The following is a 65059-nucleotide window of genomic DNA, read 5'->3' as shown; positions in this document are numbered from 1 at the left end:
TGAACACATTTTAAACGCAAAATGCTTATTATTTTTATGAACTTATATTTATATTATTATATGATTATAACACTTAGGTGTTGTTTGTTTTTGAAGACAAAAACTGTCTGTAATCTGATTTCATCTGATTTTATGTCTGCAACTGAAGATGTGGTCTGAAGGTCTGCAATCTGAAAATATAATATTGTTTGTTTTATAAACTGGATATCGTCTGCATAAGCTGAAAATTAGTAACCTATCATATATATCACAATAAATAGAAGCCATTTAACGTTTGTAAACTGCTAAAATAATTGGTAGTGTGTACGGACTATGGAAGTGGGTGGTAGTTGACGATTGGTGGTAGACGATTATGGTAGGCGGTGAACGGTAGTGATGGATGGTTGTGGTGAGTGGTGGACGGTGATGGTGGCAGATGGTGGGTAATGGTGGCGATGGACGGTGGTGGTGAAGGTGGGTGGTGGTGGACGGCGGTGGTGATGACCGTGGTGGAAGGTGGTGGCGGGTGGGTGGTGATGGTGGTGGTGGTTGCAGACAGTGGGTGGTGGTAGTGGGTTGTGGTACCGGTGGGTGGTGGTGGTGGTGATGGATGGTAGGTGGTGGCGTCGGACGGGGGGTGGTGGTGGCGGCGATGGATGGTAGGTGGTGGGGGGTGGTGGTGGTGGCGGACGGTGGGGGGTGGTGGCGGGTGGTGGCGCACGTTGGGTGGTGGTGGTGGTGGACATTGGATGTTGATAGGATGATAAGAAGTGTGAAGATGTTGGATATTAGCTTCTTATTAAGACCATATAAGCAGTTTTCAGATCTTTTTTTTAAAACAAACTGTCTTCAGAAACTTATGTCTGCGCGCCCGCAGACATAACCCTCCTGCAGACCTTTGAAGCAAAAACAAACACAACCTTAATGTAATTAATGCTCTCCATTGGGTTTATTTTGACGCTATTAAAGACACATTGTAACTATATCTAAAAATAAATAATTTATAGCGTTTTTTTCTTTCAAATATCTCATTGCAAACCGTCCCATTTAAAATTTTTAATAGTACATTTTAGGATATTTCTTTTTTGTTTGTAATAATAGACTGACAATAAGTTTACATTTTGTTGTAAAACTTATGTTAATACATATCAAAATGATAATCAAACTGAAAATATTCGATTTGTGGTGTACCGTAAAAGTCAAAATTGCGTTAACTTGGCTAATAATATTCTAGACAAATTATTATTCACAAACCCTTGGGTCACCATATGTCGGTTTCTTCATCTTGAAAGAAACAAAGTGTTCACATGTGTGCGTACAGGTGGAAAAAAAAAACCGTACCCGGAACCGGACCCGAAAAAAATACTCGGAACCGGTTTTTTTAATATCCGGGAGTTCTATACCCGAAACTGGAACCGACCCTATCCGTAGGGTATGGATAGGGTATTCTTTTTAGCTCAATACCCGTACCCGGAACCGTACCCGATTTATACCCGAAACCGGTCATACCCCATACCCATACCCGGTTATACTCGATAACAGTTTTCTAATACCCAAAATAATACATGAATTCTTATATTATATTTTTATGTTTACTTCACACCTTTTATGTTTAAGTTTTTTTTTTAAATGCATATTATTAAGTAAATAATTTGTACTTAAGTGGATTTATGGTTTTGTAATATAGTTTAATTATTTTTATAAATTACAAAGGAAATTTAAATTTTAAACAAATTTAAAAATAAATAAATAATTTACAAATTCATAACCAGGTATTAATACCCGGTCGTACCCGGTTCCAATACATGAACCCGATTATACCCTACTCGGGTACATAGGGTTGAGTTTTTCTCAATACCCTACCCGATTTTTCTTAATACCCGATTTTTCAATACCCGATCATATCCGAAACCGATTTCATACCCGAACCCGAATATTAGAAAAACCCGATTTATGCACCTGTGTGTGTTTCACGTGCCCAAGTGAAAAAACAATATTATTTGGGAAATCTGAAAGAGATATTGGTGTTTAGAGCTTTGTCATTTTCATTCATGTAATTTAATGTTAAAAGTTTTGAAGTTGGTTTATGAAGCATGCATTAAACTTTTGATATTTATAATATTTAAAGAATCTAATAGCTTAGAATCAAGATCGACTTAGAGTATGTGCGGGTTGGGCAATGCAATTGTGCAATGCCTAATAAGGTTTAAGGCCCATAAGTTCTTATTTATTTTTAATATATTTTATACATTATATGAGCTTTTTATTCCTTTAATATATTTTGAGGCCCATATTTATAAATTGTGCAAGGCCCACGAAGACCATTAATTTCTTGGGGAACGCTAGGGCTGTTCACGAGCCGAACCGAGCCGAGCGAAGACTTACTCGTTGCTTGGCTCGTTTACAACCGAACCGAACCGAACGACTGAAATTCGAACCGAGCAAAAACCGAAACGAGCCAAAATCGAATCGAGCATTTTTCGATCGAACATCAAGCGATTTCGAGCATTATTTATTTATTTTTCACTTTAAAATTTTCAATAAGAAACAAATTTGAATGTTGTAAATAATATATTTTATAAATAAATTAGTAGTTTTAAGAAAAACGTGTAATATATTGTAATTTTTTATTAAAAATAAGTTTGAAGTGAGATATAATGATCATGTAAACAAACTTTTAGTATTCAAAAAACCTGAATCGAACAAATAAAACTATAAAATTGACAGAATATAAAATTTTAAAGAGGTAAAAATAATTGTAAGCTTATATTTATGTGTTTTGTCTACATATTTATATATTTGTTCATATATAATTATATATAAAGTAGACTGAAAATATTCGAGCCGAACCGAATCGAGCAGACCTTTGCTCGTTGCTTGGCTCGTTTACAAACCGAACCGAGCAGAACGGCTCGTTTTCAATCAAGCGAAAAAGCGAGCGAGCGAGCATTTTTCGAGCAATTTCCAAGCGAGCGACAAGCGAGTTCGAGCGACGAGCGGTTTGGACGGCCCTAGGGAAGACCCTGCTTAGAATTTATAAACGTAGTTATAACTTGTTGATTAGGTGGTTGTTTGTATACTTAACCAAGTTAACGATCACAAACAGTATCGATGAGTTTTGTGACCTATTATTGGTGTGGTCAGTGGCGAAGGATAGTTGGGGCCAGGGGTGGCCCTGGCCCTCTCTGTTTTTTTGCGTGGTAGTGTAAATTTATCCGTTTTCATCCGGCATTTTTTATATGTAGTGTAAATTTTCCCATTTTCAACCGAAAATTTGATCCGGGCCCCCTTCGTATATGGTTTTATTAATGTGTATTTTCGTCCGGCCCCTCGACATATTCGTCCAAGCTTCGCCACTGGGTGTGGTGTTCAGTGGCGGACCCAGGATTTTTTTGTCAATGGGGTCCCAATTTTTCCGGTTTACAAAATTTTTGGGTCGGTAATTATTCGGGTCGGGTCGAGAGGAGGAACATAATAAAACACGAAAATATGGTGTCATCGGAAACGAGTAAGTAGAAAGAATATAGATTAGAAACTAGATAGAACATACACTTTTAATTCATTTTTATTCATACCCGAAAAACATAAGCATAAGCTATATATATATGGTCTTACATGAATAACCAAGACATGAAAAACTAACTCTTACACAAATAAATGATCAATTATAATATACATACACAAGATAAATAATTTAAGTATATGTAAAACTCATGTTATCATTATATATGTTGCATGGTGATAATAGTTATATGGGATAAACTAAAGTGATAATGGTTATATGGGATAAACTAAAGAAAAAACACAAATACCCTAACTAAATAACTAATATTGACTAGAATATTAAAAAAACAACAAAAACTGGGTATGGTGAGGCTTGAACCTGCAACCTCTCAAAGAAAAAACAAAGGACTTTGCACTAGACTAGTTCAGCCTTAATAGTATGGGTTCCAAGTATTAATTTTTATAGGGTCCTTACAAAATTTAATATATCGTCTCTAAGTAATTTTTAAAAAACATTGGTGTCCCGGGACCCCGATGGAAACTATGTGGGTCCGCCCCTGGTGGTGTTCCCATGGTGCCAATGTGGCAGCTCCACCACCACGCAGGTACGCACACAGACCATAACACATGATCATACAACTAACAAAGACGCTGACCAAAATACGCTAAGAAAGTTCGAGTTGGGTAGTATAGATGTAAGGAATATTTGGACTCATGGCATGGCATGAAGAGTAGATGCTTCAAATGGATTAACAAAGAATTGGAGAACATCATAAAGCTAGAAGATAAAATATGGACCGTTGACCAAAAAGTTAACATTGACCGAAAAGTAAAAGAAAAAGTCATCAAAACAGAAGTGATCAGTTTTGGATTGTGTTTTATCAATATTTCCTAATTAGCATTGGTTTAATACTCCCCCTAATATTTTCTAATTTGGTAATAGTGAAGTGTCAAACAAGCTTTCATGTTTAATATGATATATATATATATATATATATATTTTCAAACGACAAATTTTATTAAACAAGTCAAACTAGCAAGAAGATAGGACCAACAATGAATACTTGATCTTGTCATTTAAAAGCTTTTTTTTCTTTTTCAAATGACACTATTTATGACACATGAGACTACATAGAATGTTACATAGTCATGACCGTAAAGTTGAAAATCTGAATTATGTGTGTGATTCATGCTACAAAGCCGTTACTTATATGGTGTGTTACATTGCATTAAATCATATAGATATGTATGTATATGTATCATATGTTTGAATCTAGACCAATTTGGATCACAAATTGCCTTTTACTTTTTAATTAATTTAAATAACGAACTAGATACCAACTAACAAGACTTACACAATCTACCGTAAACCTTTTAAATGCATTAAACTATGATTTTATACCTACTGATGAATACTTGAATCGGACTAAATGCTAGTATTATAAAAAGCAATTATAAAATGCACGCATTACATACACAATGCCTGTATAATCAAATTATTGCATTAAACTTGTTTTCACGTACCAGTGATTTGGTTATCCATTTACAAGAGCAAAATCTTTAATATTTGGGTTTAATAGAGATGTTTATTGTTCAAACTTCAAATCCAACAAAAAGGTATGAAAGAAATTTATAGTTCAAAAAATAAAACTTGCATTAATGTAAAGGGTTGAGTTATAATAAGAAGATTAGTTTTTGTAGGAATGATAGGAAATAATCTTGTCCATTCATTTTAAACTTGAATGGTTGAGATTAGATTAGAGAGAAAATCAAGTGTAAACAAGGGTAAGGGCATAACATGGATAACACATTTGTTGACTTTTGCTCTCTACATGCAAGACACATGTCAAATTCCCCATCATTTTAAAAAGTCAATTTTTTTATACGGAATTTTTTTAAAAAACAATTTCACCTTAATAACGAGTGTTTTGTTATCTTTTATATGAGTACCATATTGCTATATAAAAATAAAAATTATTCGTTGGTTTTTTACAAATTATGTTTTACCAAAATTGTGTTTTACAAAATTGTGTTATATAATTGTGTTTTATTTTTTCATATTGCTTTTTGCATTGTGTTTTTCACATTGTGTTATTTAATTATGTTTGTCATTCTGTTTTTATTTTCATAATGTTTTTTCCATTGTGTTTTATCATAGCGTTTTCCATTGTGTTTTATTTTCCGTCGCAATTTCCGATGACTTTTCGGGCAAGGTGGTGGCGGTGGGCGGTGGTGGTTGTAGAAGATGAGTGAAAATTTAAGTGAGTTTTTAAGATTAATTAAGTGGGTTTATGAAATTAAATTAAATTAAATGTGTTTTTAATATTAAGGTAGTAGACTAAAATACCTTCATTCTTAGCTTTTTTAGGAAAATCAAACTTCTTATTTGAACATTTCTCATATAAAATAATAAGTTTTAATATATAGTTTAAATTATATGGCTAAAAAGTAAGTTTCATTTGAATCACCCCTTTATTGATCATCACGTCAACGCTACGTCGGCTTTGTCTTCTTCATTCTTCCTTACCCTTTAACGAGGGCTATGGATCATTCCCCCTCATTTTCCATCATTTTCTATCATTCCACTATTTAATAATATAAATATTGAAAAAAAAAATTGATTGGCCATTGACCAGCGTGACCAGTGACGAAGGATATTGAGGGACAGGGGTGCCCCCGCCCCTGCTTGTTCACGCAACAATGTAAATTTAGTCGTTTTTCGTTTGCATTTTTTTATATGTAGTGTAAATTTACCCGTTTTCGATCAAAAACTTGAGTCAGGCCCCCCTCATTTATTCGTTTATGATTTTTTAAATGCATTTTGAGTCTGGCCCCATCGACATTGGTGTCCAAGCTTCGCCACTGAGCGTAACCATGGTCAGTGGCCTCATGTCACTACTGAAATGAGACCATCCACAATAAGGCATTTTTAGGCGATGTTTTTTGGTGCTTGTCTGCATCATCAGTTTTTTTTATTGTAGATGTTTTTATCATGCGTTTTTTAGTTGAGTTTTTTCATATGAACTATCAAAAACATCACCTTTTGAAGGTGGTGGGGCCAGGTTGGGGGTGGGTGGGGCTTGAATATATTATTTTTTTTTGTTAAAGGTGACGATGCATTGACAATGTTTTTAGGTGTTTTTAGGATTCCTTATTGCGTGAGTTTTATTAGTTTTTAAAGAATGATATTTTTATGACATGACATCCGACTTGACATGTTTTTAGGTGTTTTTCCGGGGTGCTTATCGTAGATGCTTTGAGGAAAGAAGAAGGGGGGGGGGGGTTTACTTTAGTGGCCTCATTTGAATAAGAGGGCTGCCACGTAGGACCAATGAAGGTTGTCCACTGATTAATACCCACCAGCCTAATTAAAGTAATATCAGTAAAAAGTAAAGTTTTATTTGATATGAATTAGATTTTTTTAAACAACCAACGAATAAAGCCCAATTATCTCGAGTAACCCAATAGCAAATCGTGTAGCACAAGTCCCAGCCAGAAAGAGACGCGGTTACGGACTTACGTCCACATGCACACACGTTCATTCCCTAAATATGCTTGTAGCTTCCATAAACATTAACCGAACTCATCATCCCCATTTGCCGTTACATTAATTAATTAATTCGTTTTTGAAGAAACACTAACCGGACCCCGGGCAGATTACGGATAACCTGGGGGTTAGATAGATGTTTCCCACGAGGGGTTAGACCCGGTAAAGATGGTTCTTCTGATAACCTGCAAAACAGACACCGTGAGCTTGTCACTGAGAAGGGGGGGGGGGTTCCTCCTTGTGACCACCCTCCGGCGGGAGAATCAGACTAGATTGCTCTTTAAATATAAATGTATATTAAGAGATTGCTAGAGCAGATATCAGGTATAATATGATAAGATATGTTATGATATGATGATCATACCATTTGTGGTATTTATAGCCGAAGGTAGGTTTCCAAGGAGGTGTGGCCTGCTGAGTACTATTCATGTTCAACCAACAGTGGCCTACGCACGTGCCATGCTGGTAGTTGATGAGTAGGCAGCGGCTGATAGTGACCAGGCCTGCTGTGCACTATTCCTTTTTCACCAACTACAGGCTAGGCACGTGGTATGTCAGGAGTTGGTGAGTAGGTAGCGGCTAATAGTGACATACACTACAAGAGCATGCTGCTCGCCATACTGTTGTCAATGAGCTGTCGTATCTTTGGACAGATCTTTTGCCCATACCTCGTCAGGTACAGTAAAAGATCCTCAGTATCGTACGGACTGGCTCATTTGGGCGGGAGTATTCCCCCTCCCGCCTTTGTGCGGGAATGTTCCCGGCTTGCTCATTCCTTCTTCAGGTGACTGCTGAATTATTATGAGAGTTAAGCCTTGTGCGTGTAGCCATGCTGCGCGGGTGGCCTTCCCTGATGGCCGGTATCCGTAACTGCGGGAACAGGTGGAGTACCTGAAAACCATTGGTAGGCGTTTCCTGCGGGGACAGCTTGCGTACCGCACGTGAGGACGTCACGTCTCTGAGCGTGGTGGGTCCTGCTGATCCAGTTGGTTTCTGCGCAGACGTTCCTTTAGTTTAGTCTTGCGGGTTCAACCGCGCAGACGTCCGTTAAGGAGTCTTGCGGGTTGAACTGCGCAGACGTCCATTTTCAAGGTGAGTCTGTGGGTCCAACTGGGCTCTGCTGGGACCTACCTCTTCAAGTCCCCCCAGTCCAATGTTCTTCTCATGAATGTTTAATAAAGTGAGGTGAACTTTTGGACTTTAAGCAAAGGGTTTTTGAAAAGGGTTTAGTTTTAAGGTTTTCCATGGGGATTCTTCCCACGGAAGTCCTAATGTCACGCAGAATTTCCCACTGTTCTGCTTGATCTTTGGGTATGATGCGGGTAGGTCTGTAACCTCCTCGCAAGTCAGGAGCGTTGAGTACCTCTTGTTTCGATTCTCCATGAGGTTTTGGTAGTTTTGAACATAGTGATCAATTATGTTAAAACCACCAATTCCATCTTGAAGTTTCAAACAATCTAGTTCTCGACGTTCCCGATATGCGGGGATGTTATTCCCGTTTGCGCAAGCATGGCCCAGAAGATCCTTCTTGGTTTCATTTCCCTGCGGAGTGCTAGGTATGTGAAGGGTTTCGCCTTGACACTGTACCCGCACCCGTCTTATAGTTACTTTACTCCCAAGGTATTCCTGGCGTCAATTCCCTGCAGGTGCTAAGTATGTGAAGGGTTTTGCCTTAACACTGTACCCGCACCCGTCTTATAGTTACTTGGTTGCCGAGGTATTCCTGGCGTCAATTCCCTGCAGGTGCTAGGTATGTGAAGGGTTTTGCCTTAACACTGTACCCGCACCCGTCTTATAGTTACTTGGTTGCCGAGGTATTTTTGGCTTCAATTCCCTGCGGGTGCTAAGTATGTGAAGGGTTTTGCCTTGACACTGTACCCGCACCCGTCTTATAGTTACTTGGTTGCCGAGGTATTCCTGGCGTCAATTCCCTGCAGGTGCTAGGTATGTGAAGGGTTTTGCCTTAACACTGTACCCGCACCCGTCTTATAGTTACTTGGTTGCCGAGGTATTTTTGGCTTCAATTCCCTGCGGGTGCTAAGTATGTGAAGGGTTTTGCCTTGACACTGTACCCGCACCCGTCTTATAGTTACTTGGTTGCCGAGGTATTCCTGGCGTCAATTCCCTGCAGGTGCTAGGTATGTGAAGGGTTTTGCCTTAACACTGTACCCGCACCCGTCTTATAGTTGGTTGCCGAGGTATTTTTGGCTTCAATTCCCTGCGGGTGCTAAGTATGTGAAGGGTTTTGCCTTGACACTGTACCCGCACCCGTCTTATAGTTACTTGGTTGCCAAGGTAAGGGGTATTTTCCCGCTTACTTTTGAATCTTTTTGAATTTTTTTTGAAATTCGAAGAGTTGGTGAAAGGATAAGAACAGTCCAAACCTCTGAAACGTCGTGCGACGGTTTCTTCTGACTGTGTCAGGACGTGCAGGAAGTTATGGTGACGTGACAGTACATGGTCATTCCAGACGCTTTTTCAGGCGCGTGGGCGATTTTTCGGGCGCGTGGCCGCGAAATTAATGGTACGCGTCCTTTCAACAGCTGTTGCCAGCTTGCTTTTCGCCACGTGTCATAGTTTCATTGCACCTTTGATTTCTCTCTCTTCCGCATTAAATTCATCGCATTAATTGCGATTAGTATATAAAGAGGGAGAGGGTTCTTTGTAATCCATACTTTCACTCTTCATCTTCATCTTCAAAACGATTTCCGGCGAATACTCATCTTTTTAGTCGAGCATTCCCTTGAAATCGTTTTCTTCTTTCTGCAAGATGTCTTCACGTGATCTCGAGTCTACAGCCGATGACAAGAGTACTGCTGGCGAGTGCCAGTGTGCTCTGCCTGTCGATCTGTATCAGTACGTCGTCAGGAAGTTCATGCTCGAGTCTCTCGAGCCTGAGTTTCCTGAACCCCACCAGACGGTGTACGATGCCCCCAGAGGCAAGATCGGGGTATATGCTGCATTCTTTGTTTATGGGAATCTTAGGTTCCCATTGACAAAGTTTGTTTACCGTGTCCTTGAGAGGCACGGTGTGCACCTGACCGAGGTGCATCCGATGGCGATTGCCAAGGTTCGCCACTTCGAGTGGGTGTGCCGGATTCTGGGCATTGAGCCCTATGTTGACCGCCTGATGACCTTCTACAACTGGAGGTGCATCCAGGGGTGGTACACGTTGATAACCCGGATTAAGGGTTTGAAGATTTGCGCAACCGAGCGCAGTCTTCGCTCGTGGAAGCGGGAGTTCTTCTACATCTCCGCTCGCGCCATCCCCCTTGCCATGAAATTCAAGAATGGGCAAGCACTTCCCAGCCTTCACGCCTCCAACTACCAGGAGGCGGAATGGTTTGCGAAGATATCCCGAGTCCAATCTCCGGTTTACCGGTTTGCGGAGTCCGGGATGGTGATGCTGGGGATGAGCCGGGTGTGGAAGGCTGCGGATGCGCAAAAGATCCCAATCGTCCTTGAATACGGTTCGAACTCTGTTCCTTACGGTATGCTCTGTTTCCCTTTGTTAATTTAGAATTTCTTCTAATCTTCTTTCCTGTTTATTTCAGAGGGGAACGACTTGCAGTCGCTCCTGAACCCGCGGGAGGCTGACGGTCCCGCTCGGATGGGTACTCGCGCTCTAGACGAGAACGATTTGCCCATCCTAGAACAAACGGCGGATCGGTTCGTGGAGGTCTATCCGCTAGGCCATGAGATCCTTAGCGCCAGGCGGCCAGGTAAGGCGCTATTCGACCCTCGACCCCTCAATGTTGAAACCTCTGCTGGAATTCCTCTAATCGTATGTTCTGATGAGGAATCCGCAGATGGTCCTCCGTTGGTGCGGAAGAAGAAGGCTGCCGGCGGGAAGGGGAAGGAGAAGGTGGCCTCCAGTGCCGATCCGGTGCCTCGGTCTGACTCGGAGACCGAGAGCGAAGAGTTGGCGGGGAATCCCGGTGGTGATAAGACCACTGCTCCGGAGGCTGCGACTGTCACCTCCGGAGAGCCCAAGAAGACGACGGTGAGCGGCGCAAAGAGGCCGGCTCCATCGGGTTCGTCCCCGCCTCTCCGTACCTTTAGGCTCAAGAAAACCCGTAAGTACAAACTTCCTTTATCTTTAACTTCATAGCTTTATCATTAACACTTTTCTTCTTTGTGCAGGCGTGGATGTTGACGCATTCCAGGGTGGAGCGCAGAGCACCCCGCCCATGACGGTAGGCTTGGTCAGCCTACCTGAGGCGACGACCCAGGCGCCTGCGCCTGCTTTCGCTGGTTCAGTTGCTCACTCTTTTGAGCCGACTGTTCCAGCTGTGATGACGTCACCGCCGGCTGTGAGTGCTATTTTTACCGCATCTTTCACCGAGCCTGCGGTTACTTTTGCTGCGGATTCCGCGACGACGACCGCGGCGGCTTCTACCATGCCTCCGTCATCGGCAACGACGGCCGAACCTTCAGGTATGCATGGGGCTTATCGCCAACCTCTGCCTCCTTCCCATCTGCCTGACCTCTTGGATGGATTTCCGTTGGGTTCAGGTGATGGGTTTGGCGGCTATCGGCCTGTTATTGACCCTACAGGTGCGTAGGGTTCTTTTGGCCCATTTTATATATATATATTTTTTTTATCATCTTTTCCTAACTGCTTTATGTTTTTTGCAGTGTCGGATTCCAATGAAGTGTATGTTCCACGATGGAACATTCGCCGAGGAACAACCCTTCGCACCCCTGTGGAGTGCGTGGAATGGGCTCGTCACGCTGCTCCCAGTGGTGCGTTGGGGGAAGCCATGGCTAGCTACCAGGAGGGTAGGCTAACCAATGAGCTTCGGGTTCTCCTGTCCCGGATGCAGCCGCGCGTCGAGCTGCTTTGTCGTGAAAACGACAAGTTAAAAGCAGCTCGCCTTCAGGAAGTAGCTCAGGCGCGGGCTGTCCGGGAGGAGAACCAAAGACTTACCGCAGTGGCTGCGGAGAAGGAGAAGGCCTTCAAGGCCCTCGAGGTTGAAGTTCAGGCCCGGCTCGAGGCCCGTTCCAAGGCTGCTCAAGCTGTTAATGAACAGCTTCGGCTGGCTAAGGAAACTGTAAGGAACGCAACCGAGAGGGCCACCAAGGCTGAAGCTGTTGCTGAGCCTCTACGCGTGGAGAATGAAGAGCTTAAAGCCAAATTAGAGGCTCTCCAGCAGGCTCATGATGCCTTGGCGATGGAAGACGCCAAAAAGCTCCAGGAGATCTTGGACCAGAGGGGGGTGCTTGACCATACTGAGCGAAAGCTAAAGGGCGTCGAAGAGGCTGCGGCTAAAGAAGTGTTGCTTGCCAACCTCAACAAGAGTGAAGCCGAACGCGCCCGTAACGAAGCTCAAGCTGCCCTCCAAGAAGCTCTGGTTGCCAAGGAATGGCTTCTTCGAGAAGCGTTGTCTCAGGTATGCTTTTCATTTCTTTACGCTTTTCTTTGTAGATAGAAAAGGTTTTGATACTTGTATATTTTCTTGTAGGTTGTGCATCGGGTCTTCTCAGAGACGTCTTATGACGATGCTATGAGCGCAGCCCTCAACGCTTCTCACGAGGATGGGGAAAAGGCCGGCTTCCTGCTTGGTCTAGGGTTCGTTGAGAAAGGCATCCCGCCTTCCAACTTCCCTTTGTACAATGTTGATACTGAAGCTGTTTACGACCAAGCAGTGAATCAGTATGCCGCCTTCCCGCATCCGGTGGTGGAGAAGGTGAACCAAGTTGCTGCTGCTGATGATGGGCTAGCTATCCTTAAAGCTTTCCTTGAACTGCCACGATCTACTGATGGTGCTGGTCCAAGTGGAAGTGGCCCTGAAGCCTGATCCTGAAGATCCCTTCCCACTGCTAGGATAGATTTAGCTTGTATAGATTTATTTTCTTGTAGGCGGGTAGTTACCCGGCCATTCTTGTAATGAATCATTGTGAAATATAAATCTTTTTGCGGGTAAGACCGCTACTTTCGTTGGATTCCTTGCTTTGTAAACGTTATATGACTTGCATACTTTAGTTTAAATTAGCAATTTTCCAAGTGTTTAGAATAAGTTAACCTTTGAACGTGGTAGATAATAGGTGTGAAGTTTTGCTTCCTCTTTCGTGATTGTGCGGGTAAGACCGTCACTTGCACTTAGTAGGATGGCTAAACTTTACCTATATCTGACCTGCGTGTAGGTTTTCCTCATCCTTTTTTGAAATTTCTAAGTGTTTAGGATAAGTTAACCTTTGAACGTGGTAGATAATAGGTGTGAAGTTTTGCTTCCTCTTTCGTGATTGTGCGGGTAGGACCGTCACTTGCACTTAGTAGGATGGCTAAACTTTACCTATATCTGACCTGCGTGTAGGTTTTCCTCATCCTTTTGTTAGAAATTCTGTTTTGAACCGTTCGACGCGCGGTTGTCAATAGGTTAGTGTTCAGTTTCCTCTCATGATTCATGCGGATAGACCGGCACTTTCATTTAGTAGGATGACTGAACTTTTCCCCTTCAACTGACCTGCGTGAAGGTTTGCCGTTTTTTGGGTTTATGCGGGTTTTGCCGCCTTCCCCACGCAACGACTTTCCACGTATTTATGCGGTGAAAACCGGCATATCCGTGTTGAATAAATTAACCGTTCGACGCGCGGTTGTTAATAGGTTAGTGTTCAGTTTCCTATATCATGATTCATGCGGATAGACCGGCACTTTCATTTAGTAGGATGATTGAACTTTTCCCCTTCAACTGACCTGCGTGAAGGTTTGCCGTTTTTTGGGTTTATGCGGGTTTTGCCGCCTTCCCCACGCAACGACTTTCCACGTAATTATGCGGTGAAGACCGGCATATCCGTGTTGAATAAATTAACCGTTCGACGCGCGGTTGTTAATAGGTTAGTGTTCAGTTTCCTCTATCATGATTCATGCGGATAGACCGGCACTTTCATTTAGTAGGATGACTGAACTTTTCCCCTTCAACTGACCTGCGTGAAGGTTTGCCGTTTTTTGGGTTTATGCGGGTTTTGCCGCCTTCCCCATGCAACGACTTCCACACGTATGTATGCGGTGAAAACCGGCATCAGTGTTGATAGTTCATAAAGTATAAATGTAAAATCATCAGCGTCGATGTTCTAAGGAGAATCATTTCCATTAGAAGTGGCTATTGGCCTTTTCTTTACAAATTTGGAATTGATCTACATGCAAACTGTGTAATTGAGCTCCCTTCCATGTTGTTGGGATGGGAGTGCCATCGAGCCGATACCTGGTTCGGGATCTCGTTCTTTACGCAGCATGTAGTCTCCACATCGAAGCTGCAATTTTATTCGTGTTTTTTGGTTTGAAGGCTTCTCCAAAACGCCTTCTCGGTTGGGAGTCCGTTTCCTTACGCTTCCCTTTTGCCCTATGGCGAGGGTTCGCGTCGGAGTCGGACTCCTCCGAGTCATCGTCCAAGTATTCTTCGAATTCGTCAGCCTGTTGGACGGAACGCAAGCGTTCGTCCAACTCAGCTTGGAATTCCTTCTGACGTGCCTCCGCCCATGCCTTAACTTCATCGAGTGTTTGGCGGGGGTCTTGTTCGTTTCTCTAACTGGGTATCGGTGAATCCCAGTGAGCGATTATTTACTGCACTTGCCCCAGCTTGGGTAACTGGGGTAGTGTTCGTAAAATTTACTTCACTTGCCCCGGCTTGGGTAACCGGGGTAGTGTTTGTAAAAACTGTGTAGCCGGTATTCCCCCCAGTAGCTGGGGTTGTGGTTACCGGAGTTTCTTTAACCATCTTTCCAGAAGTTTGAAAAAACTGGAGAAAAATGAAGTTCTAGCTTTTATGCACGGATGGCGCCAATGAAGAAACACTAACCGGACCCCGGGCAGATTACGGATAACCTGGGGGTTAGATAGATGTTTCCCACGAGGGGTTAGACCCGGTAAAGATGGTTCTTCTGATAACCTGCAAAACAGACACCGTGAGCTTGTCACTGAGAAGGGGGGGGGGTTCCTCCTTGTGACCACCCTCCGGCGGGAGAATCAGACTAGATTGCTCTTTAAATATAAATGTATATTAAGAGATTGCTAGAGCAGATATCAGGTATAATATGATAAGATATGTTATGATATGATGATCATACCATTTGTGGTATTTATAGCCGAAGGTAGGTTTCCAAGGAGGTGTGGCCTGCTGAGTACTATTCCTGTTCAACCAACAGTGGCCTACGCACGTGCCATGCTGGTAGTTGATGAGTAGGCAGCGGCTGATAGTGACCAGGCCTGCTGTGCACTATTCCTTTTTCACCAACTACAGGCTAGGCACGTGGTATGTCAGGAGTTGGTGAGTAGGTAGCGGCTAATAGTGACATACAGTACAAGAGCATACTGCTCGCCATACTGTTGTCAATGAGCTGTCGTATCTTTGGACAGATCTTTTGCCCATACCTCGTCAGGTACAGTAAAAGATCCTCAGTATCGTACGGACTGGCTCATTTGGGCGGGAGTATTCCCCCTCCCGCCTTTGTGCGGGAATGTTCCCGGCTTGCTCATTCCTTCTTCAGGTGACTGCTGAATTATTATGAGAGTTAAGCCTTGTGCGTGTAGCCATGCTGCGCGGGTGGCCTTCCCTGATGGCCGGTATCCGTAACTGCGGGAACAGGCGGAGTACCTGAAAACCATTGGTAGGCGTTTCCTGCAGGGACAGCTTGCGTACAGCACGTGAGGACGTCACGTCTCTGAGCGTGGTGGGTCCTGCTGATCCAGTTGGTTTCTGCGCAGACGTTCCTTTAGTTTAGTCTTGCGGGTTCAACCGCGCAGACGTCCGTTAAGGAGTCTTGCGGGTTGAACTGCGCAGACGTCCCTTTTCAAGGTGAGTCTGTGGGTCCAACTGGGCTCTGCTGGACCTACCTCTTCAGTTTTGTTTTGATCTTTTCTTCCGTCCGTTATTCTCTCACTCTCAAACCCTAGCTAATCAATCGATCTTCATCATCTCTCATTCGACATTAATATCATCATCGATCGATATATCAACCACCGTTGTTTGCAATGGAGACACTGATCGATCTGGTGAACAAGCTACAGAAAGCATGCACAGCGTTAGGCGATTTCGGTGACGAATCTTCCACTCAACTTCCTACGCTTTGGGACGCCTTGCCTACCATCGCCGTCGTAGGCGGTCAGGTATATACAATTAGCAACGTGTTTTGATTATACTGGATTAGGTATATAGAGTTACGTAAGTTACGTTTGTGTGTATACATGTTTATGAATTTTGATGTTACAGTATACGTTTTAAATTTTGAGTTGAAGTGTTAATTTATCTGGTTTTACTCCTGATGATTACTGTTATCATTTTATCGTTTGTTGTTACATCTTCGTTTGAATTGTGTAATGTATGCTTATAATTAGGGTCATGCTAGGCTCATTTCGAGCTCTTTTTCTAAGCTTGAGCTCGGCTTGTTTCAAGCTGTTTTGCTAAAACTCGAGCTCTGCTCGTTATGACTTACTAAGCTCGGCTCGTTTTATAAATTTTGTATGAGATATTTTTGTTATAAATTTTGAGTTGAAGTGTTAATTGATCTAATTTAACTCCTGATAACTGTTATTGTCAGTTATTAATTAGCTTATATATATGCTTTCAAATATTTGTGTGTATTTTGGGAAGAATTTTAAGCGTGCCTATGCTCGACTCGAGCTCATGTAGTACGTTAATCGAGCAAAAGCCTGGCTCGAGCTCGGCTGTGCTGTGTGAAATCAGTACATAGAAGTCTAAAACTGGTCAAACTTGCAAATACACAAGGCTCGCTAAAGCTCAATGAGCCTAAGCGAGCTTCTAATACAAGGCTCAAGCTCCGGCTTGATAACTAAATGAGCTTTATTTGAGGCTCGAGGTCGGCTCATTCAAGCTTTTATCGCTTCGATCTCAAGTATCTTGTGATCAGCTAAGCTCGTTTTGCACCCCTAGATGTGACATATGTTAAATGATTAATGTGGCTCATCATAATTTTTTTTAAAGAGTTCTGGAAAGTCATCTGTGCTGGAAAGTATCGTAGGGAAGGATTTTTTGCCTCGTGGATCTTGTAATTAAATATTCAAATTTGTAGCATAAATCCGTGTATAATTAACTATAGCAATAGAAAACATCTATATTCAGGGATTGTTACACGGTGTCCTCTTGTTCTACAACTTCATAGGGCTGAAGAAGGAAGAGAATATGCAGAGTTTGCTCACCTGCCAAGAAAAAGGTTCACTGATTTTGGTATGATCAACATAATTATATGGCATTTTATTCAATATAAGTTGCAAGCTTTATTGAAATGCAAAGCTCAAGGTTTTATGTTGTGTAGCTGCTGTGAGGAAGGAGATTGCTGATGAAACTGACCGAGAGACGGGTCGTACCAAACAGATTTCATCTGTTCCTATATATCTCAGTATATATTCTCCCAATGGTAGGATATAAATCTATAATCATGTTTTATGACCATAAAATATCTTTTCTGCAGCTCTTGGTCACAACAACTTACTACTTTTATTTTATATATTTGACAGTTGTAAACTTGACCCTGATTGACCTTCCTGGTCTTACAAAAGTAGCTGTTGGTGAGTTTTACTTAATTCACTTTGCTATTGTGGTAACATTTCTGTGATCAAATATTCAAATCTTAAAGTTTTACTTATATGATGTTTATAGACGGTCAATCAGATAGCATTGTGCAAGAAATTGAGAATTTGGTACGGTCCTACATTGAGAAGGTATATTATTTTCAGATTATCCTTAAAAACTGGACATTTAATTCTTTAGGTAATGTATTATTATATCATAATTAATACGGAGTTACATATTATCCTTGTTTTCTTGCAGCCTAATTGCATTATTCTAGCAGTTTCTCCTGCTAACCAACACCTTGCAACATCCGATGCTATCAAAATTTCTCGTGAAGTGGACCCGAAAGGTAATATATAATCGTATCTTCTCCTTACCATAATATGTTATTATTTATTTGTTTTTTTGATAATTTTAGTTTTCTAATTAGTTAACATCTTAATTAATACACAGGGGAGAGAACTTTTGGTGTTTTGACAAAGATTGATCTTATGGACAAGGGTACTGATGCAGCTAATGTAAGCCAGCCTTCACTTTACAGTTTATATATTATCTGAATCAAGCATATTACTTCACAACACAAATATTTTGAGTTTACGCTATAAAACTGAACTTTCTTTCCTGAAAGTGCTAATGTGACAACTAACCTTTTTACTTTCAATATGACTATTACACTACAAAATCTGGTTCCAAACTTCCAATATGTAGAATTGTAGGTCTGTGAACAAACAGAACATTTAGTGAACCATTCAGGGGGAAGTTTGTTTATTTAATAAATGAACGAACATGGATAGAAACGTTTGTTTATGTAGTTAAATGTATGAACGTGAAAACATGTCTCAATCGCTCATTTAACTTCGTTTATGTTCATTAGTTTATGTTTATCTAATGCCGTTCGTTCACATTTATCAAATCAGGCCCATTACAGTTTAATCTAGTTTTAATAATTTCTTTTGGACCAACATATTGTTGTTCACATTTACTTTTATTTAGTTTTAGTTCAGTTTAGGTCATTCATCTATTTTCATCTATATTCGTTCGTCTACGTTTGTTTATACAGTTAACAAGCGTTTGTTTGTTTGCTTAAAGATAAACGAACAAACAAGAACATGCCATGTTCGTGTTCATTTGGTTACTTTACAAGCCTACGGCAATATGCAAAATTTGTTAGGCCGATTTAACTGTCGGCCACGTTCTTTGTGTTTGGCAGATACTAGAAGGTAGATCATATAGGCTAAATTTCCCTTGGATAGGTGTGGTCAACCGATCTCAAGCTGATATCAACAAAAACATTGACATGATTTCTGCTCGAAAGAGAGAACGAGAATATTTCACTAGTTCACCTGAATATAGTCATCTTGCTAACAGAATGGGCTCTGAACATTTAGGAAAACTGCTTTCCAAGGTAGATTAAATCGTTTTCATCAGCATTTATGTTTTCTTTCAAAAGATATACAAATTCTCACAATGATTCATAATTTCAGCATTTGGAATCTGTCATTAAGTCTCGAATCCCGGGTCTTCAGTCTCTTATTAGCAGAACAATCATTGATCTTGAAACAGAATCAAGCCGCCTTGGGAAGCCCATTGCTGTTGATGCCGGGGTAAGTTCGTGAATCGTTTGGTTTATGTTCATTTATTTAATAAACGAACAAACATGGACAAAGTTTTTGTTCATGTAGTTAAAAGAACGCACATGAGCAAGTCTTGTTCGTTCTTTTGTGTTCATGAATGTTTTCTTACGTTCGTTCATTTAATTCATTTATGTTTGATTTTTAAGCCCGCTACAATTTATTCTCGTTTTAGAAATTAAAATATTACTCATTACAACTTAGTCTAGTTTTGTTACCTTTTTAGTCCAAACACATTGTTGATTTGTTGTTCACGTTTACTTTTAATGGTGTTAGCTCATTCTTCTCTGTGCAGTTAGGTTTACGAACTGTTCGTTTATATTATTAACGAGCGAACATAAATGAACAAGAACATGCTCGTTTTCTAAACGAACGAACACGAAACAACAAAACATGTTCGTTAAACATTTCGTGTTTGATCATTTGCTCAGTTCGTTTACAAGCCTGAGCATTTCCTATATTTATTTGTTCTTTCTTTATATTTATTGTATGGTGTTTATATTATGTTTTTCAGGCGAAATATATATGATAATGGAGATCTGTCGTGCTTTTGATCAGATTTTAAAGAGCATCTTGATGGCATGTATGTATTAGAATACTTTAACCATTTCACGAGTCTTGATAGTTATTTTAATTTTTTTTATGAACTTTTGCAGACGGCCGGGTGGTGAAAAAGTGTGGTGTATTTGATAATCAACTACCTGCTGCTTTAAAAAGATTACAGTTTGACAAGCAACTTTCACTGGAGAATGTGAGAAAGTTAATTACTGAAGCTGATGGATACCAACCTCATTTAATAGCCCCTGAACAAGGCTATCGCCGTCTTATTGAATCTTCTTTAGTTACCATCAAACCTCCTGCTGAGGCAGTTGTTGACGCGGTATGTATGCAAATATATGTAATTCTTTTCAACTAATATGTTTCTTTACTTTCTGTATCCTTTAAAATCATTTGCATATTGTCTACAAATATGTATTAGATAGTGTGTAAACGAGGCAGGCCCGGCTTTTTTAAACTTCAAAAGCTCCGCTCGTTTCAAGCTTTGTTTCTAAAGCTCGAGCTCGGCTCGTGAGTAGGTTTTCAAGCTTGAGCTCTGCTCGTGGGTAGATTTTCTAGCTCGAGTTTGCCTTAGTTATTACTTAATCATAAATATAAATTTTTATGTGATTTTTTTATTATATAAATATATATTTAACATATAATATTGAATATATAGATATCATAGGCTCACGAGCCTGCTCGAGCTCGATAAGTGAAGCTCATGCTCGGGCTCATTTCTTAAAATGAAAGCTTAGGCCCGAGCTCGTCTAGGCTCAAGCTCAGCTTGATTCAAGCTTTATTTCTAAACTTCGGCTCATTTTAAGCTTTATTTCTAAAGCTCGACTCATTTTGTGCTTTGTTTCTTAAGCTAAGCTTTTTTATCAAGTTTTATTTTTAAAGCTCTGCTTGGTTCAAGCTTTAATTTTAAAATTTGGCTCGTGAGTAGGTTTTCAAGCTTGGGATCAGCTAGTTTATTATTGATTAATTAGTTTATGTACACCTTTATCTCATTATTTCATCATAGTTTTATATATAATTATAATTGTCATAAATATGTATTTAACATGTTAAATAAAATTATATAAATAATAGGCTTGTAAGCAGGCTCAAGCTCCGTAAATGAAGCTCGGGCTCGGGCTCATTTACTAAAGCAAGCTTATTTTTAGGCTCGATGTCGCTTAATCTCGGCTTAATTCAAGCATTTAGCGAGCCAATCTAGAGTAGCTCACGATCGGCTTGGCTCGTTAACACCCCTAGTTTTTGATAAAAACAACTTGAAATCTTTTTGTTGTTTTACTTTTTATTGATTTCAGGTTCACAGTATTCTGAAGGATTTGGTTCGAAAGTCATTTAAGGAGACCGCGGTGAGTCTTCAAAGACCCTTTGTGTGATAATATGTGACAATCGTCAATTTCAATTTAACTCCGTTAACTCAACTCCGTCAATTCAAACTTAAGATCACTGAATCTATAACGCACACTTCATTACATTTAAACTAGGGTTTAAATGACGCTTAACACTTACTACATGTGTAGTCTTTCGGGAATTGCACCGAAACGCAAACGAGTTGACGCAAACGATTGACGAATAAACGAAAAACGTCAAAACAATAATTATGTGATAATTATGTGTAGACATATGTGTTATGTGATAACATAGTATAAAACGCTAACTCAAGATGTAAACAAGTTAGTTAAGCTAGATAAGTAATACTTAGAAGTGGAGGGGCCAAAGTGTAACATAGTATTCTATAAATAATAATAATAACTAAACCCTAACTTATTTTCTTTTCCCCACAAGTCCTGATCGGAAACTCTCCTCCCCCTCCCTTGGCTGCCGTCACCTATACACACACATACAACCAAGAATTCAAGTGTTTGATTGAAGAATTAAGTGCTAGGAAGGTATAATCGATTATCCTATGCATCCTTTATACTTAATCTTGACTTTTATTGGGTTAATTACAAACCCTAGCTGCCGATTTTTATATGGTTTTGTGTTCATATGATTTTGTTTGATTGGATGATGTATTGATGATGATTTGATAACTAGATTGAATATTGTTACATGTTAATTGCTTGTGTCTTTGATTTGAGTTCAAACAAAAACCCTAATCATGTATGTAAGGTGTAATTGATGTGCATGGATAGTGATTATGGAGTCTAGAGTGTTATATGAATGCATGATGGTCCATAGATAGTTGATATGTTGAGTTTGGATGCAAACAGTTTCTGGACAGATTGTGTTATTGATGTTTAATTGACTGTAACGAGGTGTAAATGTGAAAATTGGTTGAGATTATTGATACTACAGTAAACTAGGTTGAGTCTAGTTTCTAAAGAATATAAACTTGTAATTTTTGGACAAGTAAAGGTTAACTTTTATGATTTTACAAAAACGTTGTGCAAAGCTGAGCTGTTAGACCTGCTGTTAGGTTGTTTTGTAAATGTTATATCTCATGAACTACGAGACCAATTGGGTTGGTTCCACTTCTGGAAGTTGACTCATTGAGTTAGGAACCTAACCCAAGTGGTCTTGCATTTATTGGATTTTTCGTTTAACGGGAATTGCAAATAACATTCTGTTGTGCATGAATTTGATTGTTATGAGTTTGCTGTAATGATTTGATGATTGTGAGAAAACTATGTGGAATAAAAATATAATAAAATATGTTCTGGAAACCTAAGACATATATGCTTCTGTGATGATTTTTGGTAAATTAATTGAGATGCTATGATCGGTGGAATAGTACAATCTTTCAAGTAGAATTTCTGTCTCGGTGAAACTAGCTGCTGAGTTTTGTGAAAATGCATGAAACATGGTACTTGCTAATTTATTATCGTGTTTTGACCAAATTGCCCTTGAGGGGAATGATTGCAAGTTAATTGTCGTGTTTTGACCAAAATGCCCTTGTGGGGAATAATAGCTAATTGATTGTAATGATTTGACCAAATTGCCCTCGTGGGGAATAGTTGCTAGTTAATTGTTATGTGTTGACCAAATTGCCCTTACAGGGAGTAATTGCTAGTGATGTACTTTATGAATACGTGACACGTAAATAATTGCTTACACATGTAACGTATCACAAATACACTTGTTAAAGTCACACACGATTCACAAACGAAACACGAAACATGTTACGTGCATAGGTATTATGTGCCGGGTCTAGAGACTCGATAATATTCCGACACTTAGAAAAATCTCTTTGTTGTTTTAGAACGCTAAAGAGAGTTTTTCTGTGACGCGCATCTTGGTGATTTAATTTGGGAATTTCTTCGCAAACAGTGAGTTTCACTTTCCCCTTTTAAACTTTTTAAACGCTTTTCACTTGGGGGAGATAACATACTCCGAAACGCATTTAAGATTTTGTTAATATAGATTATATATCACTTGTAAAGACTAAGTGGCAAACGCGTTAACCAAAGTCCTTCATTCACATCGAACCGTTTAATATTGGATAATAGCGAGTCATTGTTGAGTAGTACTACTGGGTTTGACAAACCCCACCCAACGCTAAACTCGACTGGAGGTCGAGCGGGTGTAATCTTGGCTAAACACATACCATGATCTGGATGACCTGGTGGCAAGGCAAATGATAAACAGTCAGCTTCGGTGTCGAACACTTAGTGATACTTGTTTTATAGGCTAGCTACCTATAGATATATAATTGACATAACACTATCTGGTAACGCAAAACGCTGTAACGCAAAACGCTGTTACGCAAAACGCTGAACGCAAACGCTAAACGCTTTATTTTTATATAACTTGTGAACTCACCAACCTTGTGTTGACACTTTTAGTATGTTATTCTCAGGTAGCCGAGGCGGGCGCGCGGTTTAGGAACATGCATTGCTTGAAAACGCTTCTGTTATGCAAACTTATTTTTAACGGTTATCATTGGTTTTAAGTCGTCCTGCGTGACGCAACTTTTGGTTAAAGGTTTTTACGCTTCCGCATTAAATTACTCGTAAACGTTTTTCATGGTTTTGAAACTTTGTTTTATGGTTTGATTATAACTAATGATTCCGATCCTGTTAGTTCACACCCTCTGACGGTAAAACTCCGTTAGTGGATTTTGAGGGTGTGACATAATAACACCTTAATATTCATGTATTATAATTGGTGCTATTGCTGATTAATGTAGGAGTTGAAGCAATTTCCTTCACTTAAGGTGGAAGTTATGAATGCAGCATGTGAGTCATTAGACAGAATGAGGATTGAAAGCAAAAGAGCTACATTACAGTTAGTTGACATGGAAAGCAGTTACTTGACTGTTGATTTCTTCCGGAAGCTACCACAAGACGTTGAGAAGGGCGGGAATCCAATTCACTCGATTTACGATAGATACAATGACACTTATCTTCGTCGCGTTGGTATGTATTGTTGACACAACTCATAAGTCATAACATTGTTAAAAACTCATATCTTATTTAACACAAAATGCAGGATCAAATGTTTTGTCATATGTTCACATGGTGGTTGGAACTTTAAGACACTCCATTCCTAAATCTGTTGTGTATTGTCAAGTCCGTGAAGCCAAACGAAGCTTACTCGATCGTTTCTTCACCGAGTTGGGGGCAAAAGAGGTATGTTTGTGTTTTATATAGGTTAACTAGAAGTAATAACTTTAATATTTTGGTTGTTATGATATTTTGATTTATTTTGTTTGTAGGGAGGACAATTGGGTAAAATGTTGGATGAAGATCCGGTGATAATACAAAGGCGTCAAAACATCGGTTAGAGCTATATCGGGCTGCACAGTCTGAGATTGATACGGTTGTATGGGCCAAGTAGATTGAGTCGTCTCGTACATATCATTTTTGGATCATTTTTTTGTTTGGAAACGGATTAGCGACCATTTACTTTTTTGAAAGGGAAAATTTTAGACGATTTGATATATGCTCGTAAAATTTTAAAAAAATATTATATCTGTCAAAACAAAAACCAATATCAAATATATTCTTTTAAAATAATTAAAATTTCATTTTTATGGATTTTATTAAATATAAATGACACTATCACTGTTATACTCTTCTTTCTAATTTCTTCTTTCTAGTTTTTACACTTTTGAAGCCTTAAATTTGTAGGGTATTTATGTCATAAATATATGAAACTAGTGTTGATCAGGAAAATTGAATCGATTAAACTGTCGATCAACGATGGTTCAAGTTATAGTTTTCTTAATCACAATGTGATTTGGTTTCATTACGTTTTTGCTAAGCTAAAAGGCAACCAACGACTCGAAACCAATAATTGATTTAACCGATAGATTATTTTAGTAACCAAAGTGTTCTTGTTAAGAGAAATATTTTTTATTATAGAAAACACAACTAAACCTAACAAATTAATATGCTAACTCTCAAACAAATTATTCCTTTTTGGAATATAAAAGCCAACAAACTCTGTTGTGACCCTTAACCTTAAATGATAAACAGTGTCCCCCCTTTAACACATTTTTACGCAATGCCCAATTATCATCCCGGCAAAACATGTACACTTTATCCTACAATACCCCACAATATAAAACAAGAAAACTATGCATGTCATAAAAATAAAATAAAATAAAATAAAATAAAAATAAATAATACCTCAGTTTCTTAAAACAAATTTGTATCCTTTTAAGTATATTTAGAAAACTTTGTATATTTTAAAACAATATGTAAATGTATATGTTCTCGGATTGGTAGCCCCGTCACAAAGACAGAGCCTCTTAAACACCGGCTAGCTGGTGGGTGATTCTTTCGGGTGGGAAGCATGCTGGGCCCTACGGACAAAGGTCCGACGTTCGAGTTCGAGGAACTAGGAAGTAAAAGACATTTGAATTTCAAATAATATATAAATGTATATACACACATATATCATAATTTTTATTTGAGCTACCTAAATAACATTCATGAGTTATGTTATAAAGTAAAAATACAAAGATTACATGTAAATAACTGATGATGATGATGATTACCCACCTCTCTCATCAACACCTACCAACCAGAAAACCTTCAAATTTAAGAAATCTTTACAAACCAGCATCATAAACTTGTTACCCACTCATTCATCCATTCATTCATTCATTCATTCCAATCTATCTCTATTCTTGCTTCTTTTGTGCTTGTTATTCCCTTCAACTTGAGATGATTCCGGGTTCCAGATTCTTGCTTTTGGCCGTTTTCGTGTCAGTTATAACGGTTTCATTGGTGGTAGGCGACGAATGCAATGAAGATATCAATGCAATTCTTCCTCTACCATATGCTAATATGTCACATATGGTGTGTAAACCAGTATGGAACTCGTTTGTTATTCGAGTAAGTGTTCTTTGATTTTCGAATATTTGAAATCTTAATATATAACGGATAATGTAACGATTTTATTACATGCAAAAAACAGTTCTCGCAAAGTAAAGACCATGTTGTGACGATTGTGTTATCCGCAACATATACAAGTGGATATGTTGCGATGGGGTTCTCAAGGGACGGTATGATGCTAAACTCAAGTGCTATGGTTGGTTGGATTACCCGAAAGGGTAAGCCAGTCATTAAACAATACTATGCTGAGGGATTTAGTCCCTCGCAAGTAAAACATGATAAGGGCGAGTTACCCTTAACAAGTATTCCGCCTTTTGTCACGGTGTATGGTGGGAATATTCACTTAGCATATCAACTCAAGTACCCGAGTAAACTCAAAACACAACCCATCTTATTAGCGTTCTCGAGTAGGTACCCCGAGCACCACCTTTTATCGGTTCACGATGACAAGACAACTATCTACTTGGATTTCTCCCAAGGTTCGTTTTATCATCGAACTTGTTGACCTTAAAAGTCAAATATTTGACTTTTTTGCACTCGGGTTTTTCAGGATCAGGATCGAGCTCAAATTCAGGAACGCCTTCTAGCAATCTCCACCGTTCAAAAACAACTCATGGAACATTGGGTTTACTCGGGTGGGGCATAATATTACCATATGGTGCTATTATTGCTAGATACTTCAAACACAAGGATCCGTTATGGTATTATTTGCACGTGGGCTTTCAGTTTGTCGGGTTCATATTTGCTGTCGCCGCAGGATTTGTCGGATTAAACATGTATAACAAGTTTAATTTCCATGCACCAGCACACAAAGGATTGGGGATAACCGCCATCGTGCTCAGCGTTCTCCAGGTTCAAAAATCACTACACATTACAACTTTTGACTTTTAAGGTCAAACAGAATAAATATAAATTCCAAATGCACCACATATTTATAAAATTAAAGAAAAATACTTATGGGTTTGCTAAGGAAATACAAAACTTACAGAAATAATAAAGTTTTGTGTTGGAAAATTTGAATATTTTTATAAATCTTGATTGAATTACATCAGTAAGGTTTGACTTCAAAAGTTAAGTTTTTTAAACATGTTTTGCATATTTAGGTTATGGCATTCTTTATAAGACCTGAAAAGGACAGCAAGCACAGAAGATACTGGAATTGGTACCATCATTACGTTGGAAGAATCGCGTTGTTTTTCGGTTGTCTAAATATATTACTAGGAATACAGCTTGCTGATGCAGGAAGTTCATGGAAGATCGGTTATGGGTTCGTTCTTGCTTCGATCATACTTACGTCTGTTGTTCTAGAGGTTTTGAAGCTCAAAACACCTAGCAAGTTTCCTCCTAACACATCATTCCCATTGGATCCTGTTCACTAGAGGTTAAACATGGTTGCAGTCTGTGTTAAAATATCCGGATTAGCGAAAAAGATGTGGATTAGAAGATGATAAGTTTTAATATTGAGGGGCAAGAACCTTCTTTTTTGTTAAAGATTGTTGAAGAACAGAGTTTTGTACAGATAGATAGAATATTGGTATTGGTTTGATTCATATTGTATTTGATGTTATCAAGTATACCCTTTGAGGATGTGATATACTTGTTTTTTGAGTGATTGAAAGTAATTTTGCTGTTATTTTTTTGAGTCACATGTGTTTTTAATGTTACAACTTATGAAGTTTTGAGTTACCTAAATGTCATTTTTGAATTACCCTTAGCCTTATCAAAAGTAGGAAGAGTTTTAGAATACACAAAAAAGTTATAACTATTAACAATATTTTAACTTAAAAATAATCATTTTCTTATAACTTAGAATATATCTAATATGATTTAGCCTTTTAACTTTTAAGTGTTAAATTAAACTTATTATATGTGATTTGGAAAATGTTGTCATTATTCACACATCTTAAGACTTTATCAATGAGTCGCTATAAATTGAACTTTACGGTGTACGTTTGCTTGTAATTTATATAAAACAAATATCAAGAGTTTATATTGTTTACCTTACTTATGTCACTATATACAATTTTACTAACAATTTACACAAACATATTGAATTTGTCTTATAAAACTCTAAAAGTGTTACATTTCATGTTAATGTTCGTTCTTTGTAACAACTTGTTAACTCACAACGCTACAACGATATCGCCACATTATATAATACTGATGAACTCAAAACTTTATACCCAAAGGAATTCGAAATCATGGTTTTAAATAATTTAATTGACAAAAAAATTGCAAATTTAAAATCAAGATATTGGAATTCACTTTGTAAGAAGAAACTCATAACAATTTCACAACCTTTTGTAACAATGAATTCAACTTTTATCTTCACATTAAGTAGAACTCACAACTTATTTTCCTTGTTGTAACAACGAAATCACAACTTATTCTCCTTTTTATAACATTGAATTCACAACTTATTTGGACAACAATTTATGAGTTCATAATTATAAATGCTTATTTTTTTATAGGGTTTAGTTTCTTTGATGTAAACAAGAAAGAATTGTTGATTTTATAGTATAAATTTTCTTTAAAATAGTAAGTATATAAATATTATTTGAATTGAAAAGGTGAAGTAGATTTTAACAAAAAGAAGCCAATAATTTCAGTGATTTGTAACTGTACAAAAGTGCTAAATCTCACAAGCTCATTAAGACTCACTAGCATGCATGTGGACTTGACTAGATCAACACATTGAGATGTGAAGTATATCACTTATATTTAGAATAATGACATGTGTACCTTTTAATGTGAAGTATATCACTTATATTTAGAATAATGACATGTGTACCTTTTAGGCGTGTAAAGAAGCTGAACGTTCAGTGAACTGTTCGTGAGCCGTTTGATGAAAGTCCGTTTATGTTTGTTTATTTAATAAACGAACAAACATGAACAAAAAGTCCGTGTTCATATATTTTTCAACGAACAAACAAACATCATATCAATATCTCCATAGCCTTTTATTAACATCTGGATTTAAGTGTAGCTACAGCACCAATGCCATCCAAGTTGTTTAGATTCGATTGAAATACAAAGGATCTGTTGTTTGACTTTTGACTTTCAAGAGTCAAACATATAATAGACACCAAAAAGCCTTTTAGTTCATCATATGGCATCCTTATTAGTCTATGAATTCTAGAACAGAAAACTAATCAATTTGATTATTAAAAGGTGCATATTGTTATGCAAAAATCATAATTAGACACGCCTTCCTACAGCTAGAACAAGGCACACAAACACAAATCATAAGCCAAAATATAAATTAAATAGATAAACTCACATGCATGATGCAACATATTTTAGAGCACACATTCAAACACCTTGATAACGGAAAATTAAACAAACGAAATTGTCTTTTAGAAAGAAGACAAGGCTTCAATGTAACGATGAAAACTTGAGGCTTCCAAATGAAACTCGTCTATTGAGGTATCATCATCATCATCATCATAAAAGTTGTTTATTGCGGTATCATCATAAAAGTCATCGTCCGTTAGACTATATAACTCATTAAAACTCTTGTCATGAACATTGTACCTCATCAACTTCCTGCGAGTTACCAGCACCAATGTAACATCCTAAAATTTATAATGTTGAATAAAGAAAGTTACGTTTAGTGATTTCCGCGTTATTAATTAATTAATATCGAGTAAAGAACGGATCATGGATTTAGATTAATTGAGATGGGTTAAATGAGAATGGGCTTTAGGTCCATGGGCTTTAAGGGATATAAATATCCCCTAAACCAACCTAAAACCCTAAACCCTCATTTCATTTCCATCATAATCTCTACACACTCCAAAACACACACACACCACACACCGTCATATACGGCCGGCGGCCGAGGGAGAGAAACGAGCAAGATCCGAGAGAGAGTAAACGATTAGTTGTGATTAAACAAGTTAAACGAGATCCAAACGAGCACAAAATGTATGTTCTTGACCTTTAAAGTTTATGTTTTATTGAATGTCCTTAAGCTTAAAGATCCAAGCTTTATAGTATATACGGGATATATATACGAACGAAATGGTTACGGAACGTTATTGGGTGTTGTCGAACCATAACAAGGGTATTAAAATCGCCAAAATGCTTGATAAAAACCAAACCCGTAGCTGAACTGGACAACTTCGCCTGCGAACTGGGCAACTTCGCCTGCAAACTGATAACTTCGCCTGCAAACTGGTAACTTCGCCTTCAAAGCTTAACTTCGCCTACGGCCAAGTTCGCCTAGCTGGTAACTTCGCCTAAAGCTAAGTTCGCCTAAGGTTTAACTTCGCCTAAAGCTAAGTTCGCCTAAGGTTTAACTTCGCCTAAAGTCAAGTTCGATTAGAAAATAAATTAAAAACCTAATGGAAAATGTGTTAAGACAGTTAATGTAAATAAAATTTTTCCAAGCTGACCTGGCAGCTCGACCCCCGCCAGGGGCTCTGCCCCTTGGACCCTGCTAGGGGCTGCGGCCCTTAGACCCCGCTGCCAGGGGCGCTGCCCCGGACCCCCGTTCGTTGTGGGTTGTATAAAGATAGAAATACAATATGAGTAGTAGTAGTTAATTGATACATGTAAATATTATACAGTTAGCCGTGCACAGCTAAAGAAGGGAATAACGATTAGCGGAGAGCGTAACAGGATTCATGTGAGTTTCTAGCCCCATTTATGTGTTATGTTTTCGGGGCTGTGTGCATACTCGATGTGTTGTTAATACATTTATCCTAAGTGATAAGTGTATGCCATATGTGATATATGTGATGGATATGAATGATTGCTTGTCGGTACGCGAACGATCTTTGGATATTGCGCGTACTGTCAGGTCAAAAATAAAGGTACGAATATTATATATCGAAGATGTATGAACATTACTAATGAATACTTGTCGGGGCGTGAACGATCTTCGGATATTGCACGTATCGACAAGAGGTATGGTTGTTAAATGAATGATGTAAAGAACGCCTAGAGTGTTCTTATGCTATAATGTAATTATTGTATATGTGAAGTATGTGTATACAGGTACACGAATGGTATGTGAGTTATACGTTCGACATAGTAAGTTAGAATGGCAAATCCCTCTAGCTTTTGTCGGACATAGACTCGGCTGGTGATGGTGTAGTTAAGGACTGCGGGCCTTATACGTAATGTAGATGATAGATGTAAACGTAGATAGGGACGGTGGGCCTTATACGTGTTACAGATAATAGACGACAACGTAGTTAAGGACTGCGGGCCTTATACGTAAAGTAGATGATAGATGTAAACGTAGATAGGGACGGTGGGCCTTATACGTGTTACAGATAATAGACGACAACGTAGTTAAGGACTGCGGACCTTATACGTATTATAGATAGGCATCAGCATAGGAAAGGACTGTGGACCTTATACGTGCTGTATTTGTATTGTGGTAGCATAGGGGAGGACTGCGGACCTCGTACGTGCTATGGTTTAGGTTGCAACATAGGGAAGGACTGTGGACCTTGTACGTGTTGTGGATGTAGGATGGTATAGGGAAGGACTGCGGACCTTGCACGTACCATAAATGGTGAACATAGGTAAGGACTGCGGACCTTTTACGTGTTCACGACCTTGAGTACAGGTATAGACGGCGGACTATGAACGTACTCTCGGTAGACTGAGGTTAGTGATTGTAGATATGTATGTATGTATGGTAGTAAGTATGTATGTAGAACAGAAGGGTAACTAGTTAGGTATGGATATGTATCTTCGGATATGTATGTATGTGTATGTATTGTATGGCGTCCGATTAACTAGAACTCACTCAGCGTAGCTGACTTTTAGTATGCACGCAGGTGAGTAGAATGAGACAACTAGCTTGAGCGGGCACATGGTGGGCGAATAGGAGACTGGCATTTGAAGACTCAAGATGTTTTAATGTAATTGACGTTTATTTTGAAAGACAAGAATGTTTAATTAAGGCAAGTTTTGGATTGTTGTAACGTTTCATGAAAGTTTTTATATTCCGCGAAAGTTTTAATGAACTCTGATTTGTAAGAACTGTGTTTATGAGTAAATCCGACGCTAAAGTAAGGCTACCGGGTTCGGGGCCTTACAACCAAGAATGTTTCTTCTTCTTTACCTCTAACCACGTCAACAACTCCCGAATCACAGTTGAACATCTCTGGGAAATCCAGAATCTCATCAAAGTGTAGTCGATACTTGACAAACCACCCCGAACGGTCCCTCAACATCTCGTACACATTCACGTTCAATATTCCGTGTTCGTCGAGGTTGTTTGGTATTAGATGCAGATGACCTCTTGATTCCCCAAAATACATTGTGAATAGTTCTTCAGACCTAAATCCCTCAAGCCCGGGCAACATTTGCAACTCTTCAACATCTAACTTCAAGTACAAGAAACTGTCACATAGAAAATCAGGAGCCCAATAGACGGATTCGTTCCAGTAAACAGGGTATGAGAAGTCGGATCCACGCGCAGAGAAAGATTAAATACAAACCTTCCATTTCATTGTCTCAGATGAGTATATTTGAATCTGAAACATGCCTTTTTGAGAGGCTGAAAAAGTAACACAAACTAATTTGTAGCGCACACAATGCGTTGGATGAAATGCCAAAGCCATAGAACAGATGTTTTTGGGGACCGATTGGATGAATGCGATTTGCTTGGTGGTGGGATTAAAAACATAATATTCACTCACACCATTGTGAATGACATGACAAAGTAATAGACCGTCACAAGATTGCGAGATTCTGACATTGAAACGATTAAAGTAGAAATCGAGACTACGGAAAGGAGGAGGACTTTGGGTTTCAACATCAAATGGATAATACATACCATAACGATCAAATAGACCAGGAGATTATTATTATTATTATTATTATTATTATTATTATTATTATTATTATTATCATGCCGGCGGGTGAAGTGTCTGTGACTCAAAAGCAATCGCCAGTGTTTAGATACGGATTTGAAACAAAGGATGGAGGTAACCGGGAGACGGATAAGGATTTCGGTTAAAAGGTCATCGTTGGAAGCGATTAGCGCTACAGATTGATGATAGGAATCCTCCATGGAAGCAAGCAAGAAGCAGGTTTGGGGTTTATATATATATATGTATATTTATATTTATATTTATATTTATATTTATATTTAAGGGGTGTGTTACTGTTTGAATGTATCAACGTATGTAGGACGCTTAACATTTGGGTTTCCAAGTCACCATAAAGTAAGATTGAAAACATGATCCCAAGTTAAAGTTGAAACGCAATATATTCTCTCATGCTTTATTTATTATTGGTAGAGTAATATGCATCTTAAATGTTTGTCTCTTCATGTTTTGTATTCTTCATTTTCACTTTTCAAAATATAGTTGGCAAATTGTATTCAACATTCAAATAATCTTCCGAACCTGGAGGTTTCCGTGGGTGCCTTGTTGGTGTTTGTGTTTATAAAGGTTAATAGTTTGAAAAAAAAAAATAATCTTCCGAACCATCAAAGTCGATATAAAAACTTGGATCCATAGTCGAAAATAAAAGTTTGAAAGACATTAAAAGTACAGGATCGAAAGCGATGGAGGTAGTATCGAAATACGTAAATATTATATGCTATAAACATAGAACAAAAATATGAATTTTGGTATTTCTTTTATAAGTTAACTAGTTTGAGACCTGTGTATTACACGGATAATTGATTAAAATTTTAAACTTTAGTTATTAAGTGAAATACAATCAACCAAATGATTATATATTATTAATATAATTACAATTCACATTAAAATTACAAAAATTACATAACTAAAATTACACAAATATGTTATAAATAAGTAAAACCTTCCCTGTACACTATATTTGTGATTGCATTGGTCGATATTCATCGTTTATCAAAAATCAAAATCTTTAGTCCATGTTTGCTTGTAACTCTAGATAAGGTAATACAGGTCTGCTTATAACTCTTCCATGTAACAAATAAGGTTCTTCATGTATATACCAACCTAGATAAATGATAATGTATCCATGAAACTAAAAAAAATATTCATGCACATAAAAATATACTAAAAAGTCAAAACTTTTGCTCAAAAGAAGCCAAAACTTGTTATAGACTCTTGGTGCAAAACAGAAAATAACCAACAAATGCGAATGTCGTGTTCAGTTCATGTGTACGATATAATTTGGTTTCAGGTCGTGTTTGGATTAGCTGGACCTATCAACCCAAGAACACGAGTACACGAACCGTGAAACAATTTAAAAAAAAACATTCAAAACAATATTTTTTCGGTTATTGAATCTGAAAATATAATAAGGTATCATGTGGTTTTTGGGTTAGCTGGACCTACCAACCTAAGTACATGAACCGTGCTGCAATTTTTTTTTAAAGTGAAGAAAACAAAATAAATCCAAGTGATACCTTGGTGCTGGTTGAGTTTTAGTTTTGAAAGGTTGATATGGTAAAGTTGCATCAATTACCATCATCTGGTGTTATTTGGTCATCTTTTCGGAATCGTAATACATCTTACGCATCTATTGAATCTAAAAATATATTAAAAAGTCAAAACTTTTGTTCAAAAGAAGCCAAAACTTGTTATAGAATCTTGGTGCAAAATAGAAATTAACCAACAAATACGAATGTCGTGTTTAGTTCATGTGTACGATATAATTTGGTTTCGGGTCGTGTTTGGGATAGCTGGACCTACCAACCCAAGAACACAAGTACACGAATCGTATAATGTTTAGATATACAACCTATATGTATAATGTTTGTATCAAATGTATAAAATGAAACATACAACAATGTCTTTACCTCCATAGACAACGAAAAGATGCAAAAACTTTCCATTGTGCATGTGATGCAGGGCATCAACAGTAGGTGTATTGATTGTAATACTTTCTGGATTTGGAGTCATTACCTACATAATAAATCATGAAAAAAATTTAAAAATTAGTTGAAAATATAGTGAATAACCACTTACCAATATAACATCTTACTATTATATTAAAATTGCAATTACAATATAATATATGTTGTTTATCACTTGGAGTTGTTTATCACTTGATAATATATTAATTAAAAAGTGAAAACTATATACATATTTAATTAAAAATCAACATCAACCAAACATATAAATAACACAACCAAATCAATTTCAAAGGTCTCTTTCTCTTGTTTTAATCCCACCCCATGATTGGTAGGAACCAACAGTTCTAAAGCATAGAATTGTAAAATTACCTAAAAGTAAGCGACAGTGGAACAGTTTGAAGCAACAGCGGAGATGAATGATAGCAGTGGTGGAGATGAACGGTCTCGTAGGTTTAGTCAGATAAGAGAGAAAGCAGCGAAGTAATGACAAATTGGCAGCGAAGGGAAGAGGCGCCTGATTGAGTGTCTGCAACGTAGGGTTTTTTTATTTGCAATGGGGAATCAAATGGATTGAATAATATACAGATTCAGATAACATTAGTTGGACAGGTTGATCCAAAATAATACCATTTTAGTGAATATGGGTTAAAAAAGGTGAGGAGTGATGAGAGGTTGACAAGTGGCAATATATAGTAGCCTTTTATTAGAGTAGTAAGATGTGTATTATAGATGATAAAGTTTATAATAACAACTAGTTGGCAACCCCGCGCGTTGCGGCGGATTAAACCTAGTTAACACATGTATGATTGTTGCTCGAAAACAATGCTATAAGAGAGGAAGGGGCACCCATATGGGTATGTTGTATGGCTTCCAAACAACATGGCAACACCACCCCATCTCATGTGGGTAAGGTGTCTGACTTCATTTCATTGCAAACCTTTGCCACACAAAATTGATTCATTATTGACCATTGAAGAACTAAAATAAATTAATAAAGTTTTAGGGTACTTGTGGGTATGTGCTGCCAGTAAATTTGTGGTTTGTGGATAATTAAGGGTAGAAATGAGGTGGCGGTACATGCTTGACCAGTGTATGGGTATTACCCATGACTGCCCCTTCCCCTCTAATAACAAAGAGCACTTGAGTTTGTTAGCTACATTACATATTAGTTACAAAATATAGTACCATAATTACAAAAGAGAAGGAGTTCTTATCCTAGCCACATTTTATCTAAAAGTTGTGTAGCTTGGATAATATATTTGTCTATGTAACACCCCGGCTAAAGCGGAAAACACCCGGGTGTGACGTACAGATTGCCCAAAACACATGTGACACTATTAAGTGACAATAATATCATTAATTCATTCAAATCCCAAGTGCACAAGTTGTTCAACAAAACAAATACAAAAGAAAACAATAAAACTCATGTCTTATTTATTTATTATTGAAATATCCTGTCTTCTAGTGACCTCGTCCATTTCATCCTCTAATGATAGTACCTATAGCATATATATAAAATAATGTCAACTAACTTAATAGTTGGTGAGTTCACACAGTTTAAATACTACATAAAAACCATACAATTCCCTGAAAACTTGTGAAAAACACATAAGGGTTCTTTACACTAGAAAACAATGGTCCATGAGTGTAAAGAATAAATGAAGGTCTTTCCAGTTGGGATTGTGCACCAACGTACTCAGATCGGAGTCCCTTTTCCACTAGAACAATGGTCCATGAGTGCAAGGGGGGGCGTATGATCATACTTATCGAAGAAATCCATGCACGTAATATCATAGCAAGTAGCAAGTAAACACACAAGTCCATGTAGCGAATTGTAGTTTGTAAATGATAAATAAAAGGTATTGAATTGTTGGTAGGATATATATGCTACCCCAAAATGTAAAAAGCGTTAAAAAGGGGGCGTGAGAAACTCACCTTTGAAATTGGATGACAACTTGGAAAAAGAACAGAAAGCGCGTTATATGAAACCAAACGATCGAATCTCGCGAGCTAGAACAAGAAATACAAAAGTTACTAACTAGTTTACGGGACTATAACGTTGGTTTTAAGGTTTATACATTTTTATTTATAAGAATTTTGTTATACATTTTTAAATGTATTAATATTTAAGTTAACGGGTTTTATCAATTTTTATTATTATATTATTATTTACAAGATTAATAATTTTTAAGGAATTTGTCATAATCGGTGTGTTTCATTTTAAAGTTACAACGACATTTTATCTACATAATTATTTAATGAGTTTTAACGAGTGGTTTGGTTTGTAAAAGTTGATACTTGAACGAAAATGCTAATGGAAATTAAAACAACTTTTATTTAACTATAAAATTAATTTTATTTATTTTATATGATTTATAAATATATATTTTATTTATTTTAACTAATAAAAATGGTTTAAAAAAATATATTAAAAGATCTTATGTGACCCGGGTTGGAACCCAGGTCTCGCCAACCATACAACATATACACAGCCACTGGACCAGTTAAGGTTTTGTTTAAATGATTAGAAAGGAAAATATATATTAATTTCTATGTTCATCTTCTTTCCTAAAACCCTAGGTGTTCAATTCTCATAAACCATTCCATGTTTGCCCGTTTTATGTTAGGGGTTTTGTTATACGATTAAAAACAATACGATTACATATTACAATTACCTCGTATGATGCCGGAAAGTGGATGAACGGGTCTCGTCGGAAAATGGTTTTTAGCGGCCAATATATGGGCTACAGAGAGAGTTTGAGATTGATAGGAAGGTTGGTGCAAGTCCAGAAGAGTGTTTGGGTTCTATTTATATGCTCTATTGGAGCGTTTGACGAGTAAAGGTTGTTATTGCGTTTTGACCGGAATCCGGCGGTTACCCGGATTATAATCCGCCAATTAAGTTATTATTATATGTTAATTAGTTTGATTATTGACCTATGTTAGCGGAGAAACGCGTTTGTATATATTTATTGGTCAAAGAACGAGATTTGCGGCCTAAACGAATGTCGCCGGATTCCGGCAGAATGCCGGAAAAACGTGAGGCAGGGGGAAGTGAGGGGGCTGGGTAATTTGTAATATTATTATTATATTATATTTTAAATATAATTACACTTATAACCCCTAGACTTTATAAGTATATATAAATTAATTTTAAACTTTATTTACACAATGAACCTTGAACTTTCAAATGCTATATAAACTTGATAAAATTTTGTATCTTTAGATTATTAGTATATTATACCCGCATAATTTGAAGATTGATTATTTCATTAACTTTAAATCCCGAAGTTTCGTTATGTGAACCGAACGAATATAAAAATGAACGAATAATAATTATAACTTGTCATAATTAATATTAAATGATAAACGACAAGTAATAAAACATCGAAACGACACAACGGGTCAGTTTAATGAATACAAATACGAATACGATTACGAATAAAAATTGACAAATGTCACAGTCTAGTAGTCCTAATAGCCCATATTTGTGCTAAAATAATTAACCTGCTTCGTGGGTTTTAATTTTTACCACATTTGGTTATAGCCTTTGCTTCTTGGTATCAACTTTTCCATATTTGTTGAAAAGTGCATGAGCTAGCTTTTAAACTTGATCAAGTATAAGCCATTTGATGCATCATCAATAAAAACTAACGGACATTCAGGAAAAATTAATAATTATTGTGCAAATGATCATGTAATTCTCTAAATATATATAAACGAAACCTCTCTAAATTCTCTAAAGTCATCAGATTGCTTTATTTGTAAATGAAAGTTTCTCATGTATTTGACCCGAATTCACGGGTATGGGTATTATCAAACCCAGATAGCTCTTAAACGGGTTATAACATCTCATTATATAAAAAATTAATCAATCAAATATTTGATATAAAAATTCTATAAAATGAGGATATACTAAAAATTAATATTCGATTTTTTTAAATATATTATTTATAATTAAGAAACAATTTATAGTAAAAAAAAAGCGGCTCATGGGTCTCACCAAATCCAGATAGCTTTTAAGGTTATAACATCTTATTTATTTGTGAAATCCTTTCATCATCAAATCTTAAGTATATTATTAATTTCCTTACAATAAATAAAATTAAGATCCTAAAAAATATGTAAATATTAGAAATAAATAATGTAAAAATAACCCCATAATACAGTGGATAAACATCTCATTAATTAAGAAACAATTTTACGGTAAAAAAATAAACGGGTCTTGGGTCTGACCAAACCCATATAGCTTTTAAATCGGGTTATAACATCTCATTTATTTGTAAAACATTTTATCATCAAACCATAAGTATATTATTAACTTACATACAATAATTAAAATTCAATTTCAAAAAATATATAAATATTAGAAACAAATAGTATAAAACAACCCCCGTAATACAGGGATAAAAACTAGTATATATATAATACATACTCAACCAATGATATATGTAAATGTGATGATATAGAGTTGGGTTCAAATAAGAAGTTTGATTTTGCTAAGAAGGCTAAGAAGAATGTTATTTTAGTCTACTACCTTCATATTGAAAGCTCACTTAATTTAATTTCAAAAACCCACTTAATTAATCTTAAAAACCCACTTAAATTTTCACTTATCTCCTACAACCACCACCGCCCACCGCCACCCACCTTGCCGGAAAAGTCTTCGGAAATTTCGCCAGAAAGTCACCGGTAAACAATCCCCGGAAAATTTCACCGAAAAAATTGCCGAAAAATTTATCGAAAATTCGTCAAAAAACAATTACCGGAAATGATCAACTGAAAATGGAAAACACAATGAAAAATTATTTATTTCAATAACTAAGGATTACAATTATAATGATATGAGTCGTAATAGCTAAAATTATATCCCACATAAAATCCTATTAACTAATCGTGCATGTGTTAGGAGTTTAAACAAAAAATATATATATTTTTTGCAAATAGCCCGGACTTTGTTAAATTTATGTCTCTAAAATGGTTGAGCCTCCCCTATCCAACTTGAACCGACCGGAAAATTTTTATGGTAAATTGAAACATATAATAACAGTGAACCCACCGGAAAAAATTCCTGGATCCGCCACATGATGTGGCTATTCTATTTGAAGAGTGCGCTCAGTGCGGTGACCAAAATATAATAAAGTCCATTCTAAAAAAATTATTAATAATTTATGGGAATTAAGTTGAACATGAAGGTATATCATGTCGAATTAAGTTGTGCATGAAGGTTTATTATGTCAAATTAAGTTGAGCATGAAGGTATATTACGTCGAATTAAGTTGAGCATGAGGGTACCGAGTCAAGCAGTGGCGGATCCAGGAAAACAATTCACAGGCATTGATTGAGGGTCGATATCAAGATTTTATGGGAGTCAATCGAGATTTTAACATATATGTGCATTTAAAAGAAAATATTCATAATGGTCGGCCGACACCTACAACTTCAGTGTTATCCCTATTATGTCATTACCCTTGTTTTACACGTGATTTTCTCTCTAATATAATCCAATCTAATCTAATCTCAACCAAGTCTAAAATGAATGGACAAAATTATTTCCTATCCTTTCTATAAAAACTAATCTTCTTATTATAACTCAACCCTGATGATATATTCAAAAACAAAATGGAAAAAGAAGGTGATAACGGAGTGGGGCCACAACCGATCAACAGTCACTCCATCGATCAGGTTGGCAATGCTATTAGAGTTTGCTTTTATTTTTAAATGAAATGGTCCGACCGACTGAACAAAACTCTCCCAACGTGAGGGGTCTTAAGGCTAATGGGTCTCACGGTTAGAGAGATTTGTTAGTCGTTGGTGCAAAGTCTCTTCTATCTATGACTTCACGGTTAGAGACTTGTTAGTTCTTTATAAAACTATTGAGCTCGGTGAAATGGAGAAAGAGATTTTTCACGGGATCGTGATTATTGCTTGTTGGAGAATTTGGAAGGCCAGAAACGAGAAATCTTTGAAGGAAAACCATTTAAGATAGAAGATGTAATCGGTATATAAAGTCGAAAGGTTTTCTTTGGTACAAGTGTAGGACAAAAAATAGACATATAAATTGGACGAATGTGGTGTAAATTCTTGTTCATGTTATTCTTTTGTGGTTTTTGTTGGAGGCTTCTCTCCGGTTGTGGAGGTTGCTTTTTGGGTGTTTGGTTTTGTTTATAAAATTTAACTGTTAAAAAAGGGCTTATAGGTCTCATTTATCACGATGCGTTACGTCAACGTTGTCTCATTTTTCTCTAATCAATTCAACTAGCGGTATGAATCATTCTCCTCATTCTTTATTTTCTATTTTTTCTTTTAAGTTAATATAAATTATGTATATAATAGGGGTGAGTTATAATAAAAAGAAATAGTTTTCCAAGAAGAGTAAGAATCAATCTAGGTCATTGGATCTATGATCTAATGGTTGAGATTGGTAGTTTTTAAACTACCAAATATTTCCTAGGATTAAGGATTTATGTATAAGATTTGGTAAAACAACCTCACCAATCTTGGTTGAGGGGAATTCAATATATAAGAGTAATTACAACAATCTCTCCATTATTCTAGGAGGATTAACAAAAATAAAGATAACGTAAATAAATACTAAGATACAAATATGATACACATGATTATTTCCTAATACCCCCCTTCAGTCGGAATGGTGGCGGACCAAGACGAAGCATAGCACGGAAAGTCTCAAATGGAACGCGCGGAAGACTCTTTGTAAAAATGTCAGCCACCTGAAGATTGGTCGGAACAAACTTTGTACAAAGTTTGCCAGATGTGACAAGCTCTCTAATAAAATGATAATCAAGATCAATGTGCTTGGCCCTTTTATGAGAAACTGGATTCTGAGTCATGAAAAGAGCACTTTTGTTGTCACATAAAAGAGTCGGTCGATCAGGAGGTAGAGCTCGCAGCTCTTGAAGAAGGTGAGTGATCCAAACAATTTCAGCGGCAGTCTTAGCCATCGCTCGGTATTCAGATTCACAACTAGATCGAGACACAGTAGGTTGTTTCTTGGCACTCCAAGAAACAAGATTACCACCAAGAAAAATAGAATAGCCGTATGTCGAACGCCGTGTCTGAATGCACCGAGCCCAATCTGCATCAGAGAATCCGACAATAGAGGATTTGTGATGTCTACTGAATGTGAGGCCAAATGACAAAGTGCCTTTAACATATCTGAGGATACGTTTGACAGACTGTAAATGATCAACTGTTGGAGCATGAAGAGACTGACAGACCTGGTTAACCGCGTAAGACAAGTCTGGTCTGGTGATGGTCAGATACTGAAGAGCACCGACCAACGAGCGGTACCGAGTGGGATCAGAAAAGGGGTCACCGTGAGTGGTGAAAGACTCATGTGGTGCAAGTGGAGTAGCAACAGGTTTGGAGTCTAGCAGTTCTGATCGCTGAAGGATGTCAGTTGCATATTTTGTTTGATGGAGGAATAAACCAGTATCGGTATAAGCAACTTCAAGACCCAAAAAATAGTTTAAATCACCAAGATCCTTGATAGCAAACTCATGATTGAGAGCGGATATGAAGGAATTGATTACCATCTCATTGTTACCCGTGAGAATCAAGTCATCAACATAAACGAGTAACTACATGGCAATGTTACCCTTCAAAAAAATGAAGAGAGAAGCATCTGCTCGGCTACATAAAAACCCATAAGAGAGAAGAAAGGCGCTTAAGCGTTGGAACCAAGCGCGAGGAGCTTGTTTCAAACCATACAGTGCCTTGTTTAAACGACAAACGTGGTTGGGAAACTGTGGATTGAAAAAACCCGGAGGTTGCTCCATAAAGACTGTCTCAGATAGATTACCATTAAGAAAGGCATTTTTTACATCCAACTGATGTAACTTCCAACTGTGAAGGACAACAATGGAAAGAACAATACGCACCGTTGAGGCCTTGACAACTGGACTGAAGGTGAGCGAGTAATCGAGTCCAGGAATTTGGGTAAAACCTTGAGCAACAAGACGAGCCTTAAATCGTTCAACGGACCCATCGGAATGATACTTGGTGCAAAAAACCCATTTAGAACCAACGACGTTGTTGTCCGGGGGACGCTGGTACCAACGTCCATGTGTTATTATGATGAAGAGCATCCATTTCGTCTTGCATGGCAGCGACCCATCTTGGATTTTTGGCAGCCGATTTATAACCACGAGGCTCAGACACAGATGAAAGGCCAACGTGTAGTGGGTGGGTTGCCAAGGAAGCAAGATCGGCAACGTGCTTCGGTTTGAAGATACCCGATTTCGCCCTTGTGGTCATTGGGTGAGTGGAGGTAGTTGTAGTATTGTTTGGTGCGTACTGGGTAGAATGTGAGATGATGTGATCAGGCGAGTTGGGTTAAGCGGATGGGTTAATGGGATGGCTTGGGCTTGAAGGAGGCATGGTTGGGTCGGATGTGGAGGCTGAAGAGTTGGGAAGTGGCTGGGCATGAGGTTCAATGTTTTGGGCTATAGGAGGTTGGTGGTCATTTGTTTGGGCTGTAGGGATTTGTGAGGGATGATTTGGCTGAGGGTTTTTGGTAAAAGTTGTAGTAGGACATAATTTGCAAAGTGGGTTGGAAACAGTAGTGGGAGATGGTGTGGTAATCAGGGTGGGTGTCGGCATAGGCTTAGGTGATTGACCAGAAAGATCATCCAAAAAATGTGTTATGTGGAGAGTATTAATGTCGGTTGTTTGTTGCCCTTTAAATGGAAAAACTGTTTCATTAAATCTAGCGTGCCGAGTAATATAGATCCGAGATGTTGAAGGATCAAGACACCGATAGCCTTTATATTGTGTACTATAGCCGATAAAGACACATGGAATACTACGTGGTTCAAGTTTGTGCTTAGAGTAGTCACGTAGAAATGGAAAAACTTGACACCCATATGTCTGCAAATTAGCATATTGAGGTAATTGAGAAAAAAGGATCTCAAATGGCGACTTGTTATCTAATGTTGGGGTAGGCAAGCGGTTGATGAGATAAGTAGCCGAAGTGAAGGCTTCAACCCAATAAGACACCGGAACACTTGCATTGAAAAGCATCGCTAAACCCGTCTCCACAATATGCCGATGCTTGCGTTCCGATTGGCCATTTTGTTCTGGTGTGTGCGGACATGAGAAACGATGAAACGTACCGTTGTCTTCAAAACATTTGCGAACGGTGTGATTGACAAATTCCGTACCCCCATCACTTTGAAACACTTTGATTTTACGAGAGCATTGCGTCTGAACTAGATTAATAAAGGATGATAATATGCCATAAAACCCGTTTTTAGTTTTAAGCGGGTATAACCAAGTAAATCGTGAGTGATCATCCATAAAAGCCACATAGTATTTAAAACCATCTCTAGAACAAACGGGAGCCGGTCCCCACAAATCACAATGTACTAAATCCTAAGGATGCAATGCACGTTTTACATTAAGTTCAAAAGGCAAATGATGACTTTTCGAAAGTTCACAAGGTGTGCAAATAATAGGTTTAGGCAAAACCGAAGTCACAGATAAAACACCCGACTTATTTAAAATAGAAATAATATTAAAAGGCACGTGACCTAGACGGGCATGCCATAGCTCATAAGAAGCACGTGTTGAAGTACCCATGGAAGCAACCAAAGCTTGAGAATCATCCTTTAGAACATAGAGACCATTTTCGCATACACCTCTAGCGAGAACCCTTTTTGTTTTCCGATCCTGAATATGAAAGAACGGTTGAGAAAATAATACATCAACCGGATGATCTGAGGTTAGTTTGCTCACCGATAACAATCGCTTAGTAAGGTTAGAAATAACCAAAATATCACGTAATAATAAATTTTTGGAAATGGTTGAAGTGCCCAAGTGTGTAACCGGCAAGGACTTGCCATTACCAAAAAAACACATGTGAATTACCTGAGTAAGGTGCTGCTTGATCAAGATGGGGGTCATATGATCAGTGGCTCTGGAATCTAAATTCCAATCTGGAGAATTAGCAGTGACATGGCATTGAGCGTGGAAGGCTTTAGCCAATGCTTCATTAGTGGTAGCCGAAACAGTGGCATATGATTGAAGATTCGGGCAATTGTTCGCATAGTGACCTGTCTTATTACATAACTGGCAGGGTTTTAATTTCTTGTTTTGATACCTGCCCCCAACCACCACGGTTAAAGTGACCCCCACGATTTTGAAAGCCATTCCCACGGTTATAATGACCCCCACGGCCACTGTTTTGGCCACGGTAATGACCCTGAGAGGAAGATGATCGTCCTTCCTAGGCATGGAATGCAACAACAGAGGTTCCAGAACCGTGTATGGATTGAAGGAAGAGCTCATGGCTCTCTGATTGAGAAAGAAGATCGCGAAAGGGAGGGGCTGGTTTTATGGCTCGTATAGTGGTGGAAAAGTTTTCAAACGAGGGCCCGAGACCATATAAAAAGTAGTGAACTTTGTCAAGTTCAAATATCGGCTAACCGATGGCTGCAAGCTGATCACAAACAGTTTTGAATTTCTTACCGAATTCGATGACAGAAGTGGAGCCTTTTGTGAGAACGCGAAGGCTGTCACGGAGGGAATGAGCACGTTCAATAGATGAATTTGCATAGGCACTTTCAAGAGTCACCCATATCAGGTGAGCATTAGAAATCCTAAGAACCTCTGCAGCCAATTCTTCCGTGAGTGATGCATTGAGAAGAATGATAGTCTTTTGCTCGTTTTCTTCCCACACGGCCGCAGCTGGGTTGGGTTCAGATTTGTTGTACGCAGTGACGATTGGTCCCGGTTTGATGGAGGTGCCATCAATATGACCAGATAGTTTATGAAACGCGAATATTGGTAACATGTGACTACGCCATAGTAAATAATTTGTTGATGTAAGCTTCATGTTAATCATATGGAGCATGGAACTGATAGAGGAATCATGAGAGGTGGAGGAGGAAGAGGAAGCCGCCGCCACTAAGGTGAAGATGCCCAGGAAACTAGAGGCGGCAGTAGGGTTTTGAGAGGAGAAAGGAACGGTGGTGGGAGGGAAAATAAGAATTAGGCTGATACCATATAAGATTTGGTAAAACAACCTCACCAATCTTGGTTGAGAGGAATTCAATATATAAGAGTAATTACAACAATCTCTCCATTATTCTAGGAGGATTAACAAAAATAAAGATAACGTAAATAAATACTAAGATACAAATATAATACACATGATTATTTCCTAATATTATGCTACATAATTTCTTAATTCTAAATTTTGTGTCATTCCTACTCTTTCTACAAAACTATGTATTTTTATTTTAACCTCTTTCTATATATATTATATCTTTAAAACTATAATATTTGTAAAATAAGTTAAACCACACAAATTAAAAATAGTGGAAACGAGTACATTACTTTTAAAAAAAATTGCAAATAATAAACTAAAAACTAAAACACAAATAACTTAAAAATAAACTAAAAAATTATAAAGTTATGTTATATTTTTTGCGATTTTTCATTCAAAGCCAACACCAATTCGAATTCTTCTTCGTAAAGAGAGCTAAGATCTCGCGTCAAGAGATCGAAATCTTTCCGATCATCCTTGTCCTTTTGCTCGGCCTCCTTTAAACAATTTTTTTCTCGTTCAATCTCAGCCGCCTCTTCACTTATTTTTTTTGCTTCATTTTCATTTTCTCGATTTGCAACTCCGAATACTTTGCAAACTCATCCTTTATAACAAATAATTTCGAATTATCAGTTGTGTTTGAAGACGATCATGTTCTCTTTCCCTTTGCCTTGTCCCTCCCGATGGGACGTTCTTGTTCAACTGGATCGTCATTGCTAAAATTCCATATTAAGATCTTGGTTACAACAGGCATCCGAACCACCCGTGCTAAATTCATCCTTTATAACAGCTAAAATCGGACGTTTGGTTACAACATAAATACAGCTTGCTGACGCAGGGAGTTCATGGAAGATCCGGGTTCGTTCTTGATTCGATCATACTTACCTCTATTGTCCTAGAAGTTTTGAAGCTCAAAACACGTAACAAGTTTCCTCCAAATCCATCATTCCCATTGGATCCTGTTCACTTGAGGTTAAACATGGTTGTAAAATCATGCAAAAATGTTCAAAATATTCGGTTTCGAGATAGCAAAGCATGTTGGGCAAGAAGACTAGATAAGAAGATGGCAAGGTTTGATATTGGCAAAAGCCTGCTTGTTAAAGATTGTTGAAGACCAGAGCTTTGTACAGATAGACAGAATATTGGTTTTGGACTTTTGGTTGGATTCAAATTGTATTTGATGTTATCGGTTATACATATACCCTTTTGAGATGTGATATACTTGTTTTTTGAGTGATTGAAAGTAATTTTGTTGTTATTTTTTTGTGTCACATACTCACATGTGTGTTTAATGTTACAACTTATGAAGTTTTGAATTACCTAAATGTCATGTTTAGCTTATAACTTATGAAGTTTTGGTTGCTTATTTTATCTCGCTATAACTTATAAATTATAAGTTATAAAATGCTTGGGAAAGTTAAAGGTTGTGACTTGTGAGTGGATAAGTCGTAACTCGTAGGTGGTAAGTTACAACTTTGTAACTTATGACTTATGATTTATATAAGTTATAAGGATATTAAATAAGGAATCCTAAACACCCTTAACTCTTTAAGAGTCAAGGCGGAAGAGTTTTGGAAATACTTAATGTCTTAATCCATAACTATAACATTATATTTAATTAAAAATTTTCCATTTTTAATAACTTAAAAGTTTTATCTAAAATGATTTAACCTTTATAAATTAAACATGTTATATGAAAATTGTAACTCGAGTAAGGGTCAGTGAAAACAATATTAGTATCTCCTTCCGGACTATACCAATAATTTACCATAAGCAATGACGGTCTAAGAAAGAATATCAAAGAAGTCAAATGAGTGTTTGTGTAAAAATTTTATTAGAGTTGGTTGAGATTTTAATATATATATATATACTTGTAAACGAAAAATTCACATGGTTAGCTGACTCTACACTTAAAGTGTGATTTTATTATGTAATTTTATTGTTTATTATGTGAAAATATCATTAATTTATATTTTTTTTAACTTGTATCATTATATATCCTTTTGTTATCATTTTATACTAACACATGAATTCACCATTATAAAAATCTAAAAGTAAGGTTTTTTCTTTCTTTTATACTTATCTTCGTTATTAGTACTCTATATAATTAGTAACATTATAATCTTAGTCAATGTATCAGAGTTGTTGATACTTTTCGAGCTGATGACTTGATTTCACTGACGGACCTACATCAAAGTCGTAAGTGTTGGCTGACCCTTGTGAAAACTTTCTTTTAAAGATACATATATGTTAAAATCTCGATTGACTCTTATAAAATCTTGATATCGACCCTCATTCAATGCCTGTAAAAAGTTTTCATGGGTCTGTCACTAATTGAATCGGTACCTTCATGCTCAACTTAATTCGACATAATATACCTTCATGCTCAACTTAATTCGACATGATATACTTCATGCTCAACTTAATTCCCATAAATTATTAATAAACTCTTTTTTTTAGAATTACGACTTTATTGTATTTTGGTCATCGCAGTCTTCAAATAGGAGAGCCATTTGCCTATCTGGTCAGACTATGTTGTCTTAAATAAGTTCACGCTGGCTTTAGAGCTTGACTTAGGTGTTCCTCGATAAACCCTACCGCATCTAGCCACTTGACAATCATTGTGCAGCCACAAGAGCATAATTCTAGCGTAACACACGATGGGACGAAAACCTGTGTGTGATCAGGATTCGAACCGACAGCCTCACAAACTTTTTAGCTTAAATCCTTTATTGTTATAATCCACAAAAAAATGACTAAAGTGGCGATCAAACTTGGGTCTATGCTGAAGAACCCAAACATTCCTACTACTAGGCCACAAGTGGTGAATTAAAAGACTTTACGAGGTGTTTGGGATTCCTTACTTTTTGCCTCCTTATTAATATATATATTAGAAAGAGGATTACATCCTACTCACAAAATTACTATTCCTTTTACTATTCATTTTTTAATATTTAATTAATTATTATAACCATTAATTCACTAACCATAATTTCAAAAATAAAAATAATAGGCTTTACTTTCTTTATTATAATTTTTTTGTCAACTAATTAAAATATATAACCAACTATATTTTTAAACATTAAATGTGGACAAGTATCGGCTTTACATATCTTATTTTTGGTTAAACGTTTTTTTTTATTTTCTTTCATATTTTTTTTAGTTCATCTTTACAATACCGAAACTTTTTTCGTGATTTAAAATATTGCATCGTTGCATGGTTTATATCCGCGTGTCAATGTTTGATACGTAGCTTGCATTTAAAATATTTTTTTTGGATTACTAATTTATGTTTACGAATTTGTGATGATACCGCTAATAAGAACCAAATTTGTGTTGGTTCACAATAGTAACATGCCGATCTTTTTGGTTCCACATATGAAAATTTGTTGTATTTTGGCATTGACGAGTTTATTTCTTTTGTTTAGTTTCGATGTCGTAACTTGATATAGACTGACTTCGGATCGACTTGGAGCGAGTTTATGGTTTAACATTTTTACTTATGTTTTTTTGTTAGATTTAACGGCCATGTCGCGAAGCGCGGCTAGTCACAAAGTTGTGACTTATGACTTATGGATAAGTAATGAGGAAGTAAAAATAAGGAATCCCAAACACTCCCTTGTAAATAATAATCCATACTTTCTTTTTCTCAGAGGGAGTAACTTCATAGAATAGTAAACAAGTTTCAAAAGTGTTCCAATTAAGTCACTCAATTTTCATATTTTATTAAATTAAAGGTTTTAACATGTTTTTTAACATTTTTTTTTGTTTCACGTATGAAATCTTTATCTTTTTTTTTATGTTGACGCTGAGTGACGACGTGAATTTTATTTTTTATTTTTGAATTTTAATATAATTAACGTTTTTTAAAATTTTCTAACTTTAACTACATATATTGCAAATTTCGATCCCCACATCTTATCCTCCATTTCTTTCTTGACGCTCAAAGAAAATGGTGAGGCTTTATTTGAAGATTTAATGACCCGATTTGAAAAGAATATGAGCTCAAAGTCGTGCACCGGCCAGGTAACAATTTCTATGTTGTTTCAGATTAGGGTTTTACTCCATTTGACTTATCGTGCTCTAACCTACTGTAACTCTGAAATCCTTGTGTTATATGACTCATGTGTTGACCATTGTTTGTTTATGTTACAGGTAACTCTGTTTTAATCACCAATTGATTTAACATTTGCAGGGAATAACGGGACAGCCTCAATTGCTTGCAATATGTAATTTTCTTTTTCACTTTACAGTTTACAGGTTCAGTATCCGGTTGAGGTTTTTAAGGCCTTATAATGTTACTGTTTGTGACTAATTTTAAATCAACTAATCAACGTGTTTGAAGAGGTAGGTCCCAGCAGAGCCCAGTTGGACCCGCAAGACTCACCTTGAACAGGGACGTCTGCGCAATGACCAACTGCTCCAGCAGGACACACCATGCTCAAAGAACCTTACGCGCAGTACGCCAGCTGTACCCGCAGGGAAAGCCTCCCAATGGTGAAGTACCCCGCCTGTTCCCGCAGCTGCGGATACAAGCCATCAGGGAAGGCTACCCGCACTAACAGCAAGGCTACACGCACAAGGCATTCGTTCAGTAGTCACATGAAGGAATGAGCAAGGCGGGAACACTCCCGCCTAAATGAGCCAGTCCGTATGCTTCTGGAAGGTCTTTCGTACTATACCTACTAAGGTATGAGCGGAACAGACAGTTTGACCAGAGCTGCCCATGAACTAATCACAGGGTGACAGCTCACCGACAACAATACGAGGAGGAGCACCCTCTAGTACTGTTTGTCACTATTAGCCGCTGCCTACTCACCAACCCTTACGAGGGGACGTGCGCAGCCTACAGTTGGTGGAACAGTGCGTAGCCGGCAGTAAAGGAACAGTATACAGCCGACCTTATTACTGTTGGCCATAACCTATCCACCAAACAGCATGGCCTGTGCGTACGTCCACTGTTGGTAGAACAGGAATACTATTCAGCCGGCTGTACCTGCTTGGAAACCTACCTTCGGCTATAAATACTCCAACACCTTGGAATGGTAAGGACATCATCTGTTCTCTCAATCTTATCTAGCAATCTCTTAATATACACTTATATTCAGAGCAATCTAGTCTGATTCTCACGCCGGAGGGTGGTCACAAGGAGGAACCCCCCCCCTTCTCAGTGACGAGCTTACGGTGTCTGTTTTGCAGGTCCCCTGAAGAACAACCTTCTCTGCTGGACCTCATTCGTGGGAAACATTACTTAACCCCCAGATTATCTATAATCTGCCTGTGGGTTCACTTAGTGTTTCTTCATTGGCGCCATCCGTGGGACTTACGGGTTTTCTTGAGCCTAAAGAAGAAAAGTGTTAAAACAGATTAAGCTATGAAGATAAAAGCTAAAGGAAAGTTGTACTTACGGGTTTTCTTGAGCCTAAAGGTACGGAGAGGCGGGGATGGACCCGAGGGAGCCGGCCTCTTTGCGCGGTCACCGTCGTCCTCTTTGGCTCTCCGGAGGTGACAGTTGAAACCTCCGGAGCTGTGGTCTTATCACCACCGGGATTCCCCGCCACCTCTTCGCTCTCGGTCTCCGAGTCAGACCGAGGCGCTGGATCGGCAGTGGAGGCCTTCTCCTTCCCCTTCCCGCCGGTAGCCTTCTTCTTCCGCACCAACGGAGGACCATCTGCGGATTCCTCATCAGAACATACGATTACAGGAATTCCAGCAGAGGTTTCAACATTGAGGGGTCGAGGGTCGAAGAGCGCCTTACCTGGCCGACGGGCGCTAAGGATTTCATGGCCTAGCGGATAGACCTCCACGAACCGATCCGCCGTTTGCTCTAAGATGGGCAACTCGTTCTCATCTAGAGCCCGGGTACCCATCCATGCGGGACCGTCAGCCTCCCGCGGGTTAAGGAGCGACTGCAGGTCGTTCCCCTCTGAAATAAACAGGAAAAAAGTTAGAAGAAATCCAAAATCAACAAAAGGGAAAAAGGCATACCGTAAGGAACAGAGTTCGAACCGTATTCGAGGACGATCGGAATCTTGCGCGCATCAGCCTCCTTCCACACCCGGCTCATCCCCAGCATCACCATCCCGGACTCCGCAAACCGGTAAACCGGAGATTGGACCCGAGATATCTTCGCAAACCATTCCGCCTCCTGGTAGCTGGAGGCGTGAAGGCTGGGAAGGGCTTGCCCGTTCCTGAATTTCATGGCAATGGGGATGGCGCGAGCGGATATGAAGAAAAACTCCCTCTTCCACGCGCGAAGACTGCGCTCGGTCGCACAGATCTTTAAACCCTTAATCCGGGTTGTCAACGTGTACCACCCCTGGATGCACCTCCAAGTGTAGAAGGTCATCAGGCGGTCAACATAGGGCTCAACGCCCAGTATCCGGCACACCCACTCAAAATGGCGAATCTTGGCGATCGCCATGGGGTGCAACTCGGTCAAATGAACACCATGCCTCTCAAGGACACGGTAAACAAACTTTGTCAATGGGAACCTAAGATTCCCATAGACAAAGAATGCTGCATAAACCCCGATCTTGCCTCGGGGGGCATCGTACACGGTCTCATGGGGTTCAGGAAACTCAGGCTCGAGAGACTCGAGCATGAACTTCCTGACAACATACCGGTACAGATCGCCAGGCAGAGCACACTGGCACTCGCCAGCAGTACTCCTGTCGTCAGCTGTAGAATCGATATCACGAGACATCTTGTAAAAGAAGAAAACGATTTCGGGAGAATGCTTGCCTGAAAAGGATAAGTATTCGCCGGAAATCGCAAAGAAGATGAAGAAAAGAGTGAAAGTGTGGATTACAAATAACCCTCTCCCCCTTTATATACTAATCGCAATTAATGCGATGAAATTAATGCGGAAGAGAGAGAAAACGAAGGTGCAATGAAACCACGACACGTGGCAAAAAGCAAGCTGGCAACAGCTGTTGACAGGACGCATACCATTAATTTCGCGGCCACGCGCCCGAAAAATCGCGCCCACGCGCCTGAAAAAGCGTCTGGAATGACCATGTACTGTCACGTCACCATAACTTCCTGCACGTCCTGACACAGTCAGAAGAAACCGTCGCACGACGTTTCAGATGTTTGGACTGTTCCTATCTTTCCACCAACTCTTCGAATTTCAAAATTCAAAATTCAAAAAGATTCAAGTGAGCGGGAAAATACCCCTTACCTTGGCAACCAAGTAACCGTAAGACGGACGCGGGTACAGTGTAAAGGCAAAACCCTTCACATACCGAGCACCCGCAGAGAATTGAAGCCAAGAATACCTTGGAAGTAAAGTAACCGTAAGACGAGTGCGGGTACAGTGTCAAGGCAAAACCCTTCACGTACTTAGCACTCTGTAGGGAATTCAAACCAAGAAGGATCTTCTGGGCCATGCTTGCGGAAACGTGAATAACATTCCCGCACGACGGGAACGTCGAGAACTATATTGTTTGAAACTCCAAGATGGAATTGGTGGTTTCAGCATAAATGATCACTATGTCGAAAACCACCAAAACCCCATGGAGAATCCACACAATTGGGACTCAACGCTCCTGACGCGCGAGGAGGTTACAAACCTACCCGCTTCACACCCAAAGATCAAGCAGAAAAGTCGGGAATTTCTGCGTGACATCAGGAAAACCGCGGGATGAATCACCACGGAAAACCGAAAAATTATACCCTTTTCAAAACCCCTTGCTAAGTCCAAAAGTTCACCTCACTTTATTAAACATTCATGAGAAGAACATTGGACTGGGGGGACTTGAAGAGGTAGGTCCCAGCAGAGCCCAGTTGGACCCGCAAGACTCACCTTGAACAGGGACGTCTGCGCAATGACCAACTGCTCCAGCAGGACACACCATGCTCAAAGAACCTTACGCGCAGTACGCCAGCTGTACCCGCAGGGAAAGCCTCCCAATGGTGAAGTACCCCGCCTGTTCCCGCAGCTGCGGATACAAGCCATCAGGGAAGGCTACCCGCACTAACAGCAAGGCTACACGCACAAGGCATTCGTTCAGTAGTCACATGAAGGAATGAGCAAGGCGGGAACACTCCCGCCTAAATGAGCCAGTCCGTATGCTTCTGGAAGGTCTTTCGTACTATACCTACTAAGGTATGAGCGGAACAGACAGTTTGACCAGAGCAGCCCATGAACTAATCACAGGGTGACAGCTCACCGACAACAATACGAGGAGGAGCACCCTCTAGTACTGTTTGTCACTATTAGCCGCTGCCTACTCACCAACCCTTACGAGGGGACGTGCGCAGCCTACAGTTGGTGGAACAGTGCGTAGCCGGCAGTAAAGGAACAGTATACAGCCGACCTTATTACTGTTGGCCATAACCTATCCACCAACCAGCATGGCCTGTGCGTACGTCCACTGTTGGTAGAACAGGAATACTATTCAGCCGGCTGTACCTGCTTGGAAACCTACCTTCGGCTATAAATACTCCAACACCTTGGAATGGTAAGGACATCATCTGTTCTCTCAATCTTATCTAGCAATCTCTTAATATACACTTATATTCAGAGCAATCTAGTCTGATTCTCACGCCGGAGGGTGGTCACAAGGAGGAACCCCCCCTTCTCAGTGACGAGCTTACGGTGTCTGTTTTGCAGGTCCCCTGAAGAACAACCTTCTCTGCTGGACCTCATTCGTGGGAAACATTACTTAACCCCCAGATTATCTATAATCTGCCTGTGGGTTCACTTAGTGTTTCTTCAGTGTTCATGTTCAAACATTATTAAACAATACACTCTTTAAAAAATTGTGAATACATCTAAGATTAGCAACTTAATGTTAAAGCCTGCAGCTTTATTTATTTCCCTGCATGTTCCTATGCGTGCTTGGATAGGGGAGCTTTTGGTTTTAGGAATCTCAGTAGCAATCTAATGTTAGAGCATGTGTTTGCTTGGATAGCGACATAGTGTAGCTTTCTGATTTTGGAATCTAATTGTCGTTAATATTATGATTGCCGTTTAAAGTTGAAAAGTGTCACTCTTCTGATTTTGAACTGTGACCACGTTGCATCATTGCTTGATAATTTACTTAGGAAACATATTTGGTTTTCCGTTGTGTCTGTTTTCGGGTTCGTCTCGGCCTTGCCAACCTACGAACACGAGTCGTATAAAACTCCAAACTGGGCTTATTAGGTTATGGTAATTAGTTTTTGTAAGAGTTTCTACATTAGATGAAAGTTATTCTTTTATGCAGGGGTGTATTGTTTGTTTAACAGCTTATGTGATCGGTTTTTCTCTTTTATTAAAACTGTAATGCACTTAGTATAACACTTTGGAGTGGATGATGTTTTTTGTGTCATGTTTTTTGGATAATTGAGAAAGAGAACATTAAGGTTATTAAACATTTTTTTACGTAAAACTGTGTATGTGATTGATTTAAATCAACTATTTACGCTACGATATGTTAATTTTTTACAATCAGAAACATGCATGGATTAATGGTTAGAGGTTGAAAACATGTTTTCAACAGCTTTGTTGTCATTTATTTTATGCTTTAGTTAAAAAATGAATCAATATGATGATAAATTTTGGTTTTCACTTTGCAGGTTTCAGGGTCAAAAAGACCTGAACAATAGTGAACCGAGTGGCATTCGTTCAGCTATAGATGGGAGCGTATCTAGCAGAGAACAGACATGACTTCCTACATAAATGAATCCGCCACACAAAAAGGATGGCATCAACATGGAATGCATGAATGATATGCACATTGTAGCCAAGCAACAACCCATCTTTTGTATAGAACCTTTATCTGACAATCTTGATGCTACATGTATAATCCGATGTATATGACTACGATTTTTTCACAGACACAAGCACTATAAATAACTCACTCGCGGCAACGCGCGGGTTAAAAATCTTAGGAATATTGGATTTTAATAATCCCTATTGAATGGTATTGGCCGATAATAATCCCTATTCATTTTATCGCCACTGGCGGTCCTAAATTCAAAAAAGTTGCCCCCAATGGTCCCCGTTAAAAAGGACCTAACGGCGTTATACTTTTTTCCGAATTTCAAACTAACTTTTTAGGGCTATTAATCGGAAGGAAGATACGAGTCGAATGATATAAAACTTAGCTCCAAACAATGATCTAAACGACTTGATTTTGGTTAATTGTAAGTTCAAACACCCGAATTGAAGCATTGCTTCGTCATTTTGAAGCACTGTTTCGAACTAAGTTTTGCACCAATTGACTCGTATCATCCTAACGATCAAAATCCCTAAAACATTGGTTTGAAATTCAGAAAAAACTATAACGCCGTTAAGTCATATTTAACGGGGACCATTGAGGGCCAACTTTTTTGAATTGGGGACCATCAGAGGCGATAAAATGAATAGAGATTATTATCGGCCAATGCCATTCAATAAGGATTATTAAAATCCAATATTCCAAAATCTTATTAATTATAAACTTAAGAAAAGTAGTAGTTTTGTAACAGAAAAATGCATTTAGTTTACCTTTTTACCCTAATCTTGGACCCTTGGTGAACACGTTTTGTTTGCCGTGTCTTTTAACTCTGATCACTCTCACTCTGAATGTGAAGTCTGTAACTAGAAGGTGATGTAATAATAATTTATTCTTTTTTTGGAAAGCAAAAAAGTACAAAGCTAAAGTAAAACTTTTGCCATTTTGATAACAATAATTTATTAGACCATGTGTAGTCATAAAGCTTCACTACCAGAGGTTATACGCCATGTGGCACCCAGTCAGAGTTATGATTTTGTACAAAAACATGCTGTAGTCATAACTCTCCACTACCAGGGGTTATGCGCCACGTGGCGCCCAGTCATTATTATTTTTTTTAAATAATAATTCATTTAAATAATTAAATATATAATTAAAACACTACATTAAAATTAAAAAATACATTAAACGGATGTAGTAATCTAATATTATTATTATTTTTACGATGAATATTTGATATAGTTATGATATTAGTAACATAAACATAAGCATAAACCAAGTTTTTTTTTTACCAAAGGGGTTTGGGTAAAAAGTGTTTATCAATATGGAGATTTTGAAACTTATTTACCTATAAATGGTGTGGGGTTAAAATTGCAATAAAAAATATATTATGGGTTTAAAATTACAATAACAAAATGGTGTGGGTTATAAATTAAAATAAAAATATATAATACACCACTTCTCATCTCATCTTCCAATTCGCCGGCCACTAACTCCGACGACTGGCATTTAACCGGCGATCCCGTTACCACCCACCACCACCACCATTTTTCTCCTTCTTCTCCGATCTGTAACTCACCCACCACCACCATAACAATAACATAAACCGGCACCCACCCACCCAACGGCTATTTTTTTTATTTGTGTGCCAACCCCGCGTTTTGTATACAACGCAGCCAAAAATCAATTTCATATAACGCAGGGAGGGGCGGTGTACCCCCGCGTTTTCGTCCTCAACGTTGGTGGCAACGTTGCCACTACGGGTGGTCTGACTTTCTGATATATCCGAAATCACTTGTAAATATAAAAACTAATGGTATGGCTTGTTCTTTTTTTCTAAATGCTAGTTTATTTAATGTTTCTAACCTTTGAAAACTTTTAGAAGCTCTAAAAATTCTTCAAACATGTTACATGTCTACAAATTTTATCTTCTAAAACACTAGAAAGTTAAAGATTGTATTGCGTTCCTTTTTGTTAGGTTTATTGGGTTTGTGAATTTTAAATATATATTTAAATCATGATGCTAATCTCTTTGGGTTTTTGGTTTGGTTTTATCGTGGTGTTGAGTTAATAAGGTTTCAAGTATTAGGTCTAGAAAACTAAAAAAAATAAAATAAATGCTAAAGTTAAAGCAATATTATCATTTTCACCCATAACGTAAATAAGCAAATTATAAACCAACAGAGATGGATACTATCGAATAAAAACCTGTAAAAGTAAACAACAACCGATCGAACAAAACCTCTAGAATCAAATGGACTTGAAATTGATCGAACAAAAACATGTAGATTTGGTGTTGAAGAGAAACTAAACAATGTAAAAATTCATAAAACCATATAACTTGAAATCGATGAAATGTCAATGAAAGAATCAAATGAATTTGTGATAAAATACTAGACGAATAAACACACAATTAAACTCAAATGAATCCGTATTCCAGATAATTAATTACAATCTGTAACAGCTCCGGGGTATAAAACGCAAAACGAGATTTACTGATTAACCCAAAACCCAAAAACGAGTAATGAGAAGGGTTCCACGAACACGAGTACTTTCTTCCGGGTTAAACAAGTTCGGAGGATCAGCAAGCAAATGAAATGGATAATAATTTATTCATGTTGTGAAGAAAAAACTACCAAACTAATTTATTCTTTTTTTGGAAAAAAAATTAATAACTTACTTTTTTCGTGGTCAACATTATACGGAAGGATCTGAATTAATCGACAGGTTAAACCGTGTCGTCCGGAAAATGTCTTGAAATTGTTGAGTCCTGCGAAAATAGGATTTTTTTTTACTAAAGAAGCGTTTAAAAAAGACGTGACGGTGACTAATGATTCTTGTACACGTTGTGGAATCGAGAAACTGGAGGTTAATGACTTGATGGTTTCATGTTTGTATAGAGCATAGTGGTATGTTTGTGTTTAGCTCAAAATACCTATTCCATCGGTTTTAACTTGATTTCAAGTACGTTGGAGTTTGTCGAGATACATGGGGTTTCTAAAACGCATAAGAAACCCGTTTATACCATCGAGTTGTTGTCGATAGTGGTTGAGTTGAAAAGGTAAAGTTTTGAATAATAAAGTCGTGTCTTATCTCAAGAAGGTGGAACTTATTAAAGATGATTCGTTTTGTGAGTGAAGAATAAATCCAAATTACATTTATATTTGCCCCAGGAGGTGTAGCTTTAAAACTAGTTTAACGTTGTATGATGTCTTTGTTTGTTCGACTTTTTAACTTCTTGCTAAAAGTTTTGGTTCGTTTTGTTTCGTTTATCGCAGTCATTCAAAAAATCCGTGTGTGTAAGTCTAACCACCAAGCACGCGAACCCATACTAGTAAACATGCAACCCCGTCTCACCTATGTTTTCATTAGACGGGTCACGGTTCCTGAAAGTCACTCATCACGGTTCCATACCGGGATTGGGTGCACCCGCTATCCAAAACTCATGAACCCGTTTCATGCGTATTCACCCAAGCTTCTTTATGGTTTGGTTATATTATTAAAACGTGTGCCCGTTCACTCACAAAATTAAGGGGACAATATGTTTATTTAGCAATTCCCGTTCATAAAGTAGTTCTCATAACAACATCAAATACAACATACTTTTTACTTCATGGGTTTACCCGTCAAACCCGCGAACCCAACCCACCAAGAACTGTAATCGACCCAACCTTAACGGTTCGGTTCATGGGTATATTATTATTACTAACTTGGTGCCCGCGCGATGCGGCGAGGTATAGGCTTAAACACGAAATCAAACGCATAAGCGGTGACCTCATTATAGTACCCACGTAGCCTGACTATAGTATGCATGCAATGCGGCGTCAGACATGTAACCATTCGTCGGTGAACGGGTAACTCGGTCTGAAACATGACCCAAGCCCACCAGACCCGTTGCGGCCCCAATTGCATGTCACGTAACATGTTATTTTTAAAATTTTAAAAAGTATAGCAATACCATACTCAAATTAAAGAGAATAAAATGTTCGTTTTAATGGCGTAATTTTTTTAAAAAAATATTGGCATGTAAAAAAGTTATGGTCGTTAAAACTTCGTGGGGTTGTTAGTTTAGAATAAGGGGGTTAATATGTAACTATTTAATAAGTTAACAAAAATTACCCTTAAGTTTAAGGACCATAATTGTAAGTATGTTTCAAACTAAATTGTTAAAACTTTTAACTATTACATGATCATGGTAAGCAAAGACTATATTACTCATAGATTTTCAAATTTGATTGCATTAGTGATTATACTTTAAGCAATAGTGACTGTACCTCTTAAAAATTTAAGAGGTCCTTCACTCATGCTTTATATATAATATAGATATTAACACCCTCACAGTTTCAGTTCAGTCCAGGTACAAACCGACTCAGTCCTAGAGGTGCACAAACCGGTTTAAAACTCAAAACCAGTTCGGTTTGGTCAACAAAAGTCAAAACCAGTTTATGATCTATTTCAGTTCGGTTTGAAATCAGTTTCTTGACCAGGTTACGATCAGTTTCGGTTTGGGTTTTGACCGTTTTCCCTGGTTTCGGTTCGGTTAACCGTTTTGGTGAAAAAAATTATAATCCGGTCCCGAACTTATGATTTTAGTTGATTTCAAATCAGTTTGGCTTCGATTCATTTTAATTAACCGTTTTATTTGCCCACCTCTAATCAGCCCAGATATTACTTGTTGCACACTCCAAAATAAAATAAATAAGTAGACATAAAAACAAAACATTTGTCACTCAAGGTCTAAACTTTGCATATATACAAACCACAAGTACCACTCTACAAACCTTCCTTCATAGCCTTTATATTTATGCTTACAAAAACACGTCGTATAATAATAATATTATTATTATATAACTTGAATAGCAATTCCTAAATCTTTTTATTTCCTTCATTCATATTCATACCTCCTTCTTTCGATTCATTCGCAGAAACCCAAATTTAATAATATTAATAATAATCATTCAATTCCTTCAATTTCCCCAAATTGTTCTTCAATTAATAATCCAATTAGGGTTTGTTTTCTGTGTTCATTCCAATCCAATTGCTGAGTTTTTGTGGCGAATCGATCAATACCCACCAAATTTATCCAATTCAATCGATTATTCATCGATTGGTTCATTTAAATCACCGATTCACTCACCCAATTGCTCAAATTATCACTTTCAACGTGTTCCGATTCTTCCGGACCCTTAATTGGACTCAGTTTCTGAAATTAGGGTTTCTGTTCGATGAACAAATGAAGACAATTGATGAAATTGAACATGACCAAACCCTTTATCCGCCCATGAGTTTCGTGAAGAAACAACGAACAGCTACAGAGTACCGAACGATTGTCGAAAACGTCGAAACCGAACCAGGTTTTATCGAATATGATAATGTGGTTAACGCCTGGTATTCGGGTACCGAATTGAAGCCCAATTCGTGTTCAATTCAGTTGCTTAAGTCGTCCCGGGGACGGGTTTCAGTCCGCCCGTCTCGGTTTGCTGATTTGGGGAACGGGTTGTGGAATAAAGAGAACGATAACGAGAGCTCGAATAAGCGGAAATACCCGTTTCATGACGGGGAGTTCGTATCGAAGAAGAAACCGAGTGTGGGAATGGAAATGGAAGTCGATTCGTGTTTTATTGATAATCAGGTGTTTTTCGACGATAATGTGTTTGATAACAATATTAATAATAGTAATAGTAATAATGTTAATGGGAAGGTGAAGAAGAACAATGGGATGGATTTATTTGGCCCACGGGATTTTGTAACGGGTGATATTGTTTGGGCGAAGTGTTCGAATAGGTTTCCGGCTTGGCCCGCGGTTGTGATTGATGCGATACATGAAGCTCCTGTGTCTGTGCAGAAAGCTTTTGTTGCCAACACTGTTTGTGTTATGTTTTATGGGTATTCAAGGAAAGGAACTCGGGTATGTACGTTCGGTTTTAAATTTCGGTTATTTGGTTTTGTGTTTAATGGTTTTTGCCTTTTTGGGTTGTGTTTATTATTTTTGGTTGTTTAGGATTATGCTTGGGTGAAGGGTGGAATGATCTTTCCATTTTTGCAGTATATGGATAGGTACCTTGTGCTTTATTTGTTGTACTTTTTAGTTATATTTTCATGGGAATATTTTGTATTTGGTGTACCTGAATATTAGGGTCGAGCATGGTTCGGTTCGGTTATTAGGCGAAACCAAAACCGAAGTCATCGTTTTTTGAATAAACAAACCTTTCGGTTTCGGTTATAGTTGTTTTTTTTGTGTTTTTTTTTTCAATTCTGTGTAGACATTGTAAAAAAAATTAAAAAATGAAAATGATGATTTTAAGCTTGTAAGAGCGTATTAGAGTACCGCATATAATATTGAATTAAAAAACAAAACTAGACGCTTGTTACATGGAACCATACGAAAACAAAGTTGCTAGAGTTGTAGTTTAGTCCCAATATTTATTCATCATCGTGTTCATCTTAAAAGTTTAGTCCTAGTCTTCATCATCTTCATCACCATCAATTGGTTCAGTTCGGTTTTTTTTTCGGCCTTTTAAAAATGGAAAACCAAAAAATTGACTGTCGGTTAATGCTTCGGTTTGGTTTTTTCGGTTAATTTGGTTTCGGTTCGGTAAATTTGGTTTTCTGCTCACCCTTAACGAATATTACAGCATCACAAGAGGGTAAAATTGTAAACTTTTGATCCAACCCCCTTGTGATGCATGTAAACGGAGGGTACCCCGAATAAAAAAAATACTAATAATGGTTTACTAAATTTTTTATAAAATAATTAGATTTGAGGGACAAACTCACTTATACGGTTGCAAACGAGAGGATTTTCGTAAGGCGATAGAAGAGGCGTACAGTATAGAAAATGGGTATTTGAATTCTGGATACAGAGATAAGCAAGAATGTTATATTGATCCGGATTTGGTTGAGATCCGTGTGGGACCCGCTACGGATCTTGATCATGAATATTTCAACCGTAATAAGGTAAGTTTTTGCGGATGTTATTTCGTATCTTTGTTTTGCTTAACGAGTGGATTTTGATTATCTTTACTTGTTTAGATATGCTGTGATGGCTGTAATCTTTGGGTACATGATGATATTATAAGCAGTTGTTTCAAGGTATTATAATATTTTTTACTAGCAGTTTTATTGATTTGTGACTTTTAGAATTTTATTAGTTTGACTTAATTGGTTATATTGATTGAAGGATATGGAAAACAATGTATATTACTGCACCGAATGCAAAGTTCAATATCCGTTTGACCAAATAGTTGTAGACGAAAGTCAGCCCAAAGTCAGCAGCTGTACCGAAAGCAATGGCTATAGTACAATTCCTGAAAAGATACCTGTTGTTTGTACGGAAATGGAAGGGATTTACTATACAAATCTTCATCTGTAAGTTCGCATTTTTTCAGTTTAAAAATTTTAAACAATGTTTAATTAACTCTAGTTTTTATATGTTTGTATCAGAATTGAGTGCAAGTGTGGTTCATGTGGGACCAGGAAGCAAACTCCATCCGAATGGGAACGGCATACTGGTTCCAGAGCAAAAAAGTGGAAACACAGCATTAAAGTCAAAGATTCGACGATACCACTAGAAAAAATGGTATAGTTTGATTAAAATATGTTATATCCGTTATTATTATTATTATTATTATTATAATTATTTGACATTTAACGTTGCAGCTTGTAGACTTTAAGATTGATTATTATAAGGTTGCTTCGACTCAGTTAGATGAACAACAACTGTTTTCATTTCTTAAAGGTATTATTCATATTCTTAAATTTTAGTAGTTTTTACTATTTTTTTATTAAATAATATTGATTATTTTTTTGATAATTATAGAGAAATATGAACCTATTTCTGTAAAGTGGACAACCGAACGGTGTGCAATCTGTAGATGGGATGAAGATTATGATATTAACAAAATCATTATATGTAACAGGTCTGAATATTTGTTCTTTCCAATATGTAATGCAATAAAATGTGAACGGTTTATTTAATCAGGGTCAATAATGTTATTTTTCTTTTGTTATCAGATGCCAAATAGCTGTCCATCAAGAATGCTATGGAGTTAGAGATATGAATGATTTCACATCTTGGGTTTGTAGGGCGTGTGAAACACCCGAGGTGAAGAGGGAGTGTTGTCTCTGCCCTGTCAAAGGTTAAAATAGTCATTTACTCTGTTTTCGAATTATTGTCTGTTAGATTTTTATGTTAAATGAAAAGGGCATTTAAGTCATTTTACACCTAAGGATTATATATGTAACTAATAATAGTTGGGCTGTCCCAACTGTTAAACGGTTTTAAGGTAATTAAATTGTCCTTAGATATAAAAGGACCATAATACCCTTTCAATTAACATAAATATCTAATAATAGAGTTAGTGCCAGACACGAAAATTGTAATATGACAAAGTTCAAATTTAGACTGAAAGGGTTAAAATATCAAAACCACAGGGATGGAAAACAAACGTTAACTTGTATCATTGTTCTACAGGCGGTGCGTTGAAGCCAACTAATATTGATACGTTGTGGGTCCACGTCATATGTGCATGGTTTCGACCCGAGGTTGCTTTCTTAAGCGGTGAAAAGATGGAACCCGCAGTTGGACTTTATAGGATTCCACCCGAATCATTTGTGAAGGTAAAAACTAAAAACAATGTCACATGTTGACCAAAGTCAAACTTTATCGTGTTTATTTATTTGTTTATTTTCTTTGAACTTTTTTGTAGAGATGTGTAATTTGTAACCAAGTTCATGGTTCGTGCATACAATGTTGCAAATGTTCCACACCTTTCCATGCCACGTGTGCTTCACGGGCCGGTTACTGTGTTGAGGTAATATATCCATAAATTGTTTGTCAAATATAATATATTAGTATTATAGTATGAATATTTGATGACACTAAAATATTTTTCAGTTGCATTCATCTGAGAAAGGCGGGATATGTAAAACCAAATGGTCAACATATTGTGCTCTCCACAAGTAACGCTACAAAACTTATTTATTATCATTATTGATTTTTAGGATTAATTATTATTATTATTATTGTTAAACCGTGTTACATGTTTATCTTTATTCAGAACCCCTGCGGATAACGGGATTGTGATCAGGACTTCTTCAGAGGTGTTCTGTGCAAAAGGATTACTTGAAAACAATAATCATAATCAGAGTTTTAGGGGGTCAAGGCTCGTGCAATGTACAAGTTCGACTTCATCAACGGTCGAGGATGATGAGGAGATTGAGCCACAATCGGCTGCCAGGTGTCGCGTTTATAGACGAAAAACTACAAAGGTGCGCTTTTCTTTTGAAATATTATATTAAATTAGTGACGTATTATATCCATTTGCTTTCTCTCACATCTATATATTTTTTATTATTTATTTTTAGAATGACGTGAAGGAAGCAATATTCCACCGGTTAATTGGCCCGACCCAGCATTCACTAGACGAAATTGATAGCTT

At 37.8% G+C, this 65059-nt stretch overlaps 2 protein-coding genes and 1 pseudogene across 2 annotated transcripts in view; all 3 read left to right on the top strand.

The window, feature by feature from the left end:
- Nucleotides 1-15998: 15998 nt before the first annotated feature.
- LOC143600688 (phragmoplastin DRP1A-like) lies at nucleotides 15999-24608 on the top strand (annotated as a pseudogene).
- Nucleotides 24609-25821: 1213 nt separating this feature from the next.
- Nucleotides 25822-27688, top strand: LOC143600687 (cytochrome b561 and DOMON domain-containing protein At3g61750-like). Its single transcript, XM_077078307.1, has 4 exons — nucleotides 25822-26029; nucleotides 26112-26508; nucleotides 26580-26881; nucleotides 27133-27688. Exons 1-4 carry the CDS (start codon nucleotides 25859-25861, stop codon nucleotides 27406-27408), a joined length of 1146 nt encoding a protein of 381 aa, XP_076934422.1. The 5' UTR covers nucleotides 25822-25858; the 3' UTR covers nucleotides 27409-27688.
- A 32898-nt stretch (nucleotides 27689-60586) lies between these two features.
- The window catches only part of LOC143600691 (histone-lysine N-methyltransferase ATX3-like), a 5601-nt gene continuing 1128 nt past the window's right edge, over nucleotides 60587-65059 (top strand). Inside the window, exons 1-14 of the mRNA XM_077078311.1 lie at nucleotides 60587-61527; nucleotides 61621-61676; nucleotides 62378-62576; nucleotides 62652-62711; nucleotides 62800-62987; nucleotides 63063-63198; nucleotides 63279-63357; nucleotides 63439-63538; nucleotides 63633-63757; nucleotides 64093-64238; nucleotides 64328-64432; nucleotides 64516-64580; nucleotides 64679-64889; nucleotides 64986-65059. The exon at nucleotides 64986-65059 is cut by the window's right edge and continues 13 nt beyond it. Coding sequence (XP_076934426.1) covers nucleotides 60853-61527; nucleotides 61621-61676; nucleotides 62378-62576; nucleotides 62652-62711; nucleotides 62800-62987; nucleotides 63063-63198; nucleotides 63279-63357; nucleotides 63439-63538; nucleotides 63633-63757; nucleotides 64093-64238; nucleotides 64328-64432; nucleotides 64516-64580; nucleotides 64679-64889; nucleotides 64986-65059 — 2219 coding nt within the window. The 5' untranslated portion in view covers nucleotides 60587-60852. The remainder of the gene's footprint in view (nucleotides 61528-61620; nucleotides 61677-62377; nucleotides 62577-62651; nucleotides 62712-62799; nucleotides 62988-63062; nucleotides 63199-63278; nucleotides 63358-63438; nucleotides 63539-63632; nucleotides 63758-64092; nucleotides 64239-64327; nucleotides 64433-64515; nucleotides 64581-64678; nucleotides 64890-64985) is intronic.

Source organism: Bidens hawaiensis, unplaced genomic scaffold (assembly GCF_021521415.1).
Source record: "Bidens hawaiensis isolate Kalapana, Puna unplaced genomic scaffold, B.hawaiensis_p1.1 tig00054789_1, whole genome shotgun sequence".
NCBI classification, from domain to species: domain Eukaryota; kingdom Viridiplantae; phylum Streptophyta; class Magnoliopsida; order Asterales; family Asteraceae; genus Bidens; species Bidens hawaiensis.
Note: the sequence above shows the minus strand (reverse complement) of the source record. Positions and strands in the feature narration are given on the sequence as shown.

Excerpts from the sequence above, each read along its gene's own strand:
- LOC143600687 (XM_077078307.1), top strand. The coding sequence starts at position 25,859 with ATGATTCCGGGTTCCAGATTCTTGCTTTTGGCCGTTTTCGTGTCAGTT. Across the intron at positions 26,030-26,111 it reads GGAACTCGTTTGTTATTCGA|TTCTCGCAAAGTAAAGACCA; the intron begins GTAAGTGTTCTT and ends TGCAAAAAACAG. Across the intron at positions 26,882-27,132 it reads TCGTGCTCAGCGTTCTCCAG|GTTATGGCATTCTTTATAAG; the intron begins GTTCAAAAATCA and ends TTGCATATTTAG.